At 46.8% G+C, this 68,775-nt stretch overlaps 1 protein-coding gene across 5 annotated transcripts; it reads right to left on the bottom strand.

The window, feature by feature from the left end:
- Positions 1-9,138: 9,138 nt before the first annotated feature.
- LOC126992315 (palmitoyl-protein thioesterase ABHD10, mitochondrial-like) lies at positions 9,139-65,093 on the bottom strand. 5 transcript variants are annotated; one of them, XM_050850982.1, is made up of 6 exons: positions 64,930-65,093; positions 15,653-15,798; positions 12,748-12,914; positions 10,920-11,070; positions 10,523-10,783; positions 9,139-9,587 (listed from the first exon to the last, which is right to left on the bottom strand). In XM_050850982.1, the coding sequence occupies exons 2-6, from the start codon at positions 15,710-15,712 to the stop codon at positions 9,429-9,431; spliced, it is 798 nt and encodes a 265-aa protein (XP_050706939.1). In that variant the 5' UTR covers positions 15,713-15,798; positions 64,930-65,093; the 3' UTR covers positions 9,139-9,428. The 5 variants fall into 5 exon arrangements, with proteins under 5 accessions (XP_050706939.1, XP_050706938.1, XP_050706941.1 ...); XM_050850981.1 differs by lacking the exon at positions 64,930-65,093 and adding an exon at positions 17,765-18,190; XM_050850983.1 differs by lacking the exon at positions 64,930-65,093 and adding an exon at positions 17,765-18,493 and having other exon boundaries at positions 9,521-9,661.
- Between the last annotated feature and the right edge of the window lie 3,682 nt (positions 65,094-68,775).

The raw sequence follows: 68,775 nt of genomic DNA, 5'->3' as shown, positions 1-68,775 counted from the left end.
TACACTATTGATTCGGTAGCAGTACTTAAGTGTTCATGAGCGTTATCGTTGTTCAGAAAAATGATTACGATGCTACACACAAAACCAAAGTTAGTCAAATCCTTCGTCAAAAAGATCGTGACTAATGTGTTAGTCATTTCATTCGACCCCTACATCCTTGTATCTACTGGTTAAAAGCGTTTATAACACTTGCCTTACAAAGAACATAACTCCTCGTTGAATGTTTGTAACATATTATGAAATAAGTTGACTGAGGATGCGATAATATAGCGCATTAGGTTCGGAATGAGGCAATTTGAATCGACCGCCTCCAGCGGCGGCGTCGCCGCTAGGGTACGCCACCGTCGCAGCAGCAGCGAGTTTAAAACAAAACATGGCCGGAAGTAAACATAACGCCGCTTCCCCTGCCACTCTACACGGCCAAACGTCTCATCTCCCGTACCTGCCACGCCTCCTGGGACGACACCACCTTCATAGGCCAGTACCGCACCAACTCCTTCCCACTGCCGTGGGTGAGGAAAGCGTTCCGCGTCCTAGACGTGGCCCTGATGCTCCTTCGCCTGGGCCCTGGGCCACACACACCTCGGCGCTCACCTCCACCGCCTGTCCCCTGACCCTCACTGCCCCTGCTGGTGCAGGACCGTCGAGGACACCATTGAACAGTGAACACCTTCTGCTGCACTGTCCACGCCACCACTCCCAGCGAGTGCTGCTCCGACACCGACTCCGCGCCCTGGACGTGCCCACCTTTGACCTGCCCACGCTGCTGGCGGCGGCAGGCGTCCACCCCTCACGCCAGGAAGCTGTCATCCGCCTCACCTGCGCCTTCCTCAGGAAGACGGGGCAGCTGACGTGCATGTGAAGCCCTCACAGGACGACACCAGGGCTCAAGTGAACAGTGAGCGACTAGATCGCCGCGGCCCAAAACAACAATGAGACGTGGGTTCACTGCTGGTAAGTTTTGTTGTTCCTCTAGTGATTTCTGTTAGATAGTTATGGGTGAAGTTTGTGGGCAGAAACAGTACATGCAGTAGCAGATTGAGTGAGTTTTAGGTGTGGTGTCTTTGCCTCTTTACCACCCTTGCTAAAACGACAATTTTTATTTTTTTTAACATTTTCAGTGTATGGACAGTGATTTCCAGTGATCAAACACAATATCAGTACCAGGGGAAATGCCCATCGTATTAACCATAACCCAGGTGCTCATCCTTGTGTGTGCCTTCATAGGGCACTTACTGGTGGTGGATGACATGTTTGCTCAAGGAGTCATTCAAGAATCACATTCCCCGTGGATTCATCACTTTTATCCCCCCGAAAGGATGGTTCATTTCGACCTGTGGTGGACTTTAGGAAAGTAAATGAAATCATTATCCCAGATCATTTTCTCCTCCCCATTCTTACTATAGTGACCATCTTCAGTTAATGAGGTATTATTCCAGAGTTGCCAGCCAGCGACTATTGGGTCACAGGGCCCACGAAGCTTGAGCTACTCGGTAATTCTTTACAAGAAGTCCGCCTCCCCCTCTGCCATTCCAGCCCCGCCCTACCCCCCAAGACAAGCCTAGGAACCTGTGGAGAATTGGGGTTGTGAAGGCGGATTCAAATTAACTGAAAAATGGGCCTCCAAAACTACCATAAAATATTTCCCTAGGATAGGGAAAATTCCCTAGTTAAAAGTTTAAGGGGAGTTCCATTAATATGTTGTCTTGTAATCTATTCTCACCTAACCTAGCAGAGGGAGGGTCGAGTTTTGGTTAGGTAAAGACAGGTTGGAGTAGTTTAAATATACTTGACGTACAGTGTAAGCTGTCAGATATACGCAGTTCAGTACACTTTTGGGAGTAGAAAATTTACCCTATTTTAGGGATTTGGGGTGGTAAATTTGGGAGTCCCGTATTTCAGTCAATTTCCCTTCCCCCCCCTGGGTTGTTTTTGGGGGTGGGGGGCACTGGAGTAGCGGAGTTCTTGTAAAGAATTACCAAGTATTTTTTCAATCATCGTAAATTATCTGTATTTCTTTGGGACTTTCAACAATTACACTTCAATATAAGTGATACTAATATTAGTAATAATGTAGCTGATCATTCTCATTGTTTTATTAATTGGTAAATGAGAGAAAATATAAATGCTATCAGGTAGCATTTCCTCATCCATAATCGTTCTTGCATGAAAGCCCTGTGAAATCAAGCCAAAGTGGGCTTCTTAAAAAAAAAATCTATTTACATTACATTATTTGCTGAGTTCCTGTCATGCATGTATCAGCCCCACCCATCCAAGACTAGGAAGGTCAGGTGTTTGTGTCTCGGTGAGGTTACCGGTTTCTGCTCCCAGCATATTATACTTCACCCTCAAATGATTGCAGGTTGTTGTGCGAGATGATCCAAGACCTTGGGTGGACAACTGCCACTACCAGAAGCATGGACAGGTCAAAGGTGATGCCGCTACCAGGAGTGTGGGCAGTTCAAAGGTGATGGCTTTAGGGCCAGGAGTTGTGGGTGGAGGAAAACACTATTGGATGGATGCCAATATCGCACACGGAAAGTAAACAAAGGAGGCTCGCTTTCTTTCTGCCGAGATGCCTGGCCCCCAAATGTTCTGATAAATTTCGCCGAAGGTGACAAAGATTCACCCAAAGCAGGTACTCAGCATATAATGTAATGTAAACAATATTTTTTTAAAGCTCATTTCTGCTTGGATTTCACAGGTCTTTCATGCAAGAACAATTTGGGATGCACTGGAAATGCTTAATTGTTTCATTCTGCATATTCACATCAAATGATAGCTATACTATATAAAACTAGTTAGATAAAATTGAATATTTCTTTACAGTAGGGCTGCACTGTTGTAAACCAGAGTCGTGACCTCCAACCAGCTTCCTAAGCTAATCTCACTGCCCTCCAACCCCTCCCTTACAGGTGTTATATGCACAGGCTTCAGCGAATTATTTCAAATACAGGTTAAGGTCAATCTTTATCATCATATTATCGACGCATGCTCCTAGGAGCTCCTACCAGGGGATGCCCATGGCAGAAGAGTTTCCATCTTTTTCTATCCAGACACTCCCTCCTTGTCTGCACAAAGTTTCTCAAGGATCTTTCCCCCTTCTCCCTAACGTATGCCTGCATCCTCTCTCTCCATTTCATTGGAGGTCGTCCTCTAACATTCCCTCCCTCCATCTCACTCACATACACCATCCTGGTCATCTCACTCTCCTCCATTCGCTCCATGTGGCCAAACCATTTTAAAGTGTCACTTCACTTCTTCCACCACTCAACACCTCTTCCCTTCACCCCTGTGACACATTCCAAAACGTTCATACACACTTCTATTACTTATTCCATCCATTCTACTCACACCACATGCACTCCTCAAATAACTCATTTCCACTGCCTGCACTCTAGACCTCTGACTTTCATTCCAGGCTCACTTGCATATGTGAGGGTTGGTACTATTATTTTATTTCTCACATCCCTCTTTACCCCCATGCTCACACTTCTGCCATTCATGATACGTCCCAAAGACCCTACCACCCTTCTTCCTTGCAATGCCCTTTCTCTTGTCTCTCCCTCCGTATCACCATGCTTGCACATAACTGATCAAGATACTTAAACTCATTGACCTGCTCCATTTCTTCACCATTCAAAATTATTTAGCATTTTTTTTCACATTCAGTTCCCACTCCATATGGGCATACAAAATCTACAACCTCACTTCTACTTTGCTCACAAACCATCCCTTTACTCTTGTTGACATTTACTTTCAGCTTTCTCCTTTTACATTCCCTATCAAAAACACTGACCAAATTTTGTAAGTGACTTTCATTTTCTGCTATGAGCACTATGTCATCAGAAAATAAGATTGAATTCAGCACCCACTTCCTTCCCTCAGCGTACATTTTAACTCCAACTTCCCAACTTTGCCCTTCATTTCTCTCATAATACCATCCATATTAATATTGAACAACCATGGTGACATGACGCACCCTTGTCTTAAGCCCACTTTTATATCAAAATGCTCACTTGTTTCTCCACTAATTTTGACACATGCAGATGCATTCTCATAAAAAGACTTTATTGCACTAAGCAGTTTTCCTCCCACACCATAAATCTTTAAAACATCCCACAATGCAATTCAATCGACTCGTCGTAAGCTTTTTCTAAATCCATGAAGGCAGCGTATGGTTTCTTTCTTTTTGCTATTATTTTTTTTTCTACTATCATCCTGAAGGAAAATATCTGATCCACACATCCCCTTCCCTTCCTGAAGCCTCCTTGTTCTTCACAGATTTTCTTTTCTGTAAGCCTTTGCACCCTCTCTATACCTTTCCGGGTATACTTAGGAGACTTAAACCTCTATAGCTCCCACACTCCCCTCTCCTGCTCTTCCCCTTGTAAACTGGGACAATGATGGATTTTGTCCAGTCTGCTGGCAACCCCCCCTCCCATGTCACTTCACAGAACTTGACCATCCATTCAGTAACTACCTCTCCTTCACACTTCATCATTTCTGCCGTGATTTCATCAATTCCTGCTGCCTTTCCATTTTTAATCTTTTTATTGGTTGATTTACTTCTTCATATGTTATACTTCTTTCTTTATATACTCCTCCTCTACCTCTACTCAAAACTGCTGCTGTTACAGCTGCTGGATGTCCATCCTCAAAATTCATTAAGTTTTTTTAAATATTCTCTCCATCTCCTTCACAGCTTCCCCGTCTTTTAACGTCATTCCATTCTCATCCATAACTTCATTTATTTTACTTGAGGAGATATTTTCTGCATTTCTTTTGTTTTTTACTTCTTTCCAATATGATTTTGTTCCCTATATATTTTTCACTTAATCTTTTTCCAAAGTCTTCAGCAACTCTCTTCTTACTTTCTTTTACTGCTTGTCTTAATTTCATCTTGCATTCTTTATATTTCTTTTTCCTTTCCCCTTTTACTTGCTCAGCCATATTTCTTTCTTGAGTTTTCTTAAAAAGTCCTCTTTTCTCTTTTACTTTCCTCCTTATCTCTTCTGTCTACCATGAATGTCCTTTTCTTTTTCCATCCCTCACCACTTTTGTATTGTGTTTTACTGGATGGTACACCCATAGCTGAAACTACATCCATTACTATGGCTGTAGCTGGATTAGTAGCAGGATTGTATGTATACAATATTGAACATACTAAAGACTGTTAACACTTCCCCAGTTTTATATCCTCATATGTTTTAGGTATCAAGTATGAAAAAGGAGAAACTCAGAAATCTAAATCCCTAATGGTCAAATTAAATGAAGTAAAAATGGCAATGGGGTACAAGAGTGCATGAATTTAGTCAATTACACACACACACACACACACACACACACACACACACACACACACACACACACACACACACACAAACACTCTTTAAATTCATGAATCGTCTTTGCATCTACCACTTCGAGCTCCAGATCATTCCAAGCAACTAGTAGACGTTTGGAATGATCTGGAGCACGAAGTGGTTCGTGCAAATCCGATTCATGAATTTAAAGCTAGTGTAAGTTGGACAAAAGTCAATATGGAGATGGGACAACACGAGCATAGCTCCTTTCCCGTATATCACAACTAGGTAAATACACACACACACACAGTAGGTATTAAAAGTATGTATGGATGCATCAGAAGAATTTTGTTTGTTGTTTTCAGCCAATTTTCAATGAATTTTTTTATATAACCTACAAAAATTATTTCTCACTTTCTACAGTTTTGTTTGGTAAATAATAAATTGTATGTTTTTTTCTAGTCTTGATGAAGTTTCATGCATTATTAACTGTTAATGATTTTAAAGGCTCGTCCACACTATGCAACTTTAGTTGGCAACGGTCGACTGTCTACACTACACCCTGATGCGTTGAGCAACTGACTGGATGGGACACCATATTTGTTTTTTGTTTTCCCTACTTTTATTTTGTATATTTTTCCGTTTTTAATTTTCTTTTAGAGAAAGGTTGGTCGCGGGGAAACCGCAGCCTCAACATGAACAACAAAACCAGCGTAGGGACAATCATGGTTTAATTCAGATCCAGACATTTCAAGGTCATGCCGACATCATCCTCAGTGGCTACACAAAGTTAAAAAAAACTTTCCTTGAAGACATACCACAAGACTTAGGGCTGATTTCACTGTAACTGTTATGGTTTAGGATCAATTTGAACCAAGGCTACACACAACTTGTCGGGTTTCACAGACGTCTTTTCAGCTAATGTCCCAATTCAGTGGGGACAACCCTTACCAAAAATGGCCGAAAAGACCCCGACAAGTCGTGTGTAGCCTTGGCTCGGATTGATCCTAAACCATAACAGCGACTGTGTAATCGGCCCTTAGAATGTTCCCTCACGACAGAGGAAGGAGGGTTGATGTTGGGACTGTGAGTTGTGATGGACTGAACTACGTGCTCATCTACCTGGATCTTGAAAGCTCGTTAAGTGCTTCCAACATACCCTGCTTGACAGTCAGGACAAGTGTATTTATGAGCAAGAGACCTGCCGACTCCCCTGTGCTCGTCTCTCGTTTATAAATACACTTGTCCCGATTGCCAAGCAGGGTATATTGGAAGCACTTTACGAGCTTTCAAGATCTAGGTAGATGAGCACGTATAGGTCAGTCCAGCACAACTCTCAGTCTCAATCTCAACCCTCCTTCCTCTGCCGTGAGGGAAAACTCCAAGTCTTGTGATACGTCTTTAAAGTTATCACATATCAAGATTTTACGTTCCTGCAGCAGGACAGATTTTAGAATACTAGAGTCACTATACATTAAATACAACAAATCTATGCTAAATAATCTGGAGTCATCAAGACCCTTATATATTGCTTAGTCAATTTATGGTTTGTTAATTGTTTTTAAAGTTTTATCGTTTTATTTTATTTTAATGTTTTATTACTTTGTGTAGCCACAGAGGATGACGTCAGCATGACTTTGAAACGTCTGGATCTGAATTGAACCATGATTGTCCATGCTCTGGTTTTGTTGTTCATGCTGATTTTATTAATATTTTTCGGTTTTGTTTTTTCGCTTTTACGCTAATATTTATTTTTTCTAACCATGTTTACCTTATTTTTCTTCACATCATCACCGATCAGGATTATCTTTCATTTTCATATTATTATTATTATTATTATTATTATTATTATTATTATTATCATTATTATGCTTAAATTTCTTAATATAATGATTACTTAGGTTCTAATTAGTTTGTACTTTATATGAATTGTTTTAATGGCCACTGTCGCCTGCAAATTGTTGCGGCAACACGAAAATCGAGTTGACAAAATAAGTTGCATAGTGTGGACTGGTGTTCAGATGTGTATATAAATCTGGGTCGCTACTTGCGTAGCTAGATGGCTACATGTATGTATTTTTCTACTGTCATATTACATATTTATGAAGTGTAGTGTTATAATGGAGTGGTACTATGTGTATCAAGTTTATTTACATTGTGGTGAAATGAATACGGATTTAGTTTATTGACTACTTTTAGTCATTCTGTTTCTAATATTGATGAAATCTGGTTTTAGAAAATGTGTACTGTATATGTTATTTTCTAATTGTACAAAAATAGATGTACAATTTATTTTTTCACTTTAATATATCGGGTTTCTTAGTACATTCTTTTTGTGACCTTTAGCTGAAGGCCATACAGTATTCTATGATTTACGACTTGCATATAGGTACACTGTTTTTGTTCAATCGTTAGTGGACCATGTACTGTATTTGACCAGACATTCAGGTACGCATTCCTCAAAGGTGATCAGCTCTGCATATCAACAATATTCACAACACATTTGGAACTGGTCAAACATGCTGTTTTGATGACGGCCATACTCAGTGTGAACGATGTGGTTAGTCAATATTGATGAAGGACATGCTCAGCTTGATCAATGCAGTTAGTCAAAAGTGAATATTATGAATTAGTTAGTCAGATATTTTTTACTAATGACGTACTCAGCTTTACTAGTTGGTTTGTCAGAATTTGACTAAAGTATATTACTCAGCCTGACTAACTTTGCCACTCATTCCAGGCACCTCGGCTCTAGTAGGGAAAGTTAGTCAGCTCGACTAACTTAGGATTTGTGTGTAGGTGTTACGAGCGCGAAAATTTGAAAACGTCGGAGCTTATAGGGTTAATTAACACAGTCATTCTAGCGCCGTATCATGATTCTGCGTGGGCACTTATTACCAAAGGCATCAATCTGCCTCTCCAAGTCCTCATTTAGTGTCCATGTCTCACAGCCATAGTGTAAGACCAGAAGCACAAGTGACAAGAAGATCCGGATCTTTGTCCTGCGGAGGTATCGACAACGCCATGTAGTCGTGCTGAGCCAGTCCATAACACCGTGGGCCAAGTCAGTGTTCTCGCCACACGCACACACAGTCTGAACCGCTTCATGTAGTATTTTCATATACTATATGTTTTGTTTTCACTACTACCTGATTAGGATATTTCCTTTTTCATAGCCAAAATATTTGGTTACTCTTATGATAAATATCTAATGCGCCATACCTGTCATTATGCAGTGATTGCACTGAAGTGAGTAATGCTATGCATTGTAGCTAAGGCACAGCCATCAACATTACCAATGGTGTTGTGATGGTGACTGTGCAAAATTGGCATGAATATCTGGAAGGAATACACGGGTGGCTCGCTCATCGTGGTGGAGGCTGTGGCCTTCACATGAAGGAACAACACTGAGCATACAGAGTGCGTGTACTGTGACGTGATAGGAGAGATGAGGAAAAAAAGATGTATATAGATGTTTTCATCATTATTACTATCATCTGAGTCATTTGTGTATCATCATGAAAATATGTTTTCCTGTTTTAGCGTTACAACACTTCAACATAAAAAAATAACAAACAGGTTAATAAATAACCACACTGCTTCCGTGTGTTTGTGCGTGCAGCGTCACCGGAACAGTAATGTTGCTCAACTTACATTTAGAAAAAGAGACTGAAACATCAAAATATTTCAGATATATATATATATATATATATATATATATATATATATATATATATATATATATATATATATATATATATATATATATATATATATATATATATATATATATATACACACACACTTGTATAAATAATAATCTCTAGCTACATCAAGATAAAAAAAATTGTAAACAACAATAGCAACAAAACATTGGAATATTATTCAGTCTCCTTGCACACTCCCTAAACACACACACACACACACACACACACACACACACACACACACACACACACACACACACACACACACACACACACACACACACACACACACACACACACACACACACACACACACACACACACACACACACACACACACACACACACACACGCACACACACACACACACACACACACACACACACACACACACACACACACACACACACACCCCTCACAGCGTGGCCAGGATGCAGGCCACGCCGCGGGTCACAGCGTCCAGGCTGCCGTGGTCCAGGAGGTAGTGGTCCGCCGCCTTCACCAGCGTCACTGTCACGTCCGAGGCCGCCAGCGCCTCCCCCAGCACGATGGCGTTCGTGTACGGGAAGATGTCCTGCGAGGGACCACCACTGACTTGACACTTGTTTATTAACGGAGCATATAGTGTAATATAGCCTTTCCAATGTCCTGCAAACGGCCATCATCAATCTCATTACTTGGCACAGAGATCGGCAATTCAAAATGCTGGAGGAGCCATGTTCTTTTTGTCATAGAAAATATATTGTCATCGGAAACGCAAGGCAAAAAGTTTGTTCTTAAATCAAAATCTGCCTCAAGATAAGAAAAACTAAATACACACAACAACAGCAATAACATCATCGACAATAACTCCAACATCAAAAACAACAACAACAACAACAGAAACAGCTGAGTGATCTGCACGCCGACAGATCGGGTCGGGATTCGAACCACGCCCCGCAGATTCGTGGCTCAGCACGCTAACCACTGCACCACGAAGGCGTTAATGAAGGAAGGTAGGGACGGAAAGAGTTTGGAGTATTGGAGTGGGAAGGGATGTGTTGGAAGTAGGGAGTGGGGGTGGAGGGCCGGGCTGGTGGCTGTGTGGTTGGGGTGAGGGGGTATGGGGGGTTAGGGGAGTAGGGATGAGGGATGATTGGGTGGAGGGTTTTTTATGAGATGGAGATAAATTAGAGGGGGAGGGGGAGTGGAGTATGGTGGTGGTGGAGGGGAAATTCCGGGTGGGGGAGGGAGGGATGAGGGATGAGTGGGTGGGGGTATTTTTGGGGGTTGGAGAGAGCTGGAGGGGAAGGAGAGGGGGAGGGAGGAGTGGTTTATGGTGGTGGTGGGGGGGATGTTCGGAGTGAGGGAGTCGGGTAGAGGGGGTGGAGGAAATTTAAGTAAAGTATGTTTGAATGTTATATAATTAGTGAAAATAACTCTTAGGTGACGACGACGCTCATTTCACTACGCGTGGACAAACATGGGACACACACACACACACACACACACACACACACACACACACACCTGCATGCCTTGGACGATTCTCACAGGGCAGGTCACGGGCACAGCGTCGGGCCTGAGGGTGAACTTGTACTGCGCAGCGTCGCGAAGAAACTTGCGCATGTGCTGTACCGAGAGCTTGCACCTCAGGAACATGGAGATAATCCAGATCAAGGGGCATCGCCTGTGCCGCGGAGGAAGGATCTGCGTGATGTTGAACACGGGCGAACACAGCACCAGGCCACACACCCGTTCGGGATGCCCCAGGGCGAGCTGTAGCGCCACCTGTCGACAAGGGAAATGGTGGACAGGGTGCGTGGGCGGCTGTGGAGATTGGGCCAACTCTACCGTGATTACCTACCCCAATTCTCTCTACATATATACACACACCTCCCCTCTCCCCGCCCCCCAGGAAACGCACCGTGACGCCGATGGAGAAGCCTACGAGCACCAACCGCCTCCCACGAGCAAGCCGCAGCATGTGTCTCGCGTCGTCCAGCCACAGCGAGATCAGGTTCCACGGCTCACAGTGTTCCTCGGCCACAGATGATCCCAAATACGTGTAGTCAAAGCTGAAGCAACAAACCTGCCATTACATCCCAAGACAGGGCGGCACAACAATCCCCTCTCTTATCAACTAGAAGCAAAATAAAACTAGTAAAGTGATGAATTATGTTTGCTATATACAATCTCTTCCTGTCATTTCTAATTGAACTTTTGCTTCAGATAATATTCAGCATGGATGTGGCATCGCTTCTAGAACCCAGGAGAAAAGTCACATGGAGGGAAAAGTATTGCGGGACAGTTGAATGGGACGTGTTACAACTGAAATAGCGTCAGTAGACCAGTGAGGGTATGCGTTCACCCCCCCCCCCCCCCCACACACACACCACACACAGTTAGCATGCTCGCCTCACAAATGAAAAGTTCCGTGTTCGATTCCAGGATGAAGTGAAGACGGATGGGCAGTCTCAATCCGTGCCCCATGTCTACCCAGCAGTGAGTGGGTACCGGGGGGTGTCGGTCGGGGGTTGTGTCCCGCTTCCTGGGTTTGTGTGTGTGTGTGTGTGTGTGTGTGTGTCTGTGTGTGTTAGGGGGTTGTGTCCCGCTTCCCGGGTTTGTGTGTGTGTGTGTGTGTGTGTGTGTGTGCGCGATGTGAGGTTCTAGGTGTACCCACAGATCCGTCAGGGGAGCTCTAAAGCTCACCCGGGGAGGTTACTGGCTATAGGGATCGCGAGTCCAGCACGTGATCAGATCTTGGTGAGCGACACAAACACCCGGTTTACCTGCCTTGGCCCTGCAAGGTGATGACATGGCCTCTGGCGCTTCGTGGGGGCCACGGTCAAGATTAATACTTCGTTGCTTGATCCAATCAGTTTGTCAGACCTCCATTATTCCCTTTATTCTTACGCCTTACGTGTGTCATAGCTAAGACGTGATAATTTGTAGTATTTCTAATCGTCCGACTCCACTTACTGAGCTCTGTTTAACAATGGTAACATCAATAATAAACTTTCCTTCATTCCAAAATATATCTTAGAACTATAGTCGAAAACAGAACGAGAATTAAGACGTAAAAACATTTTTTTTTTTTTACCTATCTGATAGCAATAGTAATAGTAATAGTAATAATAATAATAATAATAATAATAATAATAATAATAAAAATAGTAATAATAATAATAATAATAATAATAATAATAATAATAATAATAATAATAATAATAATAATAATAATAATAATAATAATAATAATAATAATAATAATAATAATAATAATGATAATAATAATAATAATAATAATAATAATAATAATAATAATAATAATAATAATAATAATAATAATAATAATAATAATAATAATAATAATAATAATAATAATAATTATAAAAAAAAATAATAATAATAATAATAATAATAATCATGATAATGATAATGATAATAATAATAATAATAATAATAATAATAATAATAATAATAATAATAAAAATAATAATAATAATAATAATAATAATAATAATAATAATAATAATAATAATAATAATAATAATAATAATAATAATAATAATAATAATAATAATAATAATAATAATAATAATAATAATAATAATAATAATAATAATAATAATAATAATAATAATAATAATAATAATAAAAACTTTTTGCTTGAATTCAAAATATATTTTGGAACTATGGTTAAAAAGGGTGATCAAATGTCGAGTCGTAAAAACAATCATTCTTTTTCCTACCTAAGAAATGGCAGGCCGTGTGTCAGGGCGAACGAGCGCAGAACCTTGGCCCGACTGCCACTCATGCTGCCTCCCATGCCGGGCACCAGGAAGAGGCCCACCGCTGCCCCGCCGCTGCCCGCTGAACAATGGTACCTCACCGCGCGGCGCCCGAACTGGTTGTCTATCTGCGGGCAGGGAGGAGCGAGGGGGGTGAATTGGGTGTTTCTTTGTATTACAGTGTCGCTGGATATCACCAAACACTAATGCCTCTCTTCAGCTACTCGGGCAAATTCTCTCTCTCTCTCTCTCTCTCTCTCTCTCTCTCTCTCCCCGTTTCTATAATTAAGGGAACGAAAGAAAGTTCGCAGAGAAGCAACTGTTAAGTATGTGTTAAGGTTTTTGGTAAAGGACTATTGAGACAAATATAAGTACTTACCACCACAAAAATTAGACCCTTGTCAAATAGGATACCCAAAATGCTAAACATTTTCAAAGTTAGATCATCTATTTTTTTTTCAGTTGATCTAAAATAATGTCCTCTCGTATTACTGAGTCCAGTAAATCTGATAAATAAACTTAATTTATATTAAGGATAAATATGGACGCACACTGAGATTGCCAATGGTGCCCCAGAAGAATAAAACACCCTTGTTGTAGGGGACGCAATATGTTTAGACAAATCATTTCGTGCTTCTCTTATATTGGGTCTTGTTATAACATCATATTCATGAGATTCTTCTTTAGTATGAGATGGTTTATATCTGCGTTAAATCATTATTTACTTCAAATATAAATTACTTGAAAAGGTGGTATAAACTTGTCACATCCATGTCATGATATACCCATGACATGAATATAAGAAGTGAAAGATAACTTATATATTACTGATTTTTTTTAAACTTTTGTTTCACCGAGCTGTGACAAGTATATTTACAACCTACAATCATTGCTGCGTTTAATGGTGTTGAGTAAAATTGTCTGTCTTGTATGAAAGGTGAGCTAAGGTGACTGATATAAAAACATGTAGCACCAAGGGCACATGCGAGCGAATGTCACCACCACGTGAGCCGAGAGAGAAAGCCCCAGATGAGCAGTCGGTTTGAACAGACTATAGTGTGCATAGAATTTGCCAATTTTTTTACCCTACCTTTTCGTTCTTAAAGTGCTTTTAAGTTAAATGTTATCCCTGACTTACCTGCTAATGCTGACATCTCATCTAAACCTCAAATTCAGCTTTATCTCACAATGAATATAATGCATTTCGCAGGCAATGGGTTACTCCGGAAGAAGGAAAAACTTTGTATTATGTTAAATATTTGTTTGTCTAAATTTACACTGGCAGAGTAGCCAAGCCTTTACTACTTTTTTTTAATCGTATCCGAAATATATTTATTAGTTTGTCATGATCAACAAAGCTTCCTTATGTATTCATCAGGCTGTCGCAACAGACTGATGAGACACGCCTGTCCTCGTCGACAAACCGACTTGGTCGGCTCGGCTGACGTCAGCCGATAAAGTCGGTTTGTCGGCACCCTGCTACGCCGTTGGCCGCAATTGGCAAAGGCCCGTGCTCCCCCTACAGGGAGGGAGCAATCTTTGAACAACAGACCGATCTTACTCTTAGTATGTTTGGCAGCCATGACAAACAGATCTTTCTCTAAATACCTTTTAGGCTATCATTACATACTGTTATTACCATTAATATTAAATAAGCCTGTCATGACCAATAGATATTACCGAAAATACTTTATAAAACTTATGACAAGCAGATCCTATCAATGTGCCGAAATGTTATTCATATATTTTTTTCTTTATCGTCCGCTAAATACAATATTAGGTTTCCATACAACTTTGTTTAGTATGCTTGTAACCAATGTCGGTCTACTATCTTTTACTCAAATCCCCCCTCCCCCAAAAAAATTATCATCATAATTTCACAACTTACGTTTCTTTGCTCACATTTCGCCATATTATGTCATGTTTACATATGTACCGTTATGTATTTGTATAGTAAAAATACTTGATCAAAGAGGCAGATGAATTTTGTATATGTCTTTAAGAACATTCTCATTCTTTTCACCTTGATGATTGTCCAGCAGCTTTCTCATTAACTCTTTGCCTACCTCTTTGTTTAAGTATATATGGGGAGGCGATGGCCGAGTGGTCAGCATGCGGGCGTGGTGAGCCCGTGGACCTAGGTTCGAGTCCCGCCTCAACACGATGATATTTCTAGTCATCGCCGAGTGGTGGAAAATTACCCACATGCTACCCAGATCTTCAATCAACCCTAATTTCAGCGACTCCCTTTAAGTGGAGCACCGGGGGGCAGCATGCTCCCGGCAGAGTCATATCACGGCAGCCACTAGTAATAAAATTCGCCTGCGCCACTAACGGGCTGGGGCCGTGCAGGAAGTCCCTCAAGAGAGCCTACCGTAGCTACGGGAAACACCTAAAAAAAGTCTTTCCCTCCTGATAGTCATCCAACAAGTGATTTGTTTACCCTTTTTATTTTTTTTTATAATGAACGCACTCCACTGATTATTTTCTGCTTCATATTCATCAGAGTGAAGCTGTCGTAATATTTGTATGTAATTTTAACATGAATGGACCGTGTCAAAGCATGAGCGTGAAAAGAAAGCTAACAACACGCACACACACACACACACACACACACAAAAAAAAAAAAAAATGTTAGCGTAATTTGTCCCGTCAACACCAGAACCTTGCAATACAGTCAAGTAATGCAACATAATATAAAGTTAGCCTTAGTTTATATGCTATTGCTATGTGCACAAACTTGCAGTTTTATTTCAGAACAACCACCATAATCTGACTTATGACTGAACGAGTTAGCGAAATTGGTGTTGTGTGTGACGATTGATTAACTACCATACTCGTAAAGAACTAAAAAAAACAAGCTTACCATTTCTTCCCGCACGTCCAACACACAGGGGTCATTTGAGTGCTTCACATCTTCAGGCATTTTCGTTTAGGCAAACAATATTTTCAAGACGATAAGCTACACAGCATGGCATGTGTCGGCGCTGCTGTTGAACCACTGCCACGCCGCTGTAGCAGGATAAAGGGGATGCCAGGATGAAAGGGGACGTCGTTGTGTGCATGCTGTCAACTCAATACACGTGTGACACACACACACACTGACACACACACACACTGACACACACACACACACACTCGCTCGTAGAGGAGGGTGGCTTTCCTTAGAGCACTACCAGGGCAAGGGCTTAGTAGCCTTCTATATAAGTATTCAGACTCGGCTATGAAGTCCATTTGAATGGGGCCCGTTCAGCCTGTCAAACCTAGCCAGAATTAGCAGAATAAAGGACAGACGTCGACTCCTCCTCCGTCACATTGTAAATAAGTTCTTCCATTTGTGGAGCACACGAGAACGAGTCCGAATAACAATCAGTAATTGCCATCGCGGGTGAAGATCTGGGAGGAGGGAGTGTTCTTGATCGCAGACAAAGTCGGAGAGCAACGTTGTCACATATGTTATTTATAAAAGTTATTGTTATCATTCTGAAAAGCGACACATTCATAGCACTATATAGCCTTATGTAATGTATACATAAGAACATAAGAACGCAGGAGTCTACAAGAGCCCGGTAGGCCTGTACAAGGCAGCTCCTTTGAGCCTAAGCTCCCGTGTATCTAACCCCACCTAATATCGCTGTCCATGAATTTATCTAGTCTATTTTTGAATGTGACAATTGTATTGGCACTCACCACATGACTGCTAAGCCTATTCCACTCATCCACCTGCCACCAACCTGTTAGTAAACCAATTTTTGCCTATGTCCCTGTTGAATCTGAATTTATCCAGTTTAAACCCATTACTTCGTGTCCTACCCGGTTCTCTTACCAACAAAACCTTATGAATGTCTCCCTTATTAAAGCCCTTCATCATTTAAAAACATCGATCATGTCTCCACACACCCTTCGCCTTTCTAGAGAATGCAAATTTAACTGTTTATCGACTCCTCCTCCGTCACATTGTAAACAAGTTATTCCATTTGTGGAGCACACGAGAACGAGTCCGAGTAACAATCAGTAATTGCCATCGCGGGTGAAGATCTGGGAGGAGGGAGTGTTCTTGATCGCAGACAAAGTCGGAGAGCAACGTTGTCACATATGTTATTTATAAAAGTTATTGTTATCATTCTGAAAAGCGACACATTCATAGCACTATATAGCCTTATGTAATGTATAGATAATACCTAATACACAAATCCAAATAGTAGCTAAACAGCTGACATATTATCAGTGAGTGATGTATTGGGGTGATGCAACAAGGCTGGGGAGAGGCTGGGACACCACCCAAACGAACTTGTTTTTGTCGGACACTTAACTAATTCCATTCGTTTATTATAACATCATCACTCTTCCCACGACTGTGTGGTGAAAGAAAAGTAAAACTACGACGTTCTAAACTCCACAAATACGTCTTAGTTTTTTTTTTCAAGAGTAGGCTATTTATATTTATTTAGCAATAGCCTACTACTATATTTATTGTTGTGATTATATGTCGTCCAGCATCATATGCTCAAATGAACCGTGCTGTACAATATAAAACAGCAATACAAAGTATGGTATAATGGTGGACATAATGAGCAGCCAACAAGATTTCCTTTTCTCAACAAAATAATACAAATATGCTGGGTGTTTCTGAAAACGTCCTCACTGTTGTCTTGAACACCCAATTGCTCGGCATCCGTTGCAGTAAAAGTAAAAAAAACACAACTTTTACTTGTTTAAATACTTACAACGGCCGAAAGGGGAATTAGCGACCCGCGGTGGTCCGCCTCACCCGACCAAACCTTCCGAGGCAGGATGGAGAGAGAGAGAGAGAGAGAGAGAGAGAGAGAGAGAGAGAGAGAGAGAGAGAGAGAGAGAGTGTCTCACAAGAATATTTGACTACACCTGTTTAGGACTCATCAGTGCTCTCCATAGTGAACACAATATGCATAATAACGACAATAGTATACCTAAAACTCAAGATTTCAAGACTTCTTACCTTGGATCGCTTCCGTAGATGCACGCAAACACTTATAACTCCGCACCGTAGCAAGGCTCCCGGGTGACCGACGCGAGCACGGCCCAAGAGAGTGCACCAACAGTCTACATACCACAGTCTACATACATACACACAGTCAGCCAGCCAGACCGGACAACCCTTTGCCCGCGCATGGGGGGGTGGGGGTAGTGACGTCACGCACGCCGAGACTTTTACTCACCTCACCTGCCCCGCATGATGACACATTCTCATAAATACTTCTGTAGTTCGCTTACATTATCTTCCAACTATAATTTGACAACTGCATTCCGTTCAGGAGACATGCCTTTATGAAATGTAATCGTTTATAACAGTATTCCTTTAAATACTTACTCAGGAAATAACTATAAATAAATAGTGTTATAAACATCGGAGCACAGCTTTCAATTCAACTCACCGAAACGTCTTTATTACTGGTTATTGCTATTTTTTCCCTGAGTATCGAAAGTTCTGCATTCACTGCCGAGCCTAATGGTACAAACAGAAATTGTCTGTCATGTGTCTGAGGCAAGATATAACGATAAGATAAAGATATAGTGAGAGCCGTGGCGCCTTCAGACAATTTGTGAGGAGGCCGCTGATGACTGGCTCGCTCTCTGGCTTACTGGGAGGGGAGAGGCTGTGTAATGGATGCTCACGTGGTACATGCTTATGTTTTATTCGTTATATCTTGCCTCAGACACATGACAGACAATTTCTGTTTGTACCATTAGGCTCGGCAGTGAATGCAGAACTTTCGAGACTCAGGGAAAAAATAGCAATAACCAATAATAAAGACGTTTCGGTGAGTTGAAGTGAAAGCTGTGCTCCGATGTTTATAACACTATTTATTTATAATTATTTCCTGAGTAAGTACTTAAAGGAATAATGTTATAAACGATTACACTTTATAAAGGAATGTCTCCTGAACGGAATGCAGTTGTCAAATTATAGTTATAAGATAATGTAAGCGAACTACAGAATTATTTATGAGAATGTGTCATCGTGCGGGACAGGTGAGGTGAGTAGGAGTCTCGGTGCGCGTAACGTCACTGCGCCGACTGGACTCACTTTTGACAGGTGTCCCGTGGCTGGCTGACTGTGTATATGTAGACTGCGAGTGCACCTACGTTGTCAGATTGCCTTACTCAGCCTCTTATATTTCCCGATCTCAGACCCAAAAACTGTCTGCTCCTTCCGCAAAACTCGATTCATTTACAGTTATCCTTAAAATGGTTATATTACTGAAGTCTCTTCGCTGCAGTCAAGTGTCGAAAACCGGAAAATACAAGGTGGTGAGCATGATAATCTGGCAACGCTGCTCAGCCTCAGTGCACGTGTTTTGAGGCAGGTGGCGGCAGTGGTCAGGGCAGGAGGGTGAGTGCAAAATCTATAGAAGAGATCTTGGGTGAGTGGTCAGTGGGCTGCTCCTTCGTAATGATTCTATACCTGACGGACGCCTACCATCCATCGGGCATCCATGCCTAGCTACACACTGCGCCTAGGCAGCAAGGTGGATAGCTAATGCGCTTCCATTATAAGATAGCTATCAAGTGATCAGAATGAAATCTATTTTTTTCAGTATGTTTGCGTTGTTTAAAAGGCAGAAAAAATGATGTAATGACATTAAGCATAAGATTTTGTATATATGTAAATAGACTGGAAATCTGAGATACAAGGTGGAATAAGGACTAGAAAAATAATTGGCTGTCAAGAAAACAGGGTATGCTATGTATGATAGAAAAAATAATAATTGTCTACCAAGACAACACGGTGTGCTATGAAAAGCAGAAAAATAATTAATTATCAAGAAAACAAGGACTGCCGTGAACAGTGGAAAAAATAAATTATTACTATATAGTTTATTGTTTTATATACAATGCTGACACGTACTTAAAGGGAGCACTGAGAGGGTGGCGGTCAGGTGTTAATCTGCACTGCGGCCCTTTGGGTTTGACTATCACTGCTGGGCATTGTTTATAATCCTCACTATCGCTGGTACTGCGCCTCGTTTGTAACGGTCAGTACGCGGCGCTCTGAAGGGCGTGAGTATGTTGTGGTGTCTGGTGAAGCGGGCGGGGGAGGGGCGTCGGGTGGCAGGAGATGGCGGTGGCGAGGATGGTGAAGCAGGGAGACGCCGAATTTTCTGAGGGCGTCGTGGTGCCTGTCAGAGAGCCTCGGGAGACTCAGGGTGGTCAGGGCATTGTCGTAGGCGTGGTAGTCAGGGCCTAAAATGACCCTGAATGCCCTCTTTTGAACCCTCTCAAGCTGCTGTTGTTGGGTGAGGGTAAGGGACGATGACCACGCCGGGGAGGCATACATGAGTTTTGGCAGTATGAAAGATGTGTAAATACTGCACAGCTCAGCAGCCGGTGCACCCAGCGTCCTGAGTCTACGCAGCATGTACAGCTTGTAGGAGGCTGCTCTGACGGTGTTGGAGACGGGGAGCTTCCAGTTGAGTTGGTTGTCCATAGTGATGCTGAGTAGTTTGGTGGACTGGACAACCTGGAGGCGGTGTGAGCCTATAGACAGCAGTGGAGGTGGCACATCTCTCTTGGACGTGCAAACGTGCATCACCATGGTCTTGGTGTGGTTAATAGTGGCATTATTGTCCACCGTCCATGCCTGAAGGTTGTCGAGCGACGCTTGAAGAGGTGCATAGTCTGGATCCCTGATGTTGACGGGGACGCCCAAGGTGCTGTCGTCAACATATTTCCAGGGATGCGGTGTTTCCATGAGGGCGTTATTAATGAGCACCAAGAAGCAAAGCGGACCCATTTTAGTGCCTTGCGGGACGCCACACGTCAGCTCAAGAGGAGGGGAGACCGAGCCCTGGGAGCGAACTATTTGCTGGCGTGCGCTGAGGAAATCAGTCAGCCACGATACAATATTAGGGTGAAGCCCCAGCTCAATGGCCTTAGTAATGACAACAGTGTGGTCTACAAGGTCAAATGCTTTCCTGAAGTCGACAAAAGCAAGGGCAAGGGAGGTGTCTCGTTTGTCCAGGTGGCTGTGTGTGAAATCTAGAAAGCTGACCAGGCAATGAGTGGTGGAGGAGTGCTTCATGTTGCCAAATTGTTGGATGTCTATGAGGCTACTAATATCATCATAAGCCCAGTTAAAAATAAAATCTTCAAAAATGAGGCTGGGAATGGGCGTGATGGCGATTGGCCTTAGGTCATTAAGGGACTGTGGGCTGGAAGTTTTGGGGATGGGAGTGACAAAGGAAGTTTTCCAGTCGCTAGGGGAAGTGTTTTGTTCAAGTGAAGCATTTATTATGGAGCAAATGGGGGTGGCAAGTTCAGGGGCAAATTCCTTATAGATTTTGAATGGGAGGTCAGTGGGTGTGGTAGCTCTGTGCGTCCTTAATTTCTTTAATTTATTGAAAACGTCAACCTCGTGGACGGAGAGGGGTGGAGAGGGGGATGGTAGGTATGAGGGGAGGGCGGTGAGATCAAGTTTTGGGAGGCTTTGACAGATACCCGCGAAATGGGTATTTATCTCCTCGGCCGCTCGGTCAGGTGATAAATGTGAAGTGCAAGGGAAGGAGGGTGAATGTTTGCCAAGTCCACAAAGAGACCTGACCTTGTGATACCACTGTCTGTTGTTGGCCTGTTTAAGATGGTGTATTTTTTCAGGATAATAGTTTGCTCTGGCGGTTTTGATCTCCCTGATGACTCTGTTCCTGAGCTGTCTGTAGCGGGCAGGGTCTGTGTTGTGGGCCCTGTTTCTCTGCGAGATGAGCCTCTTGACGGTGGGGTTGATCCAGGGGGCGTCAGATGGATGGACTGTGTGTGTGTGTGTGTGTGTGTGTGTGTGTGTGTGTGTGTGTGTGTGTGTGTGTGTGTGTGTGTGTGTGTGTGTGTTAATAATAATAATAATCTACGGTTTATTTAGGGAGAAGCAGCTCGAGAGCTGAAAATATACATATTATCATACAGGGAGATCGTTAAAACTACAAACTTTAAAGTAACTTAGGAGTAGAGAGTCTATGTATTCAGGATTGTCACTACTGTGGGTACTGCACTGTTCTTATACCTGTCAGTAAGCGCACGTATGGGGAGCAGCTTGTTGTGGTATCGGACATTGTGGCGGGGAAGGGGAGCTATCGGGGGGAGCAGGCTCCTGTGTCGTGGGTGGTGAAGGAGTTTGGTGGCGAAATGCTGGAGGAGGTGTTGGTAGCGGGCCTGAAGGGTGGTGAGCTGTGTGTGTGTGTGTGTGTGTGTGTGTGTGTGTGTGTGTGTGTGTGTGTGTGTGTGTGTGTGTGTGTGTGTGTGTGTGTGTGTGTGTGTGTGTGTGTGTGTGTGTGTGTGTGTGTGTGTGTGTGTGTGTGTGTGTGTGTGTGTGTGTGTGTGTGTGTGTGTGTGTGTGTGTGTGTGTGTGTGTGTGTGTGTGTGTGTGTGTGTGTGTGTGTGTGTGTGTGTGTGTGTGTGTGTGTGTGTGTGTGTGTGTGTGTGTTGGTGTGTATGTTTGTGTGTGTGTGTGTGTGTGTGTGTGTGTGTGTGTGTGTGTGTGTGTGTGTGTGTGTGTGTGTGTGTGTGTGTGGGAGACAGATGAGCAGGTGAAGATGAATATAAAGAAACTTTACCTGAGCAGGATTGCGTACACGAACACCAGACAGAGAGGAGGAGGACACTAGGAAAGGCCTTGGTCTGGCAGTGGATTATAAAAGAAAAATAGTAATCGTGATGATGCACAAATTTGCTGACCTAAATGCCGGGAGATCGCGAGGTAAAGAACGGTCAAGAAAGAATGAAAGAGAGAAAGATAGAGAGAACACAATGCATGCCGCGAATAAGATAATAGATGGAAAAGATAATGAGAACAATATATGATAACGTAAATCGCTCAGGGCAAACACATGTCCGCCAGCTAAAAGAGACCGAGACTCTAATTCACAGAAAAGAGAGAGAGAGAGAGAGAGAGAGAGAGAGAGAGAGAGAGAGAGAGAGAGAGAGAGAGAGAAATTAGCTTAGAGATACTTTTTTTTCCTCCCTTCTTCCTTTTCCTGTCCTCACACCTCGCTTGTCTTCCCTTCCTTCCCGTTTGAAGTTTTCTCTCCTCCTTTTCCTCCGTTCCCTCCCCCCTCCTTTTTCAGTCCTACTTTTTACTTCCTTACTCCTTCACCTCCCTACTTCCTTATTGTCTCTCTCCCTTACTTCCTTCCTCACTCCCTTAAACTCTTATTTCCTTCCTTCCTTCCTTCCTTCCTTTCTTCTATGCTCGCTTCACACTTCCCTTCTCCCTTTCTTTCTTACTTCTTTTTCTCCTTTCCTTCCTTTTTCCCCTCAGTGTCTCCTTTTCCTAGTTCCTTCCTCCCTTTTCCTTTTCCTCCACTCTCAACTGGTATCCCTCTTTCCATTATTGCCGTTCCTTCTTCTCCTTCTCAGTCCCTTGTCCCGCCTCTCTTATTATCCAGCATTTAACTTTCTCTATCGTCCACTTTCTCTCTCTCGCCCCTACACTTTTTTCTCTCTCTCCAATCACACGTTTTTCCGCAACTTTCCCAATATTTTCTCTATCTTTCTCTTCCTCCACTAACAGCTCCCTTTTTTCCTTCCTTCTCTTTCTCTTCCTCCTCGCATTTACACTTTCCTTTATCACTTTCCCTTTCAGTTTCTTCCCTCCACTTCTTCTCTCCTTCCACTTCCAGCTCCATTTTTTTCTCCTTCCCTTTCCATTATCTCTTCCGCCGGTGACGTCACGGCCGTAACCTCGGGACAAATACCAGTGTTATTACTCGTATGTTTCGCACAATACTTAAGATGGTGGGATTAAACAATTATTGAAGGGAGAAAATGCTCACTTCCTACCCCACAGGGCCGTTATTTTAATCAAACGTATCGGGCTGCCATTACGACTATTTCCCAAGGCCGCGGAGAAGCTTGGCCAAGTTGTCACGGGTGACTTTACCATTCATGACGCTGAAGGCGTGTACAGCCATCACTAGGGTCAAAAAACAGTCCGTGAATGCCCCGGCAACTTAAACGACTGGCTTTTCAAACAGGCGCACCGAGGCGAAGATTCTACCCAGCCAATCAGCTCCCGTAGCTAACATCACTCTCCCTCCACCCAGCCAATCAGCTAACATCACCCAGCCACTCAGCTCCCGTAGCGATCTTCCCTACAGAAGGTACAACTAGCTCTAGATTTCGCCCCATGCAATGTGAACTCCGAACTCCCTAAAACGGCATATCTCAAACCGAGGTGATGTGGTAAATCTCGACCCTATGTAGGGTAAGAGAGAGGAAAAGGGTGACTCCATCTCAAGAAATCAAAATCCCGTGCCTGATCCACGAGGCCAAGCGAGCCTCAGAACCACACACACACGCACGCACGCACACACAGGACTCTCGGGCAGCCACCACCACCTCTAGACTCGGGGGGGTGCAATAATAACTCCGAGCTACCCAAAAACAGTTTCCCCAAACCGAGGTGTAGTGCTGAATCTCGACATCCCCCTGTACACCACACCCACCCACGCCCACCCCAATCCAAGAAACAGAAATTCCCGAGCACCAAGCACGGGCAGATCTCATCGCCCAAGGGGCTGTGCTGCAGCACGCTGGAAGGCCAGCACCAACACATGCATGCACAGCACACCACTCTCGGGCACCACACCGTGAAGCACGGCGCCTCGATGGCCACCAACGAGTACAAGTGTGCCGAGCACTTCATCTACCTCATCGCCTGCGAGGAGTGCCGCTGCGGCATGACTGCCGAGGAGTGGCGGCGGCGCTACAGGGAGCTGGAGAAGTATGAAAAGAAGCGGCTTGCCGAGGGACGGGAACGAGTGCGGCAGCTCAACGCCGACAGGATCAAGGCCGAGGCCGAGGAGCTTCCCCCGAGGCCTCGCAAGATCAGGTTCAACCTGATGGACGTCCCCAAACCCGTCAAGGACCGGGAGTTCCTGTACCGCCTCTACCAGTCCAGGAAAGGCGGCATGGTGCAGCAGTGGCGCAGCCGCCTCGCCGCGCTCAACAACAACGAGGCGGCTTGGCGGCAGGAGCTGGACGCCCTGGCGGCCAGGCGAGGCTGGCGGGCCGAGGGCCTCGAGTACACGGAGCGGAGTGTGCAGGAGGAGGAGTGGGTGATGGAGGAGGAGGAGCAGGAGGAGGAGTGGGGGGCAGAGGCCGAAGACGAAGATGGAGAGAAGGGAGGGAGGGAGTGCGTGGAAGGAAGGGGGGAGTGAGGGGCCGCAGAGAGGAAGAGGAGGAAGAGAGGGAGAGAGGAACAGGAAGAAGAAAGGAAGATGAACGAAGAAAAGGAGAAGGAACAGGGAGAGGAAGGGAAGATGGAGGAAGAGAGTGAGGAAAAGAAGCAGAAGGAGGAGCGGGTGATGGAGGAGGAGGAGCAGGAGGAGTGTGTGGCAGAGGCCGAGGACGAAGATGGAGGGGAGGGAAGGAGTGACAGCTTGGAAGGAAGGGGGGAGGAGGGGCAGGAGGAGAGGGGGGAGGCACCGTCGTCGTCTAGGCTCGGGCGACAGGAGCAACACGAGCACCGGCAGCGGCAGCAGCGGCAGGCCAGGGAGGGCAGGCGGGGGCGCGGCGCGGGGCGGAGTTGTGCTTCTTTTCTTTCATTTTTGTTTTGTTGTTGCATAAAAAAGAGAAAATCAAAGAAAAAATCCGAAAATAAAAAAACTAAAAAAAAAATAACGCTACACTAAGACAAAATAACAAAAAAGTAATAAAATAACAATGCCTAAAATATATATACCAAAAAAAAAAAAAATGAAAATCAGTAAAAAAAAGGAGCAAAACAAAAAAAATCTAAAAAAATAACTAATAAAACAACAAAAAAATACTCTGTGTGTGTGTGTGTGTGTGTGTGTGTGTGTGTGTGTGTGTGTGTGTGTGTGTGTGTGTGTGTGTGTGTGTGTGTGTGTGTGTGTGTGTGTGTGTGTGTGTGTGTGTGTGTGTGTGTGTGTGTGTGTGTGTGTGTGGGTGGGTGGGTGTGTGAGTGTGTGTAAGAAGGAAGACAGGATTGAGGCGCCGGACGGAAACATTCTTATTATCTTTCGTTTCTCTTTCTGTATTGGAGTGTGTGTCAGAGAGAGAGAGAGAGAGAGAGAGAGAGAGAGAGAGAGAGAGAGAGAGAGAGAGAGAGAGAGAGAGAGAGAGAGAGAGAGAGAGAGAGAGAGAGAGAGAGAGAGAGAGAGAGAGAGAAGCAAGAAAGGAAGATTATTTTATGAATAATGATAGAAGGGAGGGAAGAAGGAAGGAAGGATGGAAGAACAGGAAGGAAGGAAGGAAGGAAGAAAAATAGAAAGAATAAAGAAAGGGAGTGAATAAAGTAGATAGCAAAGGGAGGTAGTAGATAGCCAAGTGAGTAGCAAAGAATATTTAGATGGAGTAAAGGATATGTATGGACGGCATGAGATGAATGGAAGGGAGAAAGAAACCTCCGAAGGAATAAGGAAGAGAAAGATAATGACATGCAAGAGGGAATGAATGCTGACCCTGGCTTATATGTCGGGGTGGGATGCTGACCCTGGCTTATATGTCAGGGTGGGATGCTGACCCTGGCTTATATGTCGGGGTGGGATGCTGACCCTGGCTTATATGTCGGGGTGGGATGCTGACCCTGGCTTATATGTCGGGGTGGGATGCTGACCCTGGCTTATATGTCGGGGTGGGATGCTGACCCTGGCTTATATGTCAGGGTGGGATGCTGACCCTGGCTTATATGTCGGGGTGGGATGCTGACCCTGGCTTATATGTCGGGGTGGGATGCTGACCCTGGCTTATATGTCGGGGTGGGATGCTGACCCTGGCTTATATGTCCGGGTGGGATGCTGACCCTGGCTTATATGTCGGGGTGGGATGCTGACCCTGGCTTATATGTCAGGGTGGGATGCTGACCCTGGCTTATATGTCGGGGTGGGATGCTGACCCTGGCTTATGTCGGGTGGGATGCTGACCCTGGCTTATATATCAGGGTGGGATGCTGACCCTGGCTTATATGTCGGGTTGGGATGCTGACCCTGGCTTAGATGTCAGGGTGGGATGCTGACCCTGGCTTATATGTCGGGGTGGGATGCTGACCCTGGCTTATATGTCGGGGTGGGATGCTGACCCTGGCTTAGATGTCGGGGTGGGATGCTGACCCTGGCTTAGATGTCGGGGTGGGATGCTGATCCTGGCTTAGATGTCAGGATGGGATGCTGACCCTGGCTTAGATGTCGGGGTGGGATGCTGACCCTGGCTTAGATGTCGGGGTGGGATGCTGACCCTGGCTTAGATGTCGGGGTGGGATGCTGACCCTGGCTTAGATGTCAGGGTGGGATGCTGACCCTGGCTTATATGTCAGGGTGGGATGCTGACCCTGGCTTAGATGTCGGGGTGGGATGCTGACCCTGGCTTAGATGTCGAGGTGGGATGCTGACTCTGGCTTAGATGTCGGGGTGGGATGCTGACCCTGGCTTATATGTCAGGGTGGGATGCTGACCCTGGCTTATATGTCAGGGTGGGATGCTGACCCTGGCTTAGATGTCGGGGTGGGATGCTGACCATGGCTTAGATGTCATGGTTGGATGCTGACCCTTGCTTAGATGTCAGGGGTGGGATGCTGACCCTGGCTTAGATGTCGGGGTGGGATGCTGACCCTGGCTTAGATGTCAGGGGTGGGATGCTGACCTGGCTTAGATGTCAGGTGGGATGCTGACCCTGGCTTAGATGTCGGGGTGGGATGCTGACCCTGGCTTAGATGTCGGTTGGGATACTGATCCTGGCTTAGATGTCAGGGTGGGATGCTGACCCTGGCTTAGATGTCGGGGTGGGATGCTGACCCTGGCTTAGATGTCGGGGTGGGATGCTGACCCTGGCTTAGATGTCAGGGTGGGATGCTGACCGTGGCTTAGATGTCAGGGGTGGGATGCTGACCCTGGCTTAGATGTCAGGGTGGGATGCTGACCCTGGCTTAGATGTCAGGGTGGGATGCTGACCCTGGCTTAGATGTCGGGGTGGGATGCTGACCCTGGCTTAGATGTCAGGGTGGGATGCTGACCCTGGCTTAGATGTCGGGGTGGGATGCTGACCCTGGCTTAGATGTCGGGGTGGGATGCTGACCCTGGCTTAGATGTCGGGGTGGGATGCTGACCCTGGCTTAGATGTCGGGGTGGGATGCTGACCTTGGCTTAGATGTCGGGGTGGGATGCTGATCCTGGCTTAGATGTCAGGGTGGGATGCTGACCCTGGCTTAGATGTCGGGGTGGGATGCTGACCCTGGCTTATATGTCAGGGTGGGATGCTGACCCTGGCTTAGATGTCGGGGTGGGATGCTGACCCTGGCTTAGATGTCGGGGTGGGATGCTGACCCTGGCTTAGATGTCAGGGTGGGATGCTGACCCTGGCTTAGATATTGGGGTGGGATGCTGACCCTGGCTTAGATGTCGGGGTGGGATGCTGACCCTGGCTTAGATGTCAGGGTGGGATGCTGACCCTGGCTTAGATGTCGGAGTGCGATGCTGACCTGGCTTATGTCGGGGTGGGATGCTGACCCTGGCTTAGATGTCGGGGTGGGATGCTGACCCTGGCTTAGATGTCGGGGTGGGATGCTGACCCTGGATTAGATGTCGGGGTGGGATGCTGACCCTGGCTTAGATGTCGGGGTGGGATGCTGACCCTGGCTTAGATGTCGGGGTGGGATGCTGACCCTGGCTTAGATGTCGGGGTGGGATGCTGACCCTGGCTTATATGTCGGGGTGGGATGCTGACCCTGGCTTAGATGTCGGGGTGGGATGCTGACCCTGGCTTAGATGTCGGGGTGGGATGCTGACCCTGGCTTAGATGTCGGGGTGGGATGCTGACCCTGGCTTAGATGTCGAAGGCCGGAGGCGGAGGAGGAAGAGAGGGGGGAGGCACCTTCGTCGTCTAGACTCGGGGGACAGGAGCAACACGAGCACCGGCAGCGGCAGGCCAGGGAGGGTAGGCGGGGGCGCGGCGCGGGGCGGAGTTGTGCTTCTTTTTTCTTTTTCTTTTTTTATTTTTTGTGTGTGTGTGTTCCATAAAAAAGATAATAAAAAAAAATCTGCAAAAAAAAAATATATAAATCAATTCTACACTAAGGAAAAAAAAATAAAATAAAATAATAAAACCTAAAAAAATATACCAAAAACATTAGAAAAGTAATAAAACAATGAAAATCCGTAAAAAAAAATAGAAAAACAAAAAATCTAAAAAAAAAAACTATTAAAACAAAACAAAAATAATATAAATCGCAAAAAAATATAAAAGAGGAAAAGCCTGTGAAATAGAAAGAGGAGCAAGAAGAGGAGGAAGGGGAAGGAAAAGTGGAGGAGGAGAGGGAGAAGGAACAGGGAGAGGAAGGGAAGGTGGAGGAGAAGGAGGAGAAGGAACTCGTGTGTGTGTGTGTGTGTGTGTGTGTGTGTGTGTGTGTGTGTGTGTGTGTGTGTGTGTGTGTGTGTGTGTGTGTGTGTGTGTGTGTGTGTGTGTGTGTGTGTGTGTGTGTGTGTGTGTGTGTGTGTGTGTGTGTGTGTGTGTGTGTGTGTGTGTGTGTGTGTGTGTGTGTGTGTGTGTGTGTGTGTGTGTGTGTGTGTGTGTGTGTGTGTGTGTGTGTGTGTGTGTGTGTGTGTGTGTGTGTGTGTGTGTGTGTGTGTGTGTGTGTGTGTGTGTGTGTGTGTGTGTGTGTGTATTTAAGAGAGAGAGAGAGAGAGAGAGAGAGAGAGAGAGAGAGAGAGAGAGAGAGAGAGAGAGAGAGAGAGAGAATGACTGGACGAAATAAGGAACGAGCGAATGAACAAGCAAACGACCGACCTGCCAACCGGCTAAACGACCGATCGACCGACCGACCGACCCAGCACCCGAACGAACGAACAAACGAACGAACTAACAATAAAAGAACGAGCGGGCGGACAAACGACCAACGGAGCGAGCGAGCAAACGAAGGAACGAATGAACGAGAGAACGAGCAAACGAGCAACCGACTACACGACCGACCAACGGAGCGAGCGAACAAACGAAAGAACGAACGAGAGATCGAGCGAACGAACAACTGACTACACAACCGACCAACGGAGCGAGCGAGCAAACGAACGAACGAACGAACGAAAGATCGAGCGAACGAATAACCCACTACACAACCGACCAACGGAGCGAGCGAACGAACGAACGAAAAAAGGAGAGATCGAGCGAAAGAACAACCGACTACACAACCGACCAACGGAGCGAGCGAGCGAACGAACGAAAAAAGGAGAGATCGAGCGAAAGAACAACCGACTACACAACCGACCAACGGAGCCAGCGAGCGAACGAACTAAACAAGGAGAGTTAGTGCGAAAGTTCAACCGACTTCACAACCGACCAACGGAGCCAGCGAGCGAACGAACGAAAAGGAGAGAAGCGAAAGAATAATGACTACACAACCGAATAAGGGAGGGAAGGATGGAACGAAGAAAAAGAGAGTGTCGAGAGAAAGAATAAGGGGGAGAGTGTCGGAGAGGTGTGATAAGGGAAGGGAGAGTGTCGCAGAGGTGTGATAAGGGAAGGGAGAGTGTCGCAGAGGTGTGATAAGGGAAGGGAGAGTGTCGCAGAGGCGTGATAAGGGAAGGGAGAGTGTCGCAGAGGTGTGATAAGGGAAGGGAGAGTGTCAGAGAGGCGTGATAAGGGGAGGTGTGTCGGAGAGGCGTGATAAGGGGAGGAGTGTGTCGGAGAGGCGTGATAAGGGAGGAGTGTGTCGGAGAGGCGTGATAAGGGAGGAGGGTGTGTCGAGAGGCGTGATAAGGGGAGGGAGTGTCGGAGAGGCGTGATAAGGGGAGGAGTGTCGGAGAGGCGTGATAAGGGAGGGAGAGTGTCGCAGAGGTGTGATAAGGGAAGGAGAGTGTCGGAGAGGCGTGATATTTGGGAGGGTGTGTGTCGGAGAGGCGTGATAAAGGGAGGGAGTGTGTCGGAGATGCGTGATAAGGGGGAGGGAGGGTGTCGGAGAGGCGTGATAAGGGGAGGTGTGTCGGAGAGGCGTGATAAGGGGAGGAGTGTGTCGGAGAGGCGTGATAAGGGGAGGAGGTGTCGGAGAGGCGTGATAAGGGACCGGGAGTGTGTCGGAGGCGTAATAAGGGGGAGAGAGTGTGTCGGAGAGGCGTGATAAGGAAGACGGAGTTTGTCGGAGAGGCGTGATAAGGGGGAGGGAGTGTGTCGGAGAGGCGTGATAAGGTGGAGGGAGTGTGTCGGAGAGGCGTGATAAGGGAGAGGGAGTGTGTCGGAGAGGCGTGATAAGGCGGAGGGAGTGTGTCGGAGGCGAGATAAGGGAGAAGAAGTCGGAGAGGCGTGATAAGGGGGAGGGAGTGTGTCGGAGAGGCGTGATAAGGGGGAGGGAGTGTGTCGGAGAGGCGTGATAAGGAGAGGGAGTGTGTCGGAGAGGCGTGATAAGGAGAGGGAGTGTGTCGGAGAGGCGTGATAAGGGGAGGGGAAGAGTGTCGAAGAGGCGTTATGGGGGTGACAGAGAAGGGTTTGGGTGGCTGGCAGGGTGTCAGAAAAGGGTTTGGGTGGCTGGCAGGGTGACAGAGAAGGGTTTGGGTGGCTGGCAGGGTGACAGAGAAGGGTTTGGGTGGCTGGCAGGGTGACAGAGAAGAGTTTGGGTGGCTGGCAGGGTGACAGAGAAGGGTTTGGGTGGCTGGCAGTGAGACAGGGAAGGGTTTGGGTGGCTGGCAGGGTGACAAGGAAGGGTTTGGGTGGCTGGCAGGGTGACAGAGTAGGGTTTGAGTGGCTGGCAGGGTGACAGGGAAGGGTTTGGGTGGCTGGCAGGGTGACAGGGATGGGTTGGAGTGGCTCGCAGGGTGACAGGGAAAGTTTTGGGTGGCTGGCAGGGAGACAGGGAAGGGTTTGGGTGGTCGGCAGGGTGACAGGGAAGGGTTTGGGTGGTTGGCAGGGTGACAGGGAAGGGTTTGGGTGGCTGGCAGGGTGACAGGGAAGGGTTAGGGTGGCTGGCAGGATGACAGGGAAGGGCTTGGGTGGCTGGCACGGTGACAGGGAATGGTTTCTGTGGTTGGCAGGGTGACAGGGAAGGGTTTGGGTGGCTGGCAGGGTGACAGGGAAGGGTTTGGGTGGCTGGCAGGGTGACAGAGAAGGGTTTGGGTGGCTGGCAGGGTGACAGGGAAGGGTTTGGGTGGCTGGCAGGGTGACAGGGAAGGGTTTGAGTGGCTGCCAGGGTGACAGAGAAGGGTTTGGGTGGCTGGCAGGTTGACAGGGAAGGGTTTAGGTTGCTAGCAGGGCGACAGGGAAGGGTTTGGAGGGCTGGCAGGGTGACAGACAAGGGTTTGGGTGGCTGGCAGGGTGACTGGGAAGGGTTTGGGTGGCTGGCAGGGTGACAGGGAAGGGTCTGGGTGGCTGCCAGAGTGACAGAAAAGGGTTTGGGTGGCTAGCAGGGTGACAGGGAAGGGTTTGGGTGACTGGCAAGGTGACAGGGAAGGGTTTGGGTGGCTAGCAGGGTGACAGGGAAGGGTTTGGGTGGCTGGTAGGGTGACAGGAAAGGGTTTGAGTGGCTTGCAGGGTGACAGGGAAGGGTTTGGGTGGCTGGCAGGGTGACAGGGTAGGGTTTGAGTGGGTGGCAGGCTGACAGGGAACGGTCTTCGTGGTTGGTAGTGACAGGGAAGGGTTTGGGTGGCTGGCAGGGTGACAGGGAAGGGTTTGGGTGGTTGGCAGGGTGACAAAGAAGGGTTTGGGTGGTTGGCAGTGTGACAGGGAAGGGTTTGGGTGGCTGGCAGGGTGACAGGGAAGGATTTGGGAGGCTGACAGGGTGACAGGGAAGAGTTTGGGTGGCTGGCAGGGTGACAGGGAAGGGTTTGGGTGGCTGGCAAGGCGACGGAGAAGGGTTTGGGTGGCTGGCAGGGTGACAGGAAAGGGTTTGGGTGGCTGGCAGGGTGAAAGGAAGGGGTTTGGGTGGCTTGCAGGGTGACGGAGAAGGGTTTGGGTGGCTGGCAGTGTGACCGGATAAGGGTTTGAGTGGCTGCCAGAGTGACAGGGAAGGGTTTGGGTGGCTGGCAGGTTGACATGGAAGGGTTTGGGTGGCTGGCAGGGTGACAGAGAAGGGTTTGGGTGGCTGGCAGGGTGATAGGGAAGGGTTTGAGTGGATGGCATGGTGACAGAGAAGGGTTTGGGTGGTTGGCAGGGTAACAGGGAAGGGTTTGGTTGGGTTGCAGGGTGACAGGGAAGGGTTTGGGTGGCTGGCAGGGTGACAGAGAAGGGTTTGGGTGTCTGGCATGGTGACAGGGAAGGGTTTGGGTGGCTGGCAGGGTGACAGGGAAGGGTTTGGGTGGCTGGCAGGGTGACAGGGAATGGTTTGGGTGGCTGGCAGGTTGACAGGGAAGGGTTTGGGTAGATGGGAGGGTGACAGGGAAGGGTTTGGATGGCTGGCAGGGTGACAGGGAAAGGTTCGGTTGCCTGGCAGGATGACAGGGAAGGTTTTGATTGACTGGCAGGGTGACAGGGAAGGGTTTGGGTGGCTGGCAGGGTGAGAGGGAAGGGTTTGGGTGGTTGGCAGGGTGACAGGGAAGGGTTTGGGTGGTTGGCAGGGTGACAGGGAAGGGTTTGGGTGGTTGGCAGGGTGACAGGGAAGGGTTAGGGTGTCAAGAATGATGACAGGGAAGGGTTTGGGTGGCTGGCAGGGTGACAGGGAATGGTTTGTGTGGCTGGCAGGGTTACAGGGAAGTGTTTAAGTGGTTGATAGAGTGACAGGGAAGGGTTTGAGTGCTGGCAGGGTGACAGGTAAGGGTTTGAGTGGCTGGCAGGGTGACAGGGAAGGGTTTGGATGGCTGGCAGGGTGAGAGAGAAGGGTTTGAGTGGCTGGCAGGGTGACAGGGAAGGGTTTGGGTGGCTGGCAGGATGACAGGGAAGGGTTTGGGTGGCTGGCAGGGTGACAGGGAAGGGTTTGAGTGGCTGGCAGGGTGACAGGGAAGGGTTTGCGTGGCTGGCAGGGTGACAGGGAAGGGTTTGGGTGGCTGGCAGGGTGACAGGGAAGGTTTGGGGTGGCTGGCAGGGTAACAGGGAAGGGTTTGGGTGGCTGACAGGGTGACAGGGAAGGGTTTGGCTGGCTGGCAGGGTGAAAAAAAAGGGTTTGAGTGGCTGGCAGGGTGACAAGGAAGGGTTTGAGTTGCTGGCAGGGTGACAAGGAAGGGTTTGAGTGGCTGGCAGGGTGACAGGGAAGGGTTTGAGTGGCTGGCAGGGTGACAGGGAAGGGTTTGAGTGGCTGGTAGGGTAACAGGGAACAGTTTGGGTGGCTGGCAGGGTGACAGGGAAGGTTTTGGGTGGCTGGCAGGGTAACAGGGAAGGGTTTGATTGGTTGGCAGGGTGACAAGGAAGGCTTTGAGTAGCTAGCAGTGAGACAGGGAAGGGTTTGAGTGGCTGGCAGGGTGACAGGGAAGGGTTTGAGTGGCTGGCAGGGTGACAGGGAAGGGTTTGAGTGGCTGGTAGGGTAACAGGGAACAGTTTGGGTGGCTGGCAGGGTAACAGGGAAGGGTTTGATTGGCTGGCAGGGTGACAGGGAAGGATTTGAGTGGCTGGCAGGGTGACAAGGAAGGCTTTGAGTAGCTAGCAGTGAGACAGGGAAGGGTTTGAGTGGCTGGCAGGGTGACAAGGAAGGCTTTGAGTAGCTAGCAGTGAGACAGGGAAGGGTTTGAGTGGCTGGCAGGGTGACAGGGAAGGGTTTGAGTAGCTAGCAGTGAGACAGGGAAGGGTTTGAGTGGCTGGCAGGGTGACAGGAAGTGGTTTGAGTGGCTGGCAGGGTGACAGTGAAGGGTTTGAGTGGCTGGCAGGGTGACAGTGAAGGGTATGAGTGGCTGGCAGGCTGAGAGGGAAGGTTTTGGGTGGCTGGCAGGGTGACTGGGTAGGGTTTGGGTGGCTGGCAGGGTGACAGGGAAGGGTCTGGGTGGCTGCCAGGGTGACAGAAAAGGGTTTAGGTGGCTAGCAGGGTGACAGGGAAGGGTTTGGTTGGCTGGCAGGGTGACAGGGGTGGGTTTGGGTGGCTGCCAGGGAGAGAGGGAAGGGTTTGAGTGGCTGGCAGGGTGACAGAGAAGGGTTTGAGTGGCTGGCAGGGTGACAGGGAAGGGTTTGAGTGGCTGGCAGGGTGACAGGGAAGGGTTTGGGTGGCTGGCAGGGTGACAGGGAAGGGTTTGAGTGGCTGGCAGGGTGACAGGGAAGGGTTAGGGTGGCTGGCAGGATGACAGGGAAGGGTTTGGGTGGCTGGCAGGGTGACAGGGAAGGGTTTGTGTGGCTGGCAGGGTGACAGGGAAGGGTTTGAGTGGCTGGCAGAGTGATAGGGAAGGGTTTGAGTGGCTGGCAGGGTGACAAGAACGGGTTTGGGTGGCTGGCAGTGTGACAGGGAAGGGTTTGGGTGGCTGGCAGGGTGACAGGGAAGGGTTTGGGTGGCTGGCAGTGTGACAGGGAAGGGTTTGGGTGGCTGGCAGGATGACAGGGAAGGGTTTGGGTGGCTGGCAGGGTGACAGGGAAGGGTTTGAGTGGCTGGCAGGGTGACAGGGAAGGGTTTGGGTGGCTGCCAGGGTGACAGGGAAGGGTTTGAGTGGCTGCCAGGGTGACAGGGAAGGGTTTGAGTGGCTGCCAGGGTGACAGGGAAGGGTTTGGGTGGCTGGCAGGGTGACAGGGAAGGGTTTGGGTGGCTGGCAGGGTGACAGGGAAGGGTTTGGGTGGCTGGCAGGGTAACAGGGAAGGGTTTGAGTGGCTGGCAGGGTGACAGGGAAGGGTTTGAGTGGCTGGCAAGGTGACAAGGAAGGGTTTGAGTGGCTGGCAGAGTGACAAGGAAGGGTTTGAGTGGCTGTCAGTCTGAAGGAAGGGTTTGGGTGGCTGGCAGTCTGTCAGGGAAGGGTTTGCCTGGCTGGCAGGTATCTATCTGTTTGTCTCTGTCTGTCTGTCTGTCTCTGAGTCTGTCTTTGTCTATGTCTGTCTGTCTGTCTGTCTCTGAGTCTGTCTTTGTCTCTGTCTGTCTGTTCGTCTCTGAGTCTGTCTTTGTCTCTGTCTGTCTGTTTGTCTCTGTCTGTCTGTCTGTCTCTGAGTCTGTCTTTGTCTCTGTCTGTCTGTCTGTCTCTGAGTCTGTCTTTGTCTCTGTCTGTCTGTCTGTCTGTGAGTCTGAGTCTGTCTGTCTTTCTGTCTGTCTCTGAGTCTGTCTTTGTCTCTGTCTGTCTGTTCGTCTGAGTATGTCTGTCTGTCTGTCTGTCTGTCTGTCTGTCTCTGGGTCTGTCTGTCTGTCTGTCTGTCTCTGAGTCTGTCTTTGTCTCTGTCTGTCTGTTCGTCTGAGTCTGTCTGTCTGCCCGTCTGTCTGTCTCTGACTCTGTCTTTGTCTCTGTCTGTCTGTTGGTCTGAGTCTGTCTTTGTCTGTCTTTCTGTTCGTCTGAGTCTGTCTTGAGATCCTGTCATATCTCTGCCCATCCTGTCTGTCTGCCCGTCTGTCTGTCTCTGACTCTGTCTTTGTCTCTGTCTGTCTGTCTGTCTCTGAGTCTGTCTTTGTCTCTGTCTTTCTGTTCGTCTGAGTCTGTCTGTTTGCCAGTCTGTCTGTCTCTGAGTCTGTCTGTCTGTCTCTGAGTCTGTCTTTGTCTATGTCTGTCTATTCGTCTGAGTCTGTCTGTCTGTCTCTGAGTCTGTCTTTGTGTCTGTTTGTCTGTTCGTCTGTTTGTCTCTGAGTCTGTCTTTGTCTCTGTCTGTCTATTCGTCTGAGTCTGTCTGTCTGTCTGTCTCTGAGTCTGTCTTTGTCTCTGTCTGTCTGTTCGTCTCTGAGTCTGTCTTTGTCTCTGTCTGTCGGTTCGTCTCTGTTTGTCTCTGTCTGTTTGTCTCTGAGTCTGTCTTTGTCTCTGTCTGTCTGTCTGTCTCTGAGTCTGTCTTTGTCTCTGTCTGTCGGTTCGTCTCTGTTTGTCTCTGTCTGTTTGTCTCTGAGTCTGTCTTTGTCTCTGTCTGTTCGTCTGAGTCTGTCTTTGTCTCTGTCTGTGTCTATCTCTGTCTCAGTCCATCTCTCTCTGCCTGTCTGTTCGTGTCTGTCTGTCTCTGTCCGTCTGTCTCTGAGTCTTTGTCTCTGTCTGTCTCTATCTCTGTCTCAGTCTGTCTGTCTCGGCTTGTCTGTTCTTCTCTGTCTGTCTCTGTCCGTCTGTCTCTGAGTCTTAGTCTCTGTCTGTTCGTCTCTGCCTGTCTGCCTGTGACAGGGAATGGTTTGTGTGGTTGGCAGGGTGACAGGGAAGGGTTTGGGTGGCTGGCAAGGTGACAGGGAAGGGGTTGAGTAGCTGCCAGGGTGACAGAGAAGGGTTTGGGTGGCTGGCAGGTTGACAGGGAAGGGTTTAGGTGGCTAGCAGGGTGACAGGGAAGGGTTTGGGGGGCTGGCAGGGTGACAGAGAAAGGTTTGGGTGGCTGGCAGGGTGACTGGGAAGGGTTTGGGTGGCTAGCAGGGTGACAGGGAAGGGTCTGTTTGGCTGCCAGGGTGACAGATAAGGGTTTGGGTGGCTAGCAGGGTGACAGGGAAGGGTTTGGGTGGCTGGCAGGGTGACAGGGAAGGGTTTGGGTGGCTGGCAGGGTGACAGGGAGGGGTTTGAGTGGTTGGCAGGGTGACAGGGAAGGGTTTGAGAGGCTTGCAGGGTGACAGGAAAGGGTTTGGGTGGCTGGCAGGGTGACAGGGTAGGGTTTGAGTGGTTGGCAGGGTGACAGGGAACGGTCTTCGTGGTTGGTAGTGACAGGGAAGGGTTTGGGTGGTTGGCAGGGTGACAGGGAAGGGTTTGGGTGGATGGCAGGGTGACAGGGAAGGGTTTGGGTGGTTGACAGTGTGACAGGGAAGGGTTTGGGTGGCTGGCAGGGTGACAAGGAAGGGTTTAGGAGGCTGGCAGGGTGACAGGGAAGGGTTTGGGTGGTTGGCAGGGTGACAGGGAAGGGTTTGGGTGGCTGGCAAGGTGACTGGGAAGTGTTTTAGTGGCTGGGTGGGTGACAGGGACGGGTTTGATTGGCTGGCAGGGTGACAGGAAAGGGTTTGGGTGGCTTGCAGGGTGACAGGGAAGGGTTTGGGTGGCTGGCAAGGTGACTGGGAAGTGTTTTAGTGGCTGGGTGGGTGACAGGGACGGGTTTGAGTGGCTGGCAAGGTGACAGGAAAGGGTTTGGGTGGATTGCAGGGTGACAGGGAAGGGTTTGAGTGGCTGCCAGAGTGACATAAGGTTTGGGTGGCTGGCAGGTTGACAGGGACGGGTTTGAGTGGCTGGCAAGGTGACAGGAAAGGGTTTGGGTGGCTGGCAGGGTGACAGGGAAGGGTTTGGGTGGCTGGCAGGGTGACAGGGAAGATTGAGTGGCTGGCAGGGCGACAAAAGAGGGTTTGAGTGGCTGGCAGGGTGACAGGGAAGGGTTTGAGTGGCTGGCAGAGTGACAGGGAAGAGTTAGGGTGGCTGGCAAGGTGACACGGAAGGGTTTTGGTGGCTGGCAGGGTAACAGGGAAGGGTTTGATTGGCTGGCAGGGTGACAGGGAAGGATTTGAGTGGCTGGCAGGGTGACAAGAAAGGGTTTGAGTGGCTGGCAGTGTGACAGGGAAGGGTTTGAGGGGCTGGCAGGGTGACAAGAACGGGTTTGAGTGGCTGGCAGAGTGATAGGGAAGGGTTTGAGTGGCTAGCAGGGTGACAAGAACGGGTTTGGGTGGCTGGGAGGGCGAGAGGGAAGGGTTTGGGTGGCTGGCAGGGTGACAGGGAAGGGTTTGGGTGGCTGGCAGGGTGACAGGGAAGGGTTTGGGTGGCTGGCAGGTTGACAGTAAAGGGTTTGTGTGGCTGGCAAGGTGAAGAGGAAGGGTTTCAGTGGCTGGCAGGGTGACAGGGAAGGGTTTGAGTGGCTGGCAGGGTGATAGGGAAATGTTTGGGTGGCTGACAAGGTGACAGGGAAGGGTTTGTGTGGCTGGCAGGGTGACAGAGAAGGGTTTGGGTGGCTGGCAGGGTGACACGGAAGGGTTTGAACTGCTGGCAGGGTGACAGGGAAGGGTTTGGGGTCTGGCAGGGTGACAGGGAAGGGTTTGGGTGGCTGACAGGGTGACAGGGAAGGGTTTGTGTGGCTGGCAGGGTGACAGAGAAGGGTTTGGGTGGCTGGCAGGGTGACAGGGAAGGGTTTGGGTGGCTGGCAGGGTGACAGGGAAGGGTTTGGGTGGCTGGCAGGGTGACAGGGAAGGGTTTGGGTGGCTGGCAGGGTGACAGGGAAGGGTTTGTAAGGCTGGCAGGGTGACAGGGAAGGGTTTGGGTGGCTGGCAGGGGTGACGGGGATGGGTTTTGGGGGCTGGCAGGGTGACAGAGAAGGGTTTGGGTGGCTGGCAGGGTGACAGGGAAGGGTTTGTGTGGCTGGCAGGGTGACAGGGAAGGGTTTGTGAGGCTGGCAGGTTGACAGGGAAGGGTTTGGGTGGCTGGCAGGGTGACTGGGAAGGGTTTGGGTGGCTGGCAGGGTGACAGGGAAGGGTTTGGGTGGCTGGCAGGGTGAAAGGGAAGGGTTTGGGTGGCTGGCAGGGTGACAGGGAAGGGTTTGGGTGGCTGGCAGGGTGACAGTGAAGGGTTTGGGTGGCTGGCAGGGTGACAGTGAAGGGTTTGGGTGGCTGGCAGGGTGACAGGGAAGGGTTTGGATTGGTTTGAAGAGGAGTAAGAAAAAGAAGAACGAGGAGGGTTAGGAGGTGGAGGAGGTGGAGGAAGCATAAGATTAAGAAGAGGAGGAGGAGGAGAAGGAAGAGGAGGAGGAAGAGGAGGATTAGGAGACAGAATAAGAGGAAGAAAAGGAGGGGGAGAAGGAAGAGTAGGAGGAAGAGGAAGAGGAGGATAAGGAAGAGGAGGAGAAGGAGGAGGAGGAAAAGTAGGAATTTTTAGTGATGAGGGATGTTTAGGAAGAGGAGAAAGAAGCTGTGTGTGTGTGTGTGTGTGTGTGTGTGTGTGTGTGTGTGTGTGTGTGTGTGTGTGTGTGTGTGTGTGTGTGTGTGTGTGTGTGTTTCTTGCTCTTTGTCTGTCTGTCTGTCTCTGCCTCTTTCTGTCAGTCTCTCTTTGTCTCGGTCAGTCTCTGTTTGTCTCTGCCTCTTTGTCTCTTTCTGTCTGTCTGTTTGTCTCTGTCTCAGTCTGTCTCTCTGCCTGTCTGTTCGTCTCTGTTTGTCTCTGTCTATCTGTCTGTCTGTCTCTGAGTCTGTCTTTGTCTCTGTCTGTCTGTCTGTCTCTGAGTCTGTCTTTGTCTCTGTCTGTCTGTTCGTCTCTGAGTCTGTCTTTGTCTCTGTCTGTCTGTTCGTCTCTGAGTCTGTCTTTGTCTCTGTCTGTCTGTCTGTCTCTGAGTCTGTCTTTGTCTCTGTCTGTCTGTCTGTCTCTGAGTCTGTCTTTGTCTCTGTCTGTCTGTCTCTCTCTGAGTCTGTCTTTGTCTCTGTCTGTCTGTCTGTCTCTGAGTCTGTCTTTGTCTCTGTCTGTCTGTCTGTCTCTGAGTCTGTCTTTGTCTCTGTCTGTCTGTCTCTGAGTCTGTCTTTGTCTCTGTCTGTCTGTTCGTCTGAGTCTGTCTTTGTCTCTGTCTGTCTGTTCGTCTCTGAGTCTGTCTTTGTCTCTGTCTGTCTGTCTCTGAGTCTGTCTTTGTCTCTGTCTGTCTGTCTGTCTCTGAATCTGTCTTTGTCTCTGTCTGTCTGTCTGTCTCTGAATCTGTCTTTGTCTCTGTCTGTCAGTCTCTGAGTCTGTCTTTGTCTCTGTCTGTCTGTCTCTGAGTCTGTCTTTGTCTCTGTCTGTCTGCCTGTCTCTGAGTCTGTCTTTGTCTCTGTCTGTTCGTCTCTGAGTCTGTCTTTCTCTCTGTCTGTCTGTCTGTCTCTGAGTCTGTCTTTGTCTCTGTCTGTCTGTCTGTCTCTGTCTGTCTGTCTGTCTGTCTCTGAGTCTGTCTTTGTCTGTCTGTCTGTCTCTGAGCCTGTCTTTGTGTCTGTCTGTCTGTTCGTCTCTGAGTCTGTCTTTGTCTCTGTCTGTCTGTTCTTCTGAGTCTGTCTGTCTGTCTGTCTGTCTGTCTCTGAGTCTGTCTTTGTCTCTGTCTGTCTGTCTGTCTCTGAGTCTGTCTTTGTCTCTGTCTGTCTGTCTCTGAGTCTGTCTTTGTCTCTGTCTGTCTGTCTGTCTCTGAGTCTGTCTTTGTCTCTGTCTGTCTGTTCGTCTGAGTCTGTCTTTGTCTGTTTGTCTATTCGTCTCTGAGTCTGTCTTTGTCTCTGTGTGTCTGTCTGTCTCTGAGTCTGTCTTTGTCTCTGTCTGTCTGTCTGTCTCTGAGTCTGTCTTTGTCTCTGTCTGTCTGTCTCTGAGTCTGTCTTTGTCTCTGTCTGTCTGTCTGTCTCTGAGTCTGTCTTTGTCTCTGTCTGTCTGTTCGTCTGAGTCTGTCTTTGTCTCTGTCTGTCTGTTCGTCTGAGTCTGTCTTTGTCTCTGTCTGTCTGTCTCTGAGTCTGTCTTTGTCTCTGTCTGTCTGTTCGTCTGAGTCTGTCTTTGTCTGTTTGTCTATTCGTCTCTGAGTCTGTCTTTGTCTCTGTGTGTCTGTCTGTCTCTGAGTCTGTCTTTGTCTCTGTCTGTCTGTCTGTCTTTGAGTCTGTCTTTGTCACTGTCTGTCTGTCTGTCTCTGAGTCTGTCTTTGTCTCTGTCTGTCTGTCTGTCTCTGAGTCTGTCTTTGTCTCTGTCTGTCTGTCTGTCTCTGAGTCTGTCTTTGTCTCTGTCTGTCTGTCTCTGAGTCTGTCCTTGTCTCTGTCTGTCTGTTCGTCTGAGTCTGTCTTTGTCTCTGTCTGTCTGTTCGTCTCTGAGTCTGTCTTTGTCTCTGTCTGTCTGTCTCTGAGTCTGTCTTTGTCTCTGTCTGTCTGTCTGTCTCTGAATCTGTCTTTGTCTCTGTCTGTCTGTCTGTCTCTGAATCTGTCTTTGTCTCTGTCTGTCTGTCAGTCTCTGAGTCTGTCTTTGTCTCTGTCTGTCTGTCTCTGAGTCTGTCTTTGTCTCTGTCTGTCTGTCTCTGAGTCTGTCTTTGTCTCTGTCTGTCTGTCTGTCTCTGAGTCTGTCTTTGTCTCTGTCTGTCTGTCTGTCTCTGAGTCTGTCTTTGTCTCTGTCTGTCTGTCTCTGAGTCTGTCTTTGTCTCTGTCTGTCTGTCTCTGAGTCTGTCTTTGTCTCTGTCTGTCTGTCTGTCTCTGAGTCTGTCTTTGTCTCTGTCTGTCTGTCTCTGAGTCTGTCTTTGTCTCTGTCTGTCTGTCTCTGAGTCTGTCTTTGTCTCTGTCTGTCTGTCTGTCTCTGAGTCTGTCTTTGTCTCTGTCTGTCTGTCTGTCTCTGAGTCTGTCTTTGTCTGTTTGTCTGTCTGTCTCTGAGTCTGTCTTTGTCTCTGTCTGTCTGTCTGTCTCTGAGTCTGTCTTTGTCTCTGTCTGTCTGTCTGTCTCTGAGTCTGTCTTTGTCTCTGTCTGTCTGTCTGTCTCTGAGTCTGTCTTTGTCTCTGTCTGTCTGTCTCTGAGTCTGTCTTTGTCTCTGTCTGTCTGTCTGTCTCTGAGTCTGTCTTTGTCTCTGTCTGTCTGTCTGTCTCTGAGTCTGTCTTTGTCTCTGTCTGTCTGTCTGTCTCTGAGTCTGTCTTTGTCTCTGTCTGTCTGTCTCTGAGTCTGTCTTTGTCTCTGTCTGTCTGTTCGTCTGAGTCTGTCTTTGTCTCTGTCTGTCTGTCTCTGAGTCTGTCTTTGTGTCTGTGTGTGTCTGTGTGTCTGAGTCTGTCTTTGTCTCTGTCTGTCTGTCTGTCTCTGAGTCTGTCTTTGTCTCTGTCTGTCTGTCTGTCTCTGAGTCTGTCTTTGTCTCTGTCTGTCTGTCTCTGAGTCTGTCTTTGTCTCTGTCTGTCTGTCTGTCTCTGAGTCTGTCTTTGTCTCTGTCTGTCTGTCTCTGAGTCTGTCTTTGTCTCTGTCTGTCTGTCTCTGAGTCTGTCTTTGTCTCTGTCTGTCTGTCTCTGAGTCTGTCTTTGTCTCTGTCTGTCTGTCTGTCTCTGAGTCTGTCTTTGTCTCTGTCTGTCTGTCTGTCTGTCTCTGAGTCTGTCTTTGTCTCTGTCTGTCTGTCTGTCTCTGAGTCTGTCTTTGTCTCTGTCTGTCTGTCTGTCTCTGAGTCTGTCTTTGTCTCTGTCTGTCTGTCTGTCTCTGAGTCTGTCTTTGTCTCTGTCTGTCTGTCTCTGAGTCTGTCTTTGTCTCTGTCTGTCTGTCTCTGAGTCTGTCTTTGTCTCTGTCTGTCTGTTCGTCTCTGAGTCTGTCTTTGTCTCTGTCTGTCTGTCTCTGAGTCTGTCTTTGTCTCTGTCTGTCTGTCTGTCTCTGAGTCTGTCTTTGTCTGTCTGTCTGTCTGTCTCTGAGTCTGTCTTTGTCTCTGTCTGTCTGTCTGTCTCTGAGTCTGTCTTTGTCTGTCTGTCTGTCTGTCTCTGAGTCTGTCTTTGTCTCTGTCTGTCTGTCTCTGAGTCTGTCTTTGTCTCTGTCTGTCTGTCTGTCTCTGAGTCTGTCTTTGTCTCTGTCTGTCTGTCTCTGAGTCTGTCTTTGTCTCTGTCTGTCTGTCTGTCTCTGAGTCTGTCTTTGTCTCTGTCTGTCTGTCTCTGAGTCTGTCTTTGTCTCTGTCTGTCTGTCTGTCTCTGAGTCTGTCTTTGTCTCTGTCTGTCTGTCTGTCTGTCTCTGAGTCTGTCTTTGTCTGTCTGTCTGTCTCTGAGTCTGTCTTTGTCTCTGTCTGTCTGTCTCTGAGTGTGTCAGTGTGTCTCTCTGTCTGTCTGTCTGTCTGTGTCTGTGTCTGTCTCTGTCTGTCTGTCTCTGAGTCTGTCTTTGTCTCTGTCTGTCTGTCTGTCTCTGAGTCTGTCTTTGTCTCTGTCTGTCTGTCTGTCTCTGAGTCTGTCTTTGTCTCTGTCTGTCTGTCTGTCTCTGAGTCTGTCTTTGTCTCTGTCTGTCTGTCTGTCTCTGAGTCTGTCTTTGTCTCTGTCTGTCTGTCTGTCTCTGAGTCTGTCTGTCTGTCTGTCTGTCTGTCTCTGAGTCTGTCTTTGTCTCTGTCTGTCTGTCTGTCTCTGAGTCTGTCTTTGTCTCTGTCTGTCTGTCTCTGAGTCTGTCTTTGTCTCTGTCTGTCTGTCTGTCTGTGAGTCTTTGTCTCTGTCTGTCTCTGAGTCTGTCTTTGTCTCTGTCTGTCTGTCTCTGAGTCTGTCTTTGTCTCTGTCTGTCTGTCTCTGAGTCTGTCTTTGTCTCTGTCTGTCTGTCTGTCTCTGAGTCTGTCTTTGTCTCTGTCTGTCTGTCTGTCTCTGAGTCTGTCTTTGTCTCTGTCTGTCTGTCTCTGAGTCTGTCTTTGTCTCTGTCTGTCTGTCTCTGAGTCTGTCTTTGTCTCTGTCTGTCTGTCTGTCTCTGAGTCTGTCTTTGTCTCTGTCTGTCTGTCTCTGAGTCTGTCTTTGTCTCTGTCTGTCTCTGAGTCTGTCTTTGTCTCTGTCTGTCTGTCTCTGAGTCTGTCTTTGTCTGTCTGTCTGTCTGTCTCTGAGTCTGTCTTTGTCTCTGTCTGTCTGTCTCTGAGTCTGTCTTTGTCTCTGTCTGTCTGTCTCTGAGTCTGTCTTTGTCTCTGTCTGTCTGTCTCTGAGTCTGTCTTTGTCTCTGTCTGTCTGTCTGTCTCTGAGTCTGTCTTTGTCTCTGTCTGTCTGTCTGTCTCTGAGTCTGTCTTTGTCTCTGTCTGTCTGTCTGTCTCTGAGTCTGTCTTTGTCTCTGTCTGTCTGTCTCTGAGTCTGTCTTTGTCTCTGTCTGTCTGTCAGTCTCTGAGTCTGTCTTTGTCTCTGTCTGTCTGTCTCTGAGTCTGTCTTTGTCTCTGTCTGTCTGTCTGTCTCTGAGTCTGTCTTTGTCTCTGTCTGTCTGTCTCTGAGTCTGTCTTTGTCTCTGTCTGTCTGTCTGTCTCTGAGTCTGTCTTTGTCTCTGTCTGTCTGTCTCTGAGTCTGTCTTTGTCTCTGTCTGTCTGTCTGTCTCTGAGTCTGTCTTTGTCTCTGTCTGTCTGTCTGTCTCTGAGTCTGTCTTTGTCTCTGTCTGTCTGTCTGTCTCTGAGTCTGTCTTTGTCTCTGTCTGTCTGTCTCTGAGTCTGTCTTTGTCTCTGTCTGTCTGTCTCTGAGTCTGTCTTTGTCTGTCTGTCTGTCTGTCTCTGAGTCTGTCTTTGTCTCTGTCTGTCTGTCTGTCTCTGAGTCTGTCTTTGTCTCTGTCTGTCTGTCTGTCTCTGAGTCTGTCTTTGTCTCTGTCTGTCTGCCTGTCTGAGTCTGTCTTTGTCTCTGTCTGTCTGTCTGTCTCTGAGTCTGTCTTTGTCTCTGTCTGTCTCTCTCTCTGAGTCTGTCTTTGTCTCTGTCTGTCTGTCTCTGAGTCTGTCTTTGTCTCTGTCTGTCTGTCTCTGAGTCTGTCTTTGTCTCTGTCTGTCTGTCTCTGAGTCTGTCTTTGTCTCTGTCTGTCTGTCTCTGAGTCTGTCTTTGTCTCTGTCTGTCTGTCTGTCTCTGAGTCTGTCTTTGTCTCTGTCTGTCTGTCTGTCTCTGAGTCTGTCTTTGTCTCTGTCTGTCTGTCTGTCTCTGAGTCTGTCTTTGTCTCTGTCTGTCTGTCTGTCTCTGAGTCTGTCTTTGTCTCTGTCTGTCTGTCTCTGAGTCTGTCTTTGTCTCTGTCTGTCTGTCTGTCTCTGAGTCTGTCTTTGTCTCTGTCTGTCTGTCTCTGAGTCTGTCTTTGTCTGTCTGTCTGTCTCTGAGTCTGTCTTTGTCTCTGTCTGTCTGTCTCTCTCTGTATCTGTCTTTGTCTCTGTCTGTGTGTCTCTCTGTCTGTCTGTCTCTGAGTCTGTCTTTGTCTCTGTCTGTCTGTCTGTCTCTGAGTCTGTCTTTGTCTCTCTGTCTGTCTGTCTCTGAGTCTGTCTTTGTCTCTGTCTGTCTGTCTCTGAGTCTGTCTTTGTCTCTGTCTGTCTGTCTCTGAGTCTGTCTTTGTCTCTGTCTGTCTGTCTGTCTCTGAGTCTGTCTTTGTCTCTGTCTGTCTGTCTGTCTCTGAGTCTTTCTCTATGTCTGTCTGTCTGTCTCTGTGTCTGTCTGTCTCTCTGTCTGTCTGTCTCTGAGTCTGTCTTTGTCTCTGTATGTCTGTCTGTCTCTGAGTCTGTCTTTGTCTCTGTCTGTCTGTCTCTGAGTCTGTCTTTGTCTCTGTCTGTCTGTCTGTCTCTGAGTCTGTCTTTGTCTCTGTCTGTCTGTCTGTCTCTGAGTCTGTCTTTGTCTCTGTCTGTCTGTCTCTGGGTCTGTCTGTCTGTCTGTCTTTCTGTCTGTCTCTGTCTGTCTTTGTCTCTGTCTGTCTGTCACTGAGTCTTTCTGTCTCTCTGTCTGTCTGTCTCTCTCTCTGTCTTTCTGTCTCTCTGTCTGTCTGTCTCTGAGTCTGTCTTTGTCTCTGTCTGTCTGTCTGTCTCTGTGTGTCTGTGTGTGTGTCTGTCTGTCTGTCTCTGTCTGTCTTTGTCTCTGTCTGTTCGTCTCTGAGTCTGTCTTTCTCTCTGTCTGTCTGTCTGTCTCTGAGTCTGTCTTTGTCTCTGTCTGTCTGTCTGTCTCTGAGTCTGTCTTTGTCTCTGTCTGTCTGTCTGTCTCTGAGTCTGTATTTGTCTCTGTCTGTCTGTCTCTGAGTCTGTCTTTGTCTCTGTCTGTCTCTGTGTCTGTCTCTCTCTCTGTCTGTCTGTCTCTGAGTCTGTCTTTGTCTCTGTCTGTCTGTCTCTGAGTCTGTCTTTGTCTCTGTCTGTCTGTCTCTGAGTCTGTCTTTGTCTCTGTCTGTCTGTCTGTCTCTGGTCTGTCTTTGTCTCTGTCTGTCTGTCTGTCTCTGTCTGTCTGTCTCTGTCTGTCTGTCTGTCTCTGAGTCTGTCTTTGTCTCTGTCTGTCTGTTCGTCTGTGAGTCTGTCTTTGTCTCTGTCTGTCTGCTCGTCTCTGAGTCTGTCCTTGTCTCTGTCTGTCTGTGTTTCTCTGAGTCTGTCTTTGTCTCTGTCTGTCTGTCTGTCTCTGAGTCTGTCTTTGTCTCTGTCTGTCTGTCTCTGAGTCTGTCTTTGTCTCTGTCTGTCTGTCTCTGAGTCTGTCTGTCTCTGTGTGTCTGTCTGTCTCTGAGTCTGTCTTTGTCTCTGTCTGTCTGTCTGTCTCTGAGTCTGTCTTTGTCTCTGTCTGTCTGCCTGTCTCTGAGTCTGTCTTTGTCTCTGTCTGTCTGTGTGTCTCTGAGTCTGTCTTTGTCTCTGTCTGTCTGTCTGTCTCTGAGTCTGTCTTTGTCTCTGTCTGTCTGTCTCTGAGTCTGTCTTTGTCTCTGTCTGTCTGTCTCTGAGTCTGTCTTTGTCTCTGTCTGTCTGTCTCTGAGTCTGTCTTTGTCTCTGTCTGTCTGCCTGACTCTGAGTCTGTCTTTGTCTCTGTCTGTCTGTCTGTCTCTGAGTCTGTCTTTGTCTCTGTCTGTCTGTCTCTGAGTCTGTCTTTGTCTCTGTCTGTCTGTCTGAGTCTGTCTTTGTCTCTGTCTGTCTGTCTCTGAGTCTGTCTTTGTCTCTCTCTGTCTGTCTCTGAGTCTGTCTGTGTCTCTGTCTGTCTGTCTCTCTATCAGTCTGTCTTTGTCTGTCTGTCTGTCTCTGAGTCTGTCTTTGTCTCTGTCTGTCTGTCTGTCTCTGAGTCTGTCTTTGTCTCTGTCTGTCTGTCTCTGAGTCTGTCTTTGTCTCTGTCTGTCTGTCTCTGAGTCTGTCTTTGTCTCTGTCTGTCTGTTCGTCTCTGAGTCTGTCTTTGTCTCTGTCTGTCTGTCTCTGAGTCTGTCTTTGTCTCTGTCTGTCTGTCTCTGAGTCTGTCTTTGTCTGTCTGTCTGTCTCTGAGTCTGTCTTTGTCTCTGTCTGTCTGTCTGTCTCTGTATGTGTCTCTGTCTGTCTGTCTGTCTCTGAGTCTGTCTTTGTCTCTGTCTTTCTGTCTCTGAGTCTGTCTTTGTCTCTGTCTGTCTGTCTGTCTCTGGAGTCTGTCTTTGTCTCTGTCTGTCTGTAAGTCTGTGTCTGTGTTTGTCTCTGTCTGTCTGTTGGTCTCTGAGTCTGTCTTTGTCTCTGTCTGTCTGTCTCTGTGTGTGTCTTTGTTTCTGTGTGTCTGTTTGTCTGTGTCTGTGTTTGTCTCTGTCTGTCTGTCTGTCTGTCTCTGAGTCTGTCTTTGTCTCTGTCTGTCTGTCTGTCTCTGAGTCTGTCTTTGTCTGTCTGTCTGTCTCTGAGTCTGTCTTTGTCTCTGTCTGTCTGTCTCTGAGTCTGTCTTTGTCTCTGTCTGTCTGTCTCTGAGTCTGTCTTTGTCTCTGTCTGTCTGTCTCTCTCTGAGTCTTTCTGTGTGTCTGTGTGTCTGTCTTCTGAGTCTGTCTTTGTCTGTCTGTCTGTCTGTCTCTGAGTCTGTCTTTGTCTGTGTTTGTCTCTTTCTGTCTGTGTCTCTGAGTCTGTCTTTCTCTCTGTCTGTCTGTCTGTCTCTGAGTCTGTCTTTGTCTCTGTCTGTCTGTCTGTCTCTGAGTCTGTCTTTGTCTCTGTCTGTCTGTCTCTGAGTCTGTCTTTGTCTCTGTCTGTCTGTCTCTGAGTCTGTCTTTGTCTCTGTCTGTCTGTTCGTCTCTGAGTCTTTCTTTGTCTCTGTCTGTCTGTCTCTGAGTCTGTCTTTGTCTCTGTCTGTCTGTCTCTGAGTCTGTCTTTGTCTCTGAGTCTGTCTTTGTCTCTGTCTGTCTGTTCGTCTCTGAGTCTGTCTTTGTCTCTGTCTGTCTGTCTCTGACTCTGTCTTTGTCTTAGTCTGTCTGTCAGTCTCTGAGTCTGTCTTTGTCTCTGTCTGTCTGTCTGTCTCTGTCTGTCTTTGTCTCTGTCTGTCTGTCTGTCTGTGTTTTTTTCTTTGTCTGTGTGTGTCTGTCTGTCTCTGAGTCTGTCTTTGTCTCTGTCTGTCTGTCTGTCTCTGAGTCTGTCTTTGTCTCTGTCTGTCTGTCTCTGAGTCTGTCTTTGTCTCTGTCTGTCTGTCTCTGAGTCTGTCTTTGTCTGTCTGTCTGTCTGTCTCTGTCTGTCTTTGTCTCTGTCTGTCTGTCTGTCTCTGTCTGTCTGTCTCTCTGGTCTGTCTTTGTCTCTGTCTGTCTGTCTCTGAGTCTGTCTTTGTCTCTGTCTGTCTGTGTGTCTCTGTGTCTGTCTTTGTCTCTGTCTGTCTGTCTCTGAGTCTGTCTTTGTCTCTGTGTGTCTGTCTCTGATTCTGTCTTTGTCTCTCTGTCTGTCTGTCTCTGGGTCTGTCTTTGTCTCTGTCTGTCTGTCTCTGGGTCTGTCTTTGTCTCTCTGTCTGTCTGTCTCTGAGTCTCTTTGTCTCTGTCTGTCTGTCTGTCTCTGAGTCTGTCTTTGTCTCTGTCTGTCTGTCTCTGAGTCTGTCTTTGTCTCTGTCTCTCTGTCTGTCTGTCTGTCTCTGAGTCTGTCTTTGTCTCTCTGTGTGTCAGTCTCTGAGTCTGTCTTTGTGTGTGTCTGTCTGTCTGTCTCTTTGTCTGTCTTTGTGTCTGTGTGTCTGTTTGTCTGTGTCTGTCTTTGTGTCTGTCTGTCTGTCTCTGAGTCTGTCTTTGTCTCTGTCTGTCTGTCTCTCAGTCTCTCTGTGTGTCTGTCTGTCTCTGTGTCTGTCTGTGTCTCTGTCTGTCTGTCTCTGGGTCTGTCTCTCTGTCTGTCTGTCTCTGAGTCTGTCTTTGTCTCTGTCTGTCTGTCTCTGGAGTCTGTCTTTGTCACTGTCTGTCTGTCTGTCTCTGAGTCTGTCTTTGTCTCTGTCTGTCTGTCTGTCTCTGAGTCTGTCTTTGTTTCTGTGAGTCTGTGTGTGTCTGTTTGTCTCTGTCTGTCTTTGTCTGTGTGTGTCTTTGTCTCTGAGTCTGTCTTTGTCTCTCTGTCTGTCTGTCTCTGAGTCTGTCTTTGTCTCTGTCTGTCTGTCTGTCTCTGAATCTGTCTTTGTCTCTGTCTGTCTGTCTCTGAGTCTGTCTTTGTCTCTGTCTGTCTGTCTGTCTCTGAGTCTGTCTTTGTCTCTGTCTGTCTGTCTGTCTCTGTGTCTGTCTTTGTCTCTGTCTGTCTGTCTCTGAGTCTGTCTTTGTCTCTGTCTGTCTGTCTCTGAGTCTGTCTTTGTCTCTGTCTGTCTGTCTGTCTCTGAGTCTGTCTTTGTCTCTGTCTGTCTGTCTCTGTGTGTGTCTTTGTCTCTGTCTGTCTGTCTCTGAGTCTGTCTTTGTCTCTGTCTGTCTGTCTCTGAGTCTGTCTTTGTCTCTGTCTGTCTGTCTCTGAGTCTGTCTTTGTCTCTGTCTGTCTGTCTGTCTCTGAGTCTGTCTTTGTCTCTGTCTGTCTGTCTGTCTCTGAGTCTGTCTTTGTCTCTGTCTGTCTGTCTCTGAGTCTGTCTTTGTCTCTGTCTGTCTGTCTCTGAGTCTGTCTTTGTCTCTGTCTGTCTGTCTCTGAGTCTGTCTTTGTCTCTGTCTGTCTGTCAGTCTCTGAGTCTGTCTTTGTCTCTGTCTGTCTGTCTCTGAGTCTGTCTTTGTCTCTGTCTGTCTGTCTGTCTCTGAGTCTGTCTTTGTCTCTGTCTGTCTGTCTCTGAGTCTGTCTTTGTCTCTGTCTGTCTGTCTCTGAGTCTGTCTTTGTCTCTGTCTGTCTGTCTCTGAGTCTGTCTTTGTCTCTGTCTGTCTGTCTCTGAGTCTGTCTTTGTCTCTGTCTGTCTGTCAGTCTCTGTCTATGTGTTTGTCTCTGTCTGTCTGTCTCTGACTCTGTCTGTCTCTCTGTCTGTCTGTCTCTGAGTCTGTCTTTGTCTCTGTCTGTCTGTCTCTGAGTCTGTCTTTGTCTCTGTCTGTCTGTCAGTCTCTGAGTCTGTCTTTTTCTCTGTGTGTCTGTCTGTCTCTTAGTCTGTCTTTGTCTCTGTCTGTCTGCCTGTCTCTGAGTCTGTCTTTGTCTCTGTCTGTCTGTCTTTGTCTCTGTCTGTCTGTCTGTCTCTGAGTCTGTCTTTGTCTCTGTCTGTCTGTCTCTGAGTCTGTCTCTGTCTGTCTGTCTGTCTGTCTCTGAGTCTGTCTTTGTCTCTGTCTGTCTGTCTGTCTCTGAGTCTGTCTTTGTCTCTGTCTGTCTGTCTCTGAGTCTGTCTTTGTCTCTGTCTGTCTGTCTCTGAGTCTGTCTTTGTCTCTGTCTGTCTGTCAGTCTCTGAGTCTGTCTTTGTCTCTGTCTGTCTGTCTCTGAGTCTGTCTTTGTCTCTGTCTGTCTGTCTCTGAGTCTGTCTTTGTCTCTGTCTGTCTGTCTGTCTCTGAGTCTGTCTTTGTCTCTGTCTGTCTGTCTGTCTCTGTGTCTGTCTTTGTCTCTGTCTGTCTGTCTCTGAGTCTGTCTTTGTCTCTGTCTGTCTGTCTGTCTCTGAGTCTGTCTTTGTCTCTGTCTGTCTGTCTCTGAGTCTGTCTTTGTCTCTGTCTGTCTGTCAGTCTCTGAGTCTGTCTTTGTCTCTGTCTGTCTGTCTCTGGGTCTGTCTTTGTCTCTGTCTGTCTGTCTGTCTCTGAGTCTGTCTTTGTCTCTGTCTGTCTGTCTGTCTCTGAGTCTGTCTTTGTCTCTGTCTGTCTTTCTGTCTCTGGGTCTGTGTGTGTCTCTGTGTGTCTGTCTTGGAGTGTGTCTTTGTCTCTGTCTGTCTGTCTGTCTCTGAGTCTGTCTTTGTCTCTGTCTGTCTGTCTCTGAGTCTGTCTTTGTCTCTGTCTGTCTGTCTCTGAGTCTGTCTTTGTCTCTGTCTGTCTGTCTGTCTCTGAGTCTGTCTTTGTCTCTGTCTGTCTCAGAGTCTGTCTTTGTCTCTGTCTGTCTGTCTGTCTCTGAGTCTGTCTTTGTCTCTGTCTGTCTGTCTGTCTCTGAGTCTGTCTTTGTCTCTGTCTGTCTGTCTCTGAGTCTGTCTTTGTCTCTGTCTGTCTGTAAGTCTGAGTCTCTGTTTTTCTCTCTCTCTGTCTGTTCGTCTCTGAGTCTGTCTTTCTCTCTGTCTGTCTGTCTGTCTATGAGTCTGTCTTTCTCTCTGTCTGTCTGTCTCTGAGTCTGTCTCTGTCTGTCTGTCTGTCTCTGAGTCTGTCTTTGTCTCTGTCTGTCTGTCTGTCTCTGAGTCTGTCTTTGTCTCTGTCTGTCTGTCTGTCTCTGAGTCTGTCTTTGTCTCTGTCTGTCTGTCTGTCTCTGTGTCTGTCTTTGTGTCTGTCTGTCTGTCAGTGAGTCTTTCTTTGTGTCTGTGTGTCTGTCTCTGAGTCTGTCTTTGTCTCTGTCTGTCTGTCTCTGAGTCTGTCTTTGTCTCTGTCTGTCTGTCTGTCTCTGAGTCTGTCTTTGTCTCTGTCTGTCTGTCTGTCTCTGAGTCTGTCTTTGTCTCTGTCTGTCTGTCTGTCTCTGAGTCTGTCTTTGTCTCTGTCTGTCTGTCTGTCTCTGAGTCTGTCTTTGTCTCTGTCTGTCTGTCTGTCTCTGAGTCTGTCTTTGTCTCTGTCTGTCTGTCTCTGAGTCTGTCTTTGTCTCTGTCTGTCTGTCTGTCTCTGAGTCTGTCTTTGTCTCTGTCTGTCTGTCTGTCTCTGAGTCTGTCTTTGTCTCTGTCTGTCTGTCTCTGAGTCTGTCTTTGTCTCTGTCTGTCTGTCTGTCTCTGAGTCTGTCTTTGTCTCTGTCTGTCTGTCTGTCTCTGTGTCTGTCTTTGTCTCTGTCTGTCTGTCTCTGAGTCTGTCTTTGTCTCTGTCTGTCTGTCTGTCTCTGAGTCTGTCTTTGTCTCTGTCTGTCTGTCTGTCTCTGAGTCTGTCTTTGTCTCTGTCTGTCTGTCTCTGAGTCTGTCTTTGTCTCTGTCTGTCTGTCTGTCTCTGAGTCTGTCTTTGTCTCTGTCTGTCTGTGTCTCTGACTCTGTCTTTGTCTCTGTCTGTCTGTCTGTCTCTGAGTCTGTCTTTGTCTCTGTCTGTCTGTCTGTCTCTGAGTCTGTCTTTGTCTCTGTCTGTCTGTCTGTCTCTGAGTCTGTCTTTGTCTCTGTCTGTCTGTCTCTGAGTCTGTCTTTGTCTCTGTCTGTCTGTCTGTCTCTGAGTCTGTCTTTGTCTCTGTCTGTCTGTCTCTGAGTCTGTCTTTGTCTCTGTCTGTCTGTCTCTCTGTGTCTGTCTGTGTCTCTGTCTGTCTGTCTCTGAGTCTGTCTTTGTCTCTGTCTGTCTGTCTGTCTCTGAGTCTGTCTTTGTCTCTGTCTGTCTGTCTGTCTCTGTGTCTGTCTTTGTCTCTGTCTGTCTGTCTCTGAGTCTGTCTTTGTCTCTGTCTGTCTGTCTGTCTCTGAGTCTGTCTTTGTCTCTGTCTGTCTGTCTGTCTCTGAGTCTGTCTTTGTCTCTGTCTGTCTGTCTGTCTCTGAGTCTGTCTTTGTCTCTGTCTGTCTGTCTCTGGAGTCTGTCTGTCTGTCTGTCTGTCTGTCTCTGAGTCTGTCTTTGTCTCTGTCTGTCTGTCTCTGTGTCTGTCTTTGTGTCTGTCTGTCTGTCTCTCAGTCTGTCTTTGTCTCTGTCTGTCTGTCTGTCTCTGTGTCTGTCTTTGTCTCTGTCTGTCTGTCTGTCTCTGAGTCTGTCTTTGTCTCTGTCTGTCTGTCTGTCTCTGAGTCTGTCTTTGTCTCTGTCTGTCTGTCTCTGAGTCTGTCTTTGTCTCTGTCTGTCTGTCTCTGAGTCTGTTGTCTCTGTCTGTCTCTATCTCTGAGTCTGTCTTTGTCTCTGTCTGTCTGTCTGTCTCTGAGTCTGTCTTTGTCTCTGTCTGTCTGTCTGTCTCTGAGTCTGTCTTTGTCTCTGTCTGTCTGTCTCTGAGTCTGTCTTTGTCTCTGTCTGTCTGTCTCTGAGTCTGTCTTTGTCTCTGTCTGTCTGTCTGTCTCTGAGTCTGTCTTTGTCTCTGTCTGTCTGTCTCTGAGTCTGTCTTTGTCTCTGTCTGTCTGTCTCTGAGTCTGTCTTTGTCTCTGTCTGTCTGTCTCTGAGTCTGTCTTTGTCTCTGTCTGTCTGTCTCTGAGTCTGTCTTTGTCTCTGTCTGTCTGTCTCTGAGTCTGTCTTTGTCTCTGTCTGTCTGTTCGTCTCTGAGTCTGTCTTTGTCTCTGTCTGTCTGTCTCTGAGTCTGTCTTTGTCTCTGTCTGTCTGTCTGTCTGTCTGTCTGTCTCTGAGTCTGTCTTTGTCTCTGTCTGTCTGTCTCTGAGTCTGTCTTTGTCTCTGTCTGTCTGTCTCTGAGTCTGTCTTTGTCTCTGTCTGTCTGTCTCTGAGTCTGTCTTTGTCTCTGTCTGTCTGTCTGTCTCTGACTGTCTGTCTGTCTGTCTCTGAGTCTGTCTTTGTCTCTCTGTTTGTCTGTCTCTGAGTCTGTCTCTGTCTGTCTGTCTGTCTCTGAGTCTGTCTTTGTCTCTGTCTGTCTGTTCGTCTCTGAGTCTGTCTTTGTCTCTGTCTGTCTGTCTCTGAGTCTGTCTTTGTCTGTCTGTCTGTCTGTCTGTGAGTCTGTCTTTGTCTCTGTGTCTGTCTGTCTCTGAGTCTGTCTTTGTCTCTGTCTGTCTGTCTCTGAGTCTGTCTTTGTCTCTGTCTGTCTGTCTGTCTCTGTGTCTGTCTTTGTCTCTGTCTGTCTGTCTCTGAGTCTGTCTTTGTCTCTGTCTGTCTGTCTGTCTCTGAGTCTGTCTTTGTCTCTGTCTGTCTGTCTCTGAGTCTGTCTTTGTCTCTGTCTGTCTGTCTGTCTCTGAGTCTGTCTTTGTCTCTGTCTGTCTGTCTCTGAGTCTGTCTTTGTCTCTGTCTGTCTGTCTCTGAGTCTGTCTTTGTCTCTGTCTGTCTGTCTGTCTCTGAGTCTGTCTTTGTCTCTGTCTGTCTGTCTGTCTCTGAGTCTGTCTTTGTCTCTGTCTGTCTGTCAGTCTGTGTGTCTGTCTTTGTCTCTGTCTGTCTGTCTCTGAGTCTGTCTTTGTCTCTGTCTGTCTGTCTCTGAGTCTGTCTTTGTCTCTGTCTGTCTGTCTGTCTCTGAGTCTGTCTTTGTCTCTGTCTGTCTGTCTCTCTGTCTGTCTTTGTCTCTGTCTGTCTGTCTGTCTCTGAGTCTGTCTTTGTCTCTGTCTGTCTGTCTCTGAGTCTGTCTTTGTCTCTGTCTGTCTGTCTGTCTTTGTCTGTCTGTCTGTGTCGGTCTGTGCGTGTGTCTGTCTGTCTGTCTGTCTGTCTGTCTCTGAGTCTGTCTTTGTCTCTGTCTGTCTGTCTGTCTCTGAGTCTGTCTTTGTCTCTGTCTGTCTGTCTCTGAGTCTGTCTTTGTGTCTGTCTGTCTGTCTCTGAGTCTGTCTTTGTCTCTGTCTGTCTGTCTGTCTCTGAGTCTGTCTTTGTCTCTGTCTGTCTGTCTCTGAGTCTGTCTTTGTCTCTGTCTGTCTGTCTGTCTCTGAGTCTGTCTTTGTCTCTGTCTGTCTGTCTCTGAGTCTGTCTTTGTCTCTGTCTGTCTGCCTGTCTCTGAGTCTGTCTTTGTCTGTCTGTCTGTCTCTGAGTCTGTCTTTGTCTCTGTCTGTCTGTCTGTCTCTGAGTCTGTCTTTGTCTCTGTCTGTCTGTCTGTCTCTGAGTCTGTCTTTGTCTCTGTCTGTCTGTCTCTGAGTCTGTCTTTGTCTCTGTCTGTCTGTCTCTGAGTCTGTCTTTGTCTCTCTGTTTGTCTGTCTCTGGGTCTGTCTTTGTCTCTGTCTGTCTGTCTCTGGGTCTGTCTTTGTCTCTGTGTGTCTGTCTCTGATTCTGTCTTTGTCTCTGTCTGTCTCTGAGTCTGTCTTTGTCTCTGTCTGTCTGTTAGTCTGAGTCTGTCTTTGTCTCTGTCTGTCTGTCTCTGAGTCTGTCTTTGTCTCTGTCTGTCTGTCTCTGAGTCTGTCTTTGTCTCTGTCTGTCTGTCTCTGAGTCTGTCTTTGTCTCTGTCTGTCTGTCAGTCTCTGAGTCTGTCTTTGTCTCTGTCTGTCTGTCTGTCTCTGAGTCTGTCTTTGTCTCTGTCTGTCTGTCTGTCTCTGAGTCTGTCTTTGTCTCTGTCTGTATGTCTCTGAGTCTGTCTTTGTGTCTGTCTGTCTGTTGTTGAGTGTGTTTGTGTGTCTGTCTGTCTGTCTGTCTCTGTTTGTGTCTTTGTGTCTGTCTGTCTGTCTCTGAGTCTGTCTTTGTCTCTGTCTGTCTGTCTCTGAATCTGTCTTTGTCTCTGTCTGTCTGTCTGTCTCTGAATCTGTCTTTGTCTCTGTCTGTCTGTCAGTCTCTGAGTCTGTCTTTGTCTCTGTCTGTCTGTCTCTGAGTCTGTCTTTGTCTCTGTCTGTCTGCCTGTCTCTGAGTCTGTCTTTGTCTCTGTCTGTCTGTCTCTGTCTGAGTCTTTGTGTCTCTCTGTCTGTCTGTCTGTCTGTCTCTGAGTCTGTCTTTGTCTCTGTCTGTCTGTCTCTGAGTCTGTCTTTGTCTCTGTCTGTCTGTCTGTCTCTGAGTCTGTCTTTGTCTCTGTCTGTCTGTCTGTCTCTGAGTCTGTCTTTGTCTCTGTCTGTCTGTCTCTGAGTCTGTCTTTGTCTCTGTCTGTCTGTAAGTCTGAGTCTGTCTTTGTCTCTGTCTGTGTTTCTGTGTCTGTCTGTCTGTCTGTCTGTCTCTGAGTCTGTCTTTGTCTCTGTCTGTCTGTCTGTCTCTGAGTCTGTCTTTGTCTCTGTCTGTCTGTCTGTCTCTGAGTCTGTCTTTGTCTCTGTCTGTCTGTTCGTCTCTGAGTCTGTCTTTGTCTCTGTCTGTCTGTCTCTGAGTCTGTCTTTGTCTCTGTCTGTCTGTCTCTGAGTCTGTCTTTGTCTCTGTCTGTCTGTCTGTCTCTGAGTCTGTCTTTGTCTCTGTCTGTCTGTGTCTGAGTCTGTCTTTCTCTCTGTCTGTCTGTTCGTCTCTGAGTCTGTCTTTGTCTCTGTCTGTCTGTCTGTCTCTGAGTCTCTTTGTCTCTGTCTGTCTGTCTCTGAGTCTGTCTTTGTCTTTGTCTGTCTGTCTGAGTCTGTCTTTGTCTCTGTCTGTCTGTCTCTGAGTCTGTCTTTGTCTCTGTCTGTCTGTCTCTGAGTCTGTCTTTGTCTCTGTCTGTCTGTCTCTGAGTCTGTCTTTGTCTGTCTGTCTGTCTCTGAGTCTGTCTGTCTCTGAGTCTGTCTTTGTCTCTGTCTGTCTGTCTCTGAGTCTGTCTTTGTCTCTGTCTGTCTGTCTCTGTGTCTGTCTTTGTCTCTGTCTGTCTGTCTCTGAGTCTGTCTTTGTCTCTGTCTGTCTGTCTCTGAGTCTGTCTTTGTCTCTGTCTGTCTGTCTCTGAGTCTGTCTTTGTCTCTGTCTGTCTGTCTCTGAGTCTGTCTTTGTCTGTCTGTCTGTCTCTGAGTCTGTCTTTGTATGTCTGTCTGTCTCTGAGTCTGTCTTTGTCTCTGTCTGTCTGTCTCTGAGTCTGTCTTTGTCTCTGTCTGTCTGTCTCTGAGTCTGTCTTTGTCTCTGTCTGTCTGTCTGTCTCTGAGTCTGTCTTTGTCTCTGTCTGTCTGTTCGTCTCTGAGTCTGTCTTTGTCTCTGTCTGTCTGTCTGTCTCTGAGTCTGTCTTTGTCTCTGTCTGTCTGTCTGTCTCTGAGTCTGTCTTTGTCTCTGTCTGTCTGTCTCTGAGTCTGTCTCTGTCTGTCTGTCTGTCTGTCTCTGAGTCTGTCTTTGTCTCTGTCTGTCTGTCTGTCTCTGAGTCTGTCTTTGTCTCTGTCTGTCTGTCTCTGAGTCTGTCTTTGTCTCTCTGTCTGTGTGTCTCTGTGTGTGTCTGTGTCTCTGTCTGTCTGTCTGTCTCTGAGTCTGTCTTTGTCTCTGTCTGTCTGTCTCTGAGTCTGTCTTTGTCTCTGTCTGTCTGTCTCTGAGTCTGTCTTTGTCTCTGTCTGTCTGTCTGTCTGTCTCTGAGTCTGTCTTTGTCTCTGTCTGTCTGTCTCTGAGTCTGTCTTTGTCTCTGTCTGTCTGTCTCAGACTCTGTCTTTGTATCTGTCTGTCTGTCTCTGAGTCTGTCTCTTGTCTGTGTCTCTGTGTGTCTCTGAGTCTGTCTTTGTCTCTGTCTGTCTGTCTGTCTCTGGTCTGTCTGTCTCTGTCTGTCCGTCTGTCTCTGAGTCTTAGTCTGTTCGTCTCTGCCTGTCTGTCTGTCTCTGAGTCTCTCTCTCTCTCTCTCTCTCTCTCTCTCTCTCTCTCTCTCTCTCTCTCTCTCTCTCTCTCTCTCTCTCTCTCTCTCTGTCTGTATGTCTCTATCTTCGTCTGTCTCTCCCAGCCTCTTTTTTTTTATTTTTTTATTTTTACATCTTACATATTGCCTCTGCCTTTTCTCTCTCCACAGTGAGAGAGAGAGAGAGAGAGAGAGAGAGAATGGAAGGAGGAGGTGGAGGAAAAGAGTAGCCATAAAGGTGGGGGAGTTAACCACCTTCACTCCCTCCTCCTACGCTTGGAAACAGAGCAAGAAAATATAGTGTAGTTCTCAATACTAAGGACGAAGGAAGGAAGAATGGGAAAGAAGGAAGGCAAGAAGGAACGATACAATTTTACACTAATATTCCTGAAACAGCCAAGAGAAGGAAGAAAGGAGAAAGGAGAAATGAAGGAAGGATAAAGAGTTAAGTGAAAAAAAGAAAGAAGGAAGGAGAGAAAGGAGGAGGGGAAGGAAGGAAGAAAAGAATGAAGGAGCGAAAGACGAAGGCAAGACCGAAGGAAGGAGATACAGAAGGAAGGAACGAAAGGAGAAGGAGGGAAGGGAGGAAGGAAGGAAAGATAGGCAAGAAAAAGAAGGCAGGAAGGAGAAAGAAGGAAGGGAAAGGAAGGAAGAAAGAAATAAGAAAGGAGGGAAGGAAAAGAAGGAAGAGGAAAGGAAGGAAGGTTGAAAAGAAGAGAAGGAAGAGAAGAACAGAAGGAAGGGAGGAGAGAAAGAAGAACGGGAAGAAAGGAAGGAAGAAAGGAAGGAAGGAAGGAAGGACAAATGCAGAGAGAGAGAGAGAGAGAGAGAGAGAGAGAGAGAGAGAGAGAGAACGTTAGATTCAAGACAATGCCCGTACTCTCTCTCTCTCTCTCTCTCTGCCCGCAGAGGTGTGCTGTTTGCTGTGCGACCACGTGCTTCATTGGACAGGATTAAGTATTGCCCTTATTTTTACTACCTCTCTCCGCCTGTATGTATCTACCCTCCGTCGCAGTAGCGCCCTGTAAAACATATATACACCTATACACAAAACACAGTGTTACACTCTTTCCGCCACATTCTTTATATATTTCCCAGATTCCTCCGACGCCGCTTCCCGCAGGTGTTCAGACCTACCTGACCTGACTTGACCAGATTATTCCCAGAGACCAGTAATCCTCCTCCCTCCCTCGCGTTTCCTCCTCCTCTTCTCTCGCCTCCCCTCTCCATTGCCCCTCCCCTCTCTCTCTCTCTCATTACTACCCCCACTTGCCCCTCTCTGTCTCTCCTTCCTCACTCCCGATCTCGTTCCCACCCCCTCTCTCTCCCCCTTTCCTTCGCCCTCCTCCATCCCTATCTCCCTCCTACGCCTTCCCATCTCTCTCTCTCTCTCTCTCTCTCTCTCTCTCTCTCTCTCTCTCTCTCTCTCTCTCTCTCTCTCTCTCTCTCTTCTCTCCTCCCCTCTCATTGCCCCCCTCTCTCTCTCATTACTACCCCACTTGCCCCTCTCTGTCTCTCCTTCCTCACTCCTATCTCGTTCCCACCTCTCTCTCTCCCCCCTTTCCTTCTTCTCCTCTTCCTCCCTCCATCTCCCTCCTACGCCTTCCCATCTCTCTCTCTCTCTCTCTCTCTCTCTCTCTCTCTCTCTCTCTCTCTCTCTCTCTCTCTCTCTCTCTCTCTCTCTCTCTCTCTCTCTCTCTCTCATATTCTTATTCACGCCGCACGTCCCTCTGCCCTACGAAAAAAAAAAGCAAAGCAAATATATAGATACCTCCTCCTTACCAAGATGGCGCTAAAGAAATGTTCGACTTGCACAGGAAACTTCTCTGGTCATTTCTTCTCAGGACGATCGACCGTCTGCAAGATCTGCCTGTTGACTCAGCAGATGGAAACGAGACTCCTTCAACAGGACGAAAGGCTAACGGCTGGCGAGAAGAAGATCACCGAACTAACAAGTACTGTTGATACCTTGCAGGAGTTTATCCAGTCCAACATCGTCGCCCTCCTGCAATTGACGCCTCATCACCCTCCTCACCTGCACTCGATGCCCAGCCACCTTCCGAAGAAGGCACGTCACAGGAACCAGTAGAGCTGACGCTGAATGCTTCACCCCGTGAGAGGAGGAGCCAGACCCGCCCCTAGAGCCATTTATCCTACTCATTGCTACAACAGATTTGCCATACTGGAGGAGGACGAGGAACAGAGCACCTTCTTGGTCGGTGACTCTATGATTCGCCATCAGGTGGTTGAATTCTGTGGCAGAGTCCCCGTCGTAGGCGTAACTACTGTTATCCTGGAGCTGGTGTTGACGACATCACAGCTGCCCTGGACGAGGTCTCCGCTGTGGCCTCTAACGACTCACTCTTTGTTCTCCACACAGGTACAAACGACGTCACCACGACCGGTCTGAGGAACTGCTGGACCAAGTACAGTAGGCTCATCCAGCAGTATAAGACTAAATCTAATATTTTGATTTCAGGATTCTACCACGGACATGGGATGAGGCGACTTCTACAGTAAGGCCTTCAGCCTCAACAACCGCCTGCAGACTCTCTGCGGAGAGCTTGACGTCGAATTCTTTAACGCCTGGAACGATTTCTACGGCCAGAGTAGACTTTTCCAAAGGGACGGCATACACCTGTCCCCATCAGGGCAGCCAGATTTGGAAGGCTCTCAACAACGCCGTGCGTAACGCCCGAACAACAAAAACGACTCTCAGCCACGTCCTTCCATCCCGCCCGTGTAAATAGACACCTCACACCGCAACAGACTCGTAACATTGAACCCTCCAGTAACTCTATTACCAAGCTTCAAGATAACCTAAGAGTCCTTAGTTTCAATGCGTAGCCTAAGAAACAAATTTGATGAACTGCGATGTCTTGCTCTGACAGAAAACGTTGACGTAATTGCTATAACCGAAACATTTATCGACACCACTAATATTGATTTAAGTTCCGAATACAACATAGATGGCTACAGATTCTTCAACAATGATCGTGTAAACCGTAGAGGGGTGGTGTCGCCTTTTTGTCAAAAGCTACTTGCAACCTACTGACAAAACACCAAGAAACAGTAACGTTGAACATTTGTGCGTGCGAGTAAACATTGCAAAGTCAATTTAAATATATCTGTCACTTACAGTCCTCCGGGACAATCACTTGATGGCGATCTTGAAATGTACAGCGTCTTAAGGCAGTCACTTAATAACAGCGACTCACTGATACTAGGAGACTTTAACCTCCCCATATCGACTGGGACACTGTCGGGTACAGAAGGTGAGTCCCATAGAATGATCGAATTTCTAGAGGAAAATTATCTAAGCCAAATGGTTTCTGAACCAACTCGACAAAATAACATACTTGACCTTGTTATAGCGACCCAAGATAACCTAGTCAGTAATGTCACGGTAGGAGAACACCTCGGTTCCTGCGATCATAAACTAGTGCGCGTTGACATTAGAGCTCAAACATCGGTGACTGAAAATAAAGTTAAGGTGCCCAATTTCAAAAGAGCCAACTTCGTAGAAATCCGACGAAAACTAATAGATATGCAACTATCAGATGACGGCAATGCAGAGGACGCCTGGCTAAACTTTAAAAATCACTTACTCACTCAGCAGGACACATTTGTCCCCTTGTGCGAGAAGGAATTAACACTAATAAAGTCCACCTTGGTTTAATAGCGAAATTAAACACTCAGTCAAGGAGAGAAAATTGTCTTACAGGTTAAAGAAAGACCAAAGCACGCGCCTGAAAACATTAGACTTTACAATGATGCAAGGCGACGAGTAAAAGATTAGTGCATCAGGCAAAGCGTAGATATGAAGAAAATATTGCAGCCAACTGTAAAAATAATCCGAAATCCTTCTTCAGTTACATAAACAACAGAAAGGCGATCAGAAGTGGAATTGGACCTTTAATAAACAGCGACGGTGCACTAGTGACTGACAGCCAACACGTTGCAAACCTATTAAATAATTACTTTTCCTCGGTGTTTAATAATAACAGTCCTCCCACCACCACCACCAACACCAGTACTAATGTAAATCCCGAGCATGCATTGTCTAACTTTGAAATAAAACCCGATGAAGTCCTTAAAGCCTCAAATCACTTAAAACAAATAAAAGTCCTGGACCTGATAAAGTATATCCAACTCTGCTGAAAGAAACAAAGAGCGAAATACTCTCCTCCCTCACAACCGTATTCAATATGTCCTTGCGACAAGGCATTGTCCCTTCAGATTGGAAAAAGGCTAACGTGACACCGATTTTAAGAAAGGAGACAAAAGTACCAGGTAATTACAGGCCCATTAGTCTAACTTCGGTTGTAGGTAAGCTACTTGGGGTCATAATTAGAGACAAATTGTGAGTTACCTTGAAAGCCACTCATTAATTGGGGACTCACAACATGGCTTCCGAAACAAAAGATCCTGCCTATCAAATCTATTAACCTTTATAACGACCTCTTCACTGTTTATGACGTAACCAAATCACTGGACGTAGTCTATCTTGATTTCCAGAAAGCGTTTGATAAAGTCCCGCATCATAAATTACTTTACAAATTAAAACAAATAGGTATTGACGGTCAGGTAAACCAATGGATCGCGAATTGGTTGAGCAACAGACAACAAAGAGTAGTGATTGACGGATTTAACTCAGAGTGGGCGCCTGTCACTAGTGGCGTCCTCAGGGCTCGGTTCTTGGCCCAGTGCTCTTCATTATTTACATCAACGACGTGGATGTTGGACTCAATAACCGCATTAGTAAATTTGCAGACGACACAAAGATTGGTAACTCGGTTCTCACTGACGAAGACAGGCAAAGCCTCCAAGAGGATTTGCACAAAATTTCAGCTTGGTCGGATAGATGGGAGATGCCCTTTAACGTAGACAAGTGCCAGGTCCTTCAAGTTGGAACGAGGAATAAAAGTTTGATTACGAAATGCGCGGCGTTAAACTCAAAAGCGTTCAATGCGTCAAGGACTTGGGGTCAAAATCGCGTCAAACCTCAAATTTCACAGCAATGCATCGATGCAGCAAATAAAGCGAACAGAATGTTGGGCTTCATTAAAAGAAACTTTTATTTAAGAATAAAGATGTAATACTCGCTCTACAACAGTTTAGTCAGACCCCACTTGGAATATGCGGTACAGTTTTGGTCTCCTCACCATGCAAAGGATATTGCTAAATTAGAAGGTGTTCAGCGTCGGGCAACGAAAATTATCCCTTCCTTGCGCAACAAATCCTACGAAGAAAGGCTTTCACCCTTAACATGTTCTCTTGAGAAACGTCGCCTCCGAGGAAAACTGATCGAATGTTTTAAAATACTTAATGGTTTCACGAATGTAGACAGATCAACATTGTTTATGATCGATGACACTTTGCGCACGAGGAACAATGGCGTAAAACTCAGATGTAGACAAGTAAATTCAGACTGCACCAAATTTTTCTTCACCAACGTTGTAGTGCGAGAATGGAATAAGCTCCCATCATCAGTGGTCCAGTGTAACACGATTGACTCCTTCAAAAATAAGCTCGACCGTCACTTCCTTCAACTTAATATCAACTAGAGTAGAAATGCAACGTTTTGGAGTCTTCTGATTAATGTAAAATCACTTAGGTTTAAGGACAGACCACCAAGTCTGGACCATGGGGTCTGTGTGGTCTGATTTTCTATGTAAATCTATGTAAATCTCTCTCTCTCTCTCTCTCTCTCTCTCTCTCTCTCTCTCTCTGCATTTGTTTGCATAATTAATGTTTGTTTGTTAATCTGTCTACCTCTCAATTTGAATATATAAATAATAATAATAATAATAATAATAATAATAATAATAATGATAATAATAATAATAATAATAATAATAATAATAATAATAATAAAAGTTTAATTAGTAGGCTAGTAGTAGTAGTAGTAGTAGTAGTAGTAGTAGTAGTAGTAGTAGTAGTAGTAGTAGTAGTAGTAGTAGGAAGAGGAGGAGGAGGAGGAGGAGGAAGAACACATGGCCTGCATATAAGGTTGAACATAAGAAAAGTAAAAAAATAACGATGATGATGATAAGAAGAAAAAGAAGAAGGAAAAGAAGAAAAAAAAAAGAAGAAGCAGAATAGCGGTGATAATGATGATGATAATAATAATAATAATGATAATAATAATAATAATGATAATAATAATAATAATGATAATAATAATAATAATAATAATAATAATAATAATAATAATAATAATAATAATAATAATAATAATAATAATAATAATAATAATAATAATAATAATAATAATAATAATAATAGCAATAGTAATAAAAGCAATACTAGCACTCACCCAAGCGTAATTCTGGTGTAATTTTCGTTTTTGTTCATCTTGTTCTCCTATTCTTGCGATAACAAACTTGGTGATAACATTAACGTGATCATTCATGTATAATTATATAACGGCAAAGACACATACGCACGCACACACACGCACACTCATTAATTTCTAAGCTGTTCTCACTTTCACCATTTCTAAAACGGTTTATCATCACACGTTTTTTGTAGCACCAATAATAATAAGAAAAAAATAGCACTCCCACCATTTCCTTGAATTTTTAACTTATTTCAAGCCTTATTTAAGCTTTTCCAGGCGTTAGAAATGGCACCATGAGATCACTGGCACCTTATCTTCCCTTTCCTGGCACCGGCACTCTGGGAAACACGTAATTCGCTCTAAAATTTGAAAATATAAATTTGGCACTTTCCCGCCCGCAACTTTTCCCCTTCATATTTATCACCTTATCTAAGCTTCAAACCTCCTAGAAGTGGCACCATATGATCACCGGCACCTTTGCTCTCCTCTCCTGGCACTTGGTACTCGGGGAAACACGCAACTCGCGGTAAACTGGAAAAAAAATATTGTTCGTGGCCACTGGAGAAAACATGGAGGGTGACTTTTCCCTTCCTCCTTCACCTTTTCCCTTATTTCCAGCCTTATGTAAACGTCCCACGGGATAGGAATGGCACCATATGATCACTGGCACCTGATCTTCCTTTTCCTGGCACCTGACACTTTGGGAAACATGTACGTCGCACGAAAACACGAAAAATAACGTTGTCACTGGGGGGTAAATTCTTCACGTCAACCTCCGCCTTCACTTCCACCCTCCACTTTTAACGCCATTATCACCTTATCTAAGCCTTCCGCGGACTATAAATGGCACCCACGTAATCTCTGGTACTTCTTATCCTTTCTGTGGCACTTTGGTTCGTTGGCGCCGTGTATTTAGCGGAAAATGAGTAAAAATGATGAAGTTGAGCGCGCCGTCACACTATCACGTAACAAAGGACGCCGAGAACTCAGCTGATCTGCGCGGGAGACTGTTGGCTCCTTCTTCTTCTTCTTCTGTGCTGTTCTTTATAATCTTTTTATCTTCTCCTTATTCTTATCCTACTTGTATTTCTCCTTCCTTTCCGTGTTACTTTTTCCTTTTTTTCTATTTTCCTCTTTTTCTATTCTCAAACTTTTTTTCCTCCATTTTTTCTATCTTCAGTAATTCCTCTTTCTTTTCTTTTTCCTCTTTATTCCTTCCTCTTTTCCTCCCTCTTTTCTTCCATTCTTTTTTATCAAAATTTCTTTCCCTTCTCTTTTTTCCTTACTCTTTTATTATATTGTTATGCCGGACGTGTTACTTGGGTTCCGTGTCGCCGTCAGGAGACTCCGTGGGAGGGAGATATGTAAACACCTTGCACAGCTTATGTAGTTTAATATGCTTCCTTAGTAGTACACTTCACTCTGACTCTTCACTGACCACTAGCTTACTGGGACTGGGACTGACTCCTCTCGCCCTCTTCTCCTATATATATTCAGAACAGTACAGTCTAGAACGTTACAGTATATTTCAGATCATACAAGAACATGTAGCAAAAATATGTGCGAGTTGGGATAGACGCCGGGGGAAGCTTCCAGCACAACAATATTTTATCTTGTTTTTGGGGGGGGGGATTTTCGTTGGGGATATCCCCAAAGGGAGTAAGGCGGTGCATGCCGCGCAACCTCGCAGACGGCTGGTAGTGAGATGCCCAATTCCTTCATGGATGAGGCCCAACAACGGGGCTGAGGGTGTCGGAAAGAGCCCACCTTTCCACCCCCATGGTAACTGATAGGTCTCGAACCCGCGCCCAAGCACCCCGCCGAAGCGCAAGGCGGAGACTCTACCACGGGACCACGGGAGCCCCCATATTTTATCTTCCCTCTTCTTCCTTCTTTTCTTCTTTCCTTCCTCCCTTACGCTCTCTCTCCTCCTTTCTTCCCCTTTTCTTCCCCTTGCATATTCTCCGGGTTTATTTAGCTTGGTGTCGTTTTGTCATCACGATATACGCTAAAAAGACAGACTAGGCTACGTTGTGTTGCTCTGAGACGCGCAATTATTGACTTCCCTGCTGTAAAATATAGGATGTGATTTTTCAAGCTTTCTTTCACGTCCAATCGGCCAGGGCAACAATATTGTCTCTGTTATTATTGTTATTTTTATTATTATTATTGTGAACATTATCGAGATTCACGAAAACAAGGAAAAACGGGAAAAAAATAATGTGATGGCTTTCTTCTACGTCAAATCGGCTACGGAAACCATATCATCACTGTGATTATTGTTATTTTATTAATATTGATATACTTAACAAGATCATAAAAGGACAACAGGAAAAAACGGAAAAAAATATATAGGCTTTAGCTGTAATTGTGGTGCTTTCTTGCACCTCAAATCGCCTACGGCAACAATATTATCACTGTTATTATCGTTACTTTTACTGTTATTGGTGTTGTTAAGATTCGTCGAGGGAAAAGAGGAAAAGGCACATGATATTAGGCCAACGTAAACAGACCGAGTCTCCCTGTTAAGAAAATCATAAAAGTCCCCCTTTCAAAAATAGCCTAATATTTCACGATTCATCCATTTCTTCTTTCCTTTCCCTTATTAGTAGTTATTATTCTTTCCTCTCCTTTCTTTTCTTTCCTCCCTTCTAATTCTTCCTGCTCTTTGTTTCTTGTCATTTTTCTTTCCTCCTCTTTTCTTTTTAATTATTATGAAAATAACGTCTACATCCATGACCCAAACTAACAAATAATTATGACAGGGATATTTAGGTCTGCCTCCCTCTGTCTCTTTCTGGCTGTCTCTGTGTTTCTGTCCGTTTCTGTCCGTCTGTCTCTTCTATTTGTCTGTCTGTTTCGTCCATCTGTCTGTGAATTTCTGTCTCTGTTTCTTCTATCTGTCTGTCTGTTTCTGTGTTTCGTCTATCTGTCTGTGAATTTCTGTCTGTTTCTTCTATCTGTCTGTCTGTTTCTGTCTCTGTTTCTTCTATCTACCTGTCTGTTTCTGTCTCTGTTTCTTCTATCTGTCTGTCTGTTTCTGTCTGTTTCTTCTATCTGCCTGTCTGTTTCTGTCTCTGTTTCTTCTATCTGCCTGTCTGTTTCTGTCTCTGTTTCTTCTATCTGTCTGTCTGTTTCTGCCTCTGTTTCTGCCTGTCTGTTTCTGTCTCTGTTTCTTCTATCTGTCTGTCTGTTTCTGTCTCTGTTTCTGCCTGTCTGTTTCTGTCTCTGTTTCTTCTATCTGTCTGTCTGTTTCTGTCTCTGTTTCTGCCTGTCTGTTTCTGTCTCTGTTTCTTCTATCTGCCTGTCTGTTTCTGTCTCTGTTTCTTCTATCTGCCTGTCTGTTTCTGTCTCTGTTTCTGTCTGTCTGTTTCTGTCTCTGTTTCTTCTATCTGTCTGTCTGTTTCTGTCTCTGTTTCTTCTATCTGTCTGTCTGTTTCTGTCTCTGTTTCTTCTATCTGTCTGTCTGTTTCTGTCTCTGTTTCTGCCTGTCTGTTTCTGTCTCTGTTTCTTCTATCTGCCTGTCTGTTTCTGTCTCTGTTTCTGTCTGTCTGTTTCTGTCTCTGTTTCTTCTATCTGCCTGTCTGTTTCTGTCTCTGTTTCTTCTATCTGTCTGTCTGTTTGTGTCTCTGTTTCTGCCTGTCTGTTTCTGTCTCTGTTTCTGTCTGTCTGTTTCTGTCTGTCTGTTTCTTCTATCTGCCTGTCTGTTTCTGTCTCTGTTTCTTCTATCTGCCTGTCTGTTTCTGTCTCTGTTTCTTCTATCTCCCTGTCTGTTTCTGTCTCTGTTTCTGTCTGTCTGTTTCTGTCTCTGTTTCTGTCTGTCTGTTTCTGTCTCTGTTTCTTCTATCTGCCTGTCTGTTTCTGTCTCTGTTTCTTCTATCTGTCTGTCTGTTTTTGTCTTTGTTTCTGCCTGTCTGTTTCTGTCTCTGTTTCTGCCTGTCTGTTTCTGTCTCTGTTTCTGCCTGTCTGTTTGTCTCTTTCTTCTATCTGCCTGTCTGTTTCTATCTGTTTCTGTCTGTCTGTTTCTGTCTCTGTTTCTGTCTGTCTGTTTCTGTCTGTCTGTTTCTTCTATCTGCCTGTCTGTTTCTGTCTCTATTTCTTCTATCTGCCTGTCTGTTTCTGTCTCTGTTTCTTCTATCTGCCTGTCTGTTTCTGTCTGTCTGTTTTTGTCTCTGTTTCTGTCTGTATGTTTCTGTCTATGTTTCTTCTATCTGCCTGTCTGTTTCTGTCTCTGTTTCTTCTATCTGCCTGTCTGTTTCTGTCTCTGTTTCTTCTATCTCCCTGTCTGTTTCTGTCTCTGTTTCTGTCTCTGTTTCTGTCTCTCTGTTTCTGTCTCTGTTTCTGTCTGTTTGTTTCTGTCCCTGTTTCTTCTATCTGCCTGTCTGTTTCTGTCTCTGTTTCTTCTATCTGTCTGTCTGTTTCTGTCTCTGTTTCTTCTATCTGCCTGTCTGTTTCTGTCTCTGTTTCTTCTATCTGCCTGTCTGTTTCTGTCCCTGTTTCTTCTATCTGCCTGTCTGTTTCTGTCTCTGTTTCTTCTATCTGTCTGTCTATTTCTGTCTCTGTTTCTTCTATCTGCCTGTCTGTTTCTGTCTCTGTTTCTTCTATCTGCCTGTCTGTTTCTGTCTCTGTTTCTTCTATCTGCCTGTCTGTTTCTGTCTCTGT

The sequence above is a fragment of the Eriocheir sinensis genome, unplaced genomic scaffold (genome assembly GCF_024679095.1).
Source record: "Eriocheir sinensis breed Jianghai 21 unplaced genomic scaffold, ASM2467909v1 Scaffold440, whole genome shotgun sequence".
NCBI lineage: Eukaryota > Metazoa > Arthropoda > Malacostraca > Decapoda > Varunidae > Eriocheir > Eriocheir sinensis.
This window is presented reverse-complemented; position numbering and strand designations above follow the sequence as displayed.

Excerpts from the sequence above, each read along its gene's own strand:
- LOC126992315 (XM_050850982.1), bottom strand. The coding sequence starts at position 15,712 with ATGCCTGAAGATGTGAAGCACTCAAATGACCCCTGTGTGTTGGACGTG. Across the intron at positions 12,915-15,652 it reads TGGACGTGCGGGAAGAAATG|ATAGACAACCAGTTCGGGCG; the intron begins GTAAGCTTGTTT and ends CCCTGCCCGCAG. Across the intron at positions 11,071-12,747 it reads CACGGCCTGCCATTTCTTAG|CTTTGACTACACGTATTTGG; the intron begins GTAGGAAAAAGA and ends TTGTTGCTTCAG.